The sequence below is a fragment of the Nicotiana tabacum genome, chromosome 3, assembly GCF_000715075.1.
Source record: "Nicotiana tabacum cultivar K326 chromosome 3, ASM71507v2, whole genome shotgun sequence".
NCBI classification, from domain to species: Eukaryota; Viridiplantae; Streptophyta; class Magnoliopsida; order Solanales; family Solanaceae; genus Nicotiana; species Nicotiana tabacum.
Genome location: NC_134082.1, coordinates 157,522,071 through 157,594,159, shown reverse-complemented (window position 1 = coordinate 157,594,159; position 72,089 = coordinate 157,522,071). Strand labels below are relative to the sequence as shown.

Sequence of the window (72,089 nt, the reverse complement as noted above, 5' to 3'; positions counted from 1 at the left end):
TGCCTAGCTTTCACGAGTAGGCGCCATCACGACTTCCGATTGTGGAAAATCCGGATCGTGACAATTTCACTGCGAAGAAAGATCACTAATATTTTTTATTTTTAATATTTTATTAGTTAGTATTAGACATTGATCTTCATTATTTCTTTCTATATATTTCTTAGCTAACATTTTTTAAAAATTGAAAACCAAAATATCGAATTAAAATCTGTCAAAACTGGAAAGTGACGTTTAGTTTTTTCCACCAAACCAAACATAACATGACCACTTTCCCAAAGGCAGAAGAGATTGTACTCTTCTTCCTCGGTTGAGAAAATGAAACCAACACAATTTCCATCTTTACTCGGAAACACCTTCTTTTTAGTCTTCCTTTTGCTACAGTTATCAATCTTTTCGCCCCATTCTGCAACATCCATTAAAGAGCAAGAAGCTCAACAACAAGTTGGCTATGGTTACTCAATCACATCTGCGGCCTTAGATTCCTCTGGAAATTCACTTTTTGCTCATCTTCAACTCATCAACAACTCTTCAGTTTTTGGGCCTGATATTCAGAATCTTATCCTCATCGCCAGGTGATTTTTCTACTTTTGGTTAAGATTTAAGAACATTAATGTTTATCTTCTCTTTTTTCCGAGAAAGGAAAATGACTACTTAAATTAGAAGGCAAATTCTTGTTATTATGAGTATTGTTCACTAGCAAGACAAACACTGTGACAGTGAGTGTGTTAAAAAAAGAGTGGGATTAAACCCACAAAAAAAAGAGTGAAAGGAAAAAAAAGAAAAAGAAATAGGAATTGAGGAGCCGAATCTTCTTGGGATCATTCTTCCCTTAACATTAAAATTACTAAGTGGAATTTTACAAAAATAATTATTTAATTTACTGTTTTTAAGTTTCAGTTGTTCCACATACATGATTAACTTATCATGTCATCATTAATAAATGTACTTGAATTCAAAGTTAACATCAATGATATAAATATTACTCAATTCAGTCTTATAAGTTACTAGATGATACAACTAAAGTATTTTATTTCAACTCTAAGTGCAGTTTTAATAATTATATATACTCACCACCAAAGATGTGATGCAGTGGATGCGACTGTTCTACTCTTAATCAGAGTCTCGGGTTCGAGCCCTAGGTATAAAAAATCCTTGGTAGGGAGCGCTTCCCCCGAATGGGGCCCTACGCGATGCGAATCCGAATATAGTCGGGCTCCAATACGAGTACCGGACACCGGGTGGAAAACCAAAAAAAGGACCAAAAAAATAATTATTATATACTCAATCTCTGATAACTCCAAATTTTATGGATGTCAAACCATAATTTGCTTAGTTACCCCTTTGTGTGTCAAAAAAAAAAACTTATATTGATGAATTAGTCATATTATTGCATAAACTTGAAGGAATAATCAAGTAAACTGAAAATGAATTTTTTTGTCTATTTAGAAAAAAAACAAAATAGAATAATATAAAACAAAATTGAGCTTATGTTAAATTGTAAAGATACATTATCTTCCTCTAAAAAGATTTATGTTATTTTAACTTTTTTAAACCAGATATAATTTTTCAAGTTACTTATAAATTAGTAGTATTTCTTATTGCCTTTATATCTTACTTACTGCATGTATTAATAATTATTGTAATAGATACATCGAATTATTAATTTGTTTTCTCTTTTCTCCATCTATTACAGTTTGGAAACAAACGACCGTCTCCGAATACGAATAACGGACGTTAACCACCAACGGTGGGAAGTGCCGGAAGAAATCCTCCAACGTCCACCACCGCCGTCTCCGCCGTCAACCACTCATTTCTTGTCAGAAAGCCAATCCTCATCCACCCTCTCAAATCAAAACTCGGACCTAGAATTCACCCTCCACAACACCACCCCTTTCAGCTTCACTGTCCGCCGGCGCTCCACCGGCGATACTCTCTTTGACACATCGCCGTAGTCCCAAAACCCCACCAGTACATTCCTCATATTCAAAGACCAGTACATACAAATCTCCTCCTCATTACCACCCACTAGAGCCAACCTTTACGGCCTCGGAGAACACACAAAAAGCTCGTTTAAGCTCACGCACAACCAGACTTTGACTCTGTGGAATGCTGACATCGGGAGTTCCAACATTGACCTTAATCTCTATGGGTCCCATCCTTTTTACATGGACGTCCAGTCGTCGGCGAATGAATCGGACGCTGGAGTTAGTCATGGGGTTTTACTTCTGAATAGCAATGGCATGGATGTTGTGTATACGGGTGATAGGATCAGCTATAAAATGATCGGAGGGTTGATTGATTTGTATTTCTTTGCCGGACCTTCGCCGGAAATGGTGGTGGATCAGTATACGCAGCTTATTGGTCGCCCTGCTGCTATACCATATTGGTCTTTTGGTAACAACTCGCCTATAACTTTCTTTTCTTTTTTCTTTTTCTGCTCAGTCATTTTCTTTTATGATGACAGTGTAAAGATATTTTACACTTTCAGACTAGTTTAACCCGTTGTAATATGTTAGTAACCATATTTTCTAGATTAACAATCCACATTTACTATAAAAACTGGCTTTAAAATGATCCAGTAGTGTAAAAAATATTCAATCTGATTTTATATATGTTAAAAGTAAATATCTTAATTTGATTTTAAACCAGCATTAAGAAATGAGTGAATATACCCTGGTCAGTACTTACTACTTACATCCTACCTTGAGATGAACCTAAGACACACATGTGGAAAAAGACATTAAATAAAGCTTCAACTATGGCCTGTGAGCTTAATTTATGTAGATTGCATTACTCAGTCTAGGTAACCTGCCACTAGCTCTTAGCGAGGATGACAAAGGATCATTTTCTTGTGAAAGAGAAATATGAACATAAGTTACAAATTTAGTTAAAGTGATATTGTTCACTATAAATTGTCTCATTCTAAAAGATGACCTTGCTCTGAAAATTGTGCTGAACGTTCGCATGTGAAAAGGGCATCAAGAAGAAATTTAAGAATATTCCTCAAACTCTATCATTCCTATACTGATCGAAGTTAAAGTTTGTGACCCGCTAATAAACATTTGCTCACTTACAATCTCTTTCTGTTAGATACTCAGCTTCAAGCTTCGTTCTTTAGGAAACAGCTATTACACTTGCAAATGCTCTCACGTGTTTCAGAGTAGTTTTTTGTATGTGGATATAGGTTTTCACCAATGCCGGTGGGGTTACAAGAACATTGATGATGTTGAACTGGTAGTGGATAGTTATGCAAAGGCTGGGATCCCCCTGGAGGTTATGTGGAGTGATATTGATTACATGGATGGTTTTAAGGACTTCACGCTTGATCCAGTTAACTTCCCATTGGATCGGATGAAATTTTTTCTCAGGAAGCTCCATCATAGTGGTCAGAAATACGTACTTATATTAGATCCAGGTAACTTCTCGCTGTCATCAAGTCTAACAGTTTCCTATTGCTTTATTATATTAATTCTCTTATTTATCTAGCTAAATTAGATTAGAGTAAGACTCCTCATCATCACGAAATAAGTCGTGTTATTTTATTTTTCTTTCTTTCTACTGCAGGTATTAGTATCAATAATACATATGACACCTATAGGAGAGGCATGGAAGAAGATGTCTTCATAAAATGCGGTAATATGCCCGATCAAGGGGTTGTTTGGCCAGGGAATGTTTACTATCCTGATTTTCTAAATCCAGCTAGTGGAATATTTTGGAGAAAAGAAATTGAGAAGTTCCACAATCTCGTACCTTTTGATGGTCTGTGGCTTGACATGAATGAACTATCTAATTTCATAACTTCCCCTCCTACACCATCAGCAACCAATGATGACCCTCCCTATAAGATAAACAACTCTGGCGATCACTTGTCCATCAATTATAGAACAGTTCCAGCCACTTCCACACATTTTAGAAATACTATGGAGTATAATGTCCATAACCTTTATGGATTACTAGAATCCAGAGCTACTTATAATGCTTTGGTTAATGCCACTGGTAAAAGACCATTCATTCTTGCAAGATCAACTTTTCTTGGCTCTGGCAGATATACGTCCCACTGGACTGGAGATAATGCTGCAACCTGGAATGATTTAGCATACTCCATTCCTACTGTCTTTAGTTTTGGACTATTTGGAATTCCAATGGTTGGAGCAGATATATGTGGTTTTTCAGTGAACACTACTGAAGAGCTTTGTCACCGCTGGATTCAGGTACATTCATGTTTGGAACTTTGTCTGCAAACTTTGCCTCTCTCGCAAGCTAGGATTTTAGATCAATGGGAGAGGGGGGGGGGGGGTTAAGAGCATGAGATTGGCAACATGGTAAAATCTTGGAATTGTATAAAAAGATTTCGCTAATTTGGTTGAACTGCTATTGCATTGCATGATAAACTTTAATGAACCAAAGAAAATCCATTCTCAAATAGTTTACTTTAGAATTTTGAGTATATAAAAGTAGTATTTGATGCCTTAGAAGCAGAACATGATCATAACATTCTGTGCCCCTTTTGCCTTTAATTCCAAGTAGATTGAGAAAGATTAGTTTTGTGCAGCTTGGAGCATTTTATCCATTTGCAAGAGACCACTCTGCTAATGACACTACCCGCCAGGAGCTCTATATTTGGGAGTCAGTTGCTGAAGCATCCAAGAAAGTCCTTGGGCTCCGATATCAGTTACTTCCATACTTTTACATGCTGATGTATGAGGCACATACAAAAGGGACTCCCATTGCACGATCACTTTTCTTCTCTTTCCCTCAAGACACCAACACATATGATATCAGCACGCAGTTTCTTCTTGGTAAAGGTATCATGATCTCACCTGTACTTAAGCAAGGAGCACCTCAGTTGATGCATATTTCCTTGCTGGAAACTGGTTTGACCTCTTCAATTACTCTCGTTTCGCGAGTTTGAATCAAGGAAAATATATGACACTTGATGCACCACCAGATCATATAAATGTACACGTTCGTGAAGGGAACATATTGGCCATGCAAGGGGAAGCAATGACAACACAAGGTGCTAGGAGGACTGCATTCAAGCTCCTTGTCGTGCTGAGCAGCAGCGGAAACAGCACCGGAGAACTATTTGTGGACGACGATGATGAGGTGCAGATGGGAAGAGACGGAGGAAGGTGGACAATAGTCAGGTTTAACAGCAACATCATGGCAATAAAATTGTGATTAAATCAGAGGTTGTGAATGGAGGATACGCGCTCGATCAAGGATTGGTCCTTGAAAAGGTGACACTGGGATTGAAAAATGTGAGAGGATTGAAGGGCTATGAGCTTGTTGGCTGCATGGGATCAGACAAGCAAGGAAACACAAGAATGAAGAAAAGTATTGAACCAAGTGGACAGTTTGTTACTATGGAAATCTCAGGGATTTCAATATTGGTTGGAAAGGAGTTCAAATTAGAGCTATACGTTAGTATTTAATAGAGGACTTAGGCCTCATTTGTTTGCACTTAATGGAGGTCTGAATCTTAATCATTCAGATCTCAGATATTAAGTGCGTTTGTTTTTAAAGTCTGAATCTTAATTATTCAGATCTTAATCATTAAGTGTGTTTGTTTTTTTACTTCACAACCACTTAATGGGTCTGAATACGTCTGTATGATTAAGATCTATAACAGAGACTTAATTTCATTAAGATGTTATCACATATTCATTATTAACTGCTGCCACCGCCTACCATTATCAACTGCCACCACCACCACCATACTCAACCACCATCACCACCCCTACCACCACCACCTCCACCACCACTATGCCACCATCATCCTCGATCATAGCCGCCACTATTATCAACCATCACCACCCACTATCCCCACCATTCCGACCACCATCATTCTCACCCACAATCAACACTCTCTACCTCAACTACCACAACTGACCACTCCATCACCATCAACAACCACAACCGGAACTGCCCATCATTATAACCTACCACCAAGCACCCACCACCTTCCTCAGTCACAACTACTACCACCACCCGCCATTATTAACTATCACCACTCACCACCACCATCCTCAATCATAATTGCCACCACTACCAATCACTACTAGCTATTAGTATGAACCACCATCATCAACCAAAACTACCACCAACCACCGCCTCTAGTTGGCATTCACCAGTTAGCCATCACCACCAACAACTATCACATTTTAAATAACTATATATTTTATTGATAGAACATTAGATTAGTTAGTATTTCATTTGAATTTTATGTTTATTAATTTCAAATAAAGATAAATTTTATACATTCAGATGTTAAAAATCAAACAGTCTTAATTATTTCTATTGAGATCTTAATACACATCTTAATATATTCAGATGTGTATTCAGATTTAGATGTCTTAATCTTAATACACATCTTGATATTCAGATGTGTATTCAGACTCGGACGTCTTAATCTTAAAAAAACAAATTAGGCCTTCGAGTTATATATAGTGACATGGTGCAAAGACTTTTTGCACTATCAATGTAGCTTAATTAACTTATGATAATATGTTACTCTTACTATTTTACCAAGTTACTAATTAATATTTATTGTAAAAATTTACTTATAATTACCTTATAAGTGACAGGATTGTCTAAATACTTTCTAAATCATAGGACTGTAAGCACGTGATTTTTGCCCTATGAAAGAATTACTCCCAAAAATTCAAAATAAAATGATTTTCATTGGTGTGCAATTTTGAGAATTTTTGTGACATTTTTGTATAATTATTTGTATTTTTGTCTGTGCATGTTTATTTGTTTAAATTAATAAAAATATAAAATATGTTGCATTTTCATTTAGTATTTAAGTTTGTTTTACAAAAAATGAGAAAATCATAAAAAAATAATGTAAGTTGCATTTTAGCATTTAACGTCTAAATTGTGCGATTTTATTGTTAATTGCTATTTAAATGTGCGATAATAGTTATTGAGAATTATTTAGTATTTTAATAAGTTAATTTAGTTTATAACTTAATTTAGAATTTTAGTTTTATTAATTAGAAAATAAAAGAAAATAGAGAAAAAATAAAGAAAATCAGAATTGGGTTCTTCTTCAAATTCAAGCCACAGGCCCAAAAAAAACCATCCCTACGACCCGGTCCATTCCAAACCGGGTCGACCCAGTCCATTAACCCAAATACCCAACACCCCTATCTTCCTACCTTACACTTCACAAAACAAAAAAAAAGGAAAAAAAAAACCCTAAACCTAACACTAACCATCTGCCCCCTCCGTCCATCTTCTTCTTCTCCAAAACCAAACCACCCCAAGCTCCCCTCCCATGGCTGCTGCCCTTCTCCCTCACACGACCTCCCCCTCCCCATCGACAACACACACACACACACACGACCTCCCCCTCCCCATAGACAACACACACACACACACAGCAGCCCGTCCATGGCTGCTGCTTCTTCTTCTCCTTCCAGCTTCACCATAACCATGGTGCTGCGTTGATCCGTCTTCTGCTTCTTCTTCTTCATTGTCCTCACGATATCCCAAACCACCACCACCACCACCCCTCTCCGTCGAACGAGCTCCAAACGATCCCAGTTGTTTCTTCCTCTTCGTTTCAGCTGCGCCGAGCTCGAGCTCAAGCTGCCATGGATGTCCCTTTGCTACTGGGTCTTCTTCCTCACCTTCAGTCAAGCTCCAAGCATCTGCTTCAGCTGCTACTTCTGCGTGGCTGCGTCTTCTGCTTTACCTCCAGCTGCTTCAACTGCTTGTGCTTCACCTCGACGATGGCAGCAACGAGACTCCTGCTACGTCCAAACAGACTGTTGCGTCTCTGTCTTCTTCAGCTCGTGCTGCTGCTGTTTCTTCTCCTCTGTTGTTGCTGTTGTCCGCTAATTCTTTCTTCAAGTTCTTCGTTTGTCCGTTCGTGATCGTCTTCGGCGTCAAATGGTTTTGGTGCGATATTTGTTTCCGGGCAGATTTGTTTTCGTTCGAGTTCATCATCGTTCCGATCCGGTTAGTTGGTTTAAGTTTCGTCCCCGTCCGTAATTTGTTTGATATTTTTCGATTTTGAAATCAAATATGTTTGATATTAATTTCATGTTCATCGTTTTTTTTTATTTTTCAGTTTGTTTTCATTCATTTTTCTTGTTTATTTTTAGGTAGAAATTGATTAGCTTAATCTTAATGTTGCTAATTTTTCAGTTTGTTTTATTAATTTAAAAGGATTTAAATTTAATATAGAAGAGTGTTAGTTTAAATCGCTTGAATCCGTTGTTTGTTGTTTAAAATAGATTTAATTCGTGTTCATTTTGTTTAAAGTTCGTTTTTAATTCAGTGATTTAATGTGAAGTTATGTTTTGGTTTTTAATTTTTTTTAATTCAATGTATCTTTGTTATAATTTTGTTGGAATTAAAAGATCAATTGATTATTTAAAGTTTAGTGATTTGAATATGTTTATTTGTTTTGTTTAAGCCTAATTCGAGTTTAATTCGAATTTGAATAAAACTTGCTTGTTATTGTTGTTGAATCTTTTCATTTATGTCCATACTTTGTTTGATTGTTCTTGAATCCGAAATTAGTATAAGTTTGATCTTCTTGTTGGTTGATTATCATTTTTGATTATTTCTTCAGTTTGTTTCATGATCTTGTTTAGTTTTAATATAGAAATTGTTGGTTGTAATGTTGTTAGATTTAATTTTAAGTTCAAATGATTATTGAATTTAGAAATCTGAATATACTTGTTTGTTGTTGTTGTTGTTGAATCTGAAGTAGGTTTGTTTGTTGTTAAAAAATATTGTTCAATCAAAATAATTTTAGTTGTTTCTTTGTTGTTCATCATTTAGTTTGAATTTGTTGTTGAAAATTGTTTAGAAATTGGTTGTATTTGTTGTATTTTGGTTGGAATTGATTAGGTGAATTGGTTATATATGATGGGGGTAGATTGGTCAATTGCAATATTTTTAGGGGTAAAATGGTAATTTCAGTAAAGTCAAAGGGGTATTTTTGGAATTAAAATTCTGAACAATTATTTATTTTGAGTGCTCTGTCCATTAAAATTAAATAATTTGTTAATATTAAAATAATGTAGACATTGGGGACAAGACATAATGGTGGTGAATAATGTACTTGTTTAATCAAAAGTGGGGAACAAGACATAGTGGGATTGTGGGGCTCAAGAAAAGTTTGTTTAAATAAATAATAATTGTATTTTTTAACTAGTAGTGGGTTTGGTAGGAGAAAGTGGTTGTTTTATTAATTGATTAAAGGGTTTGGGATGTGATATAAATGAAGGGACTTGATCAGATTTTAAGAAAAGGGAGAGAATACAGAAGAGAAAAAATTTGAAGAGAGGAGACAGAAAAAAAAAAGATAGAGAAGAAGGGAAGAGAGAAAAAAAAAAGAGTTGGATATTAAAGAGAGAGAAAATTCCGAAAATACTAAGACTCCGAAAATAAAAAGAAAAACATTCTGGAAATTCAAAAGAAGAATAGTATACACCTGATATACAATCCAAATATTCTGATATACGGATTCAGAGATTAAGGGTTAAACACTAACTAGTCTTTCAAAATCTGAAAAGATTCCCTTTGCTTCTGTCCGTTGATTGTTGTTGGTGTTTCTGGATTTTTGTCTTGATTTTAAAATCTGTCACTAAGTTTCTCGTTGCTGGTTGTTACTGGTTGTTGGGGTTGCTGTTGTTGTATGCTACTGAATTTCTGCTGATCTCCCATTCTTTTGCTTCCAATATCAGGTACACAACTGATACGTTGATTATTGTAAACTGAAACATGTAGCATGAATACGAAAATGAAGAGTTGAAGTTCCAGATTTATTTTAATTATATTCTGAATTTTATTTGTAGATATAAATTATTTAGCTTAATCTAATCAGAATCATGTAGCTGTTTAATATATATAGTGAAACATCTGACGATAGCTTAACGGACGAACTATCTATATATTGCCTAAATATAAATAAATGATGTAGTAACTTCGTCTAGTTAATTCGTTATTGTTGGATGATTACCATGTCTCAAAAAACACGTTAATTCATCAAGCGAATAGACCATTTTGGAACTTGTAGGAATGTTGTTTAGTTAAATACTATTGGTTAATTTCAGCATGTAAATGGTTTAGAATTAAAATTAGATTGCTAAGTTATTTTTTTTAATTTGATAAACTGTAAACATGCCTAGTATAATGTAACTAGGTAGTAACATGTGAATAAGATGGCCCAGGTCTAGTTTTATGCCATACATGTTGGGTCTGGGCCCGCATTGGCAACGGACTGTCCTGTTTGCATCATTTTTAGATTTTATGAATCATATTCGAAACCCAACTATAATAACTCAAGCATGTAAATAAATTAAGACATTTTCTCTTTTATTTTGTAGAGACAAATTTAATAGAGAAAAATGTAGGTATTTTAGGATTGTCCTTTAAAAAATAAATGAGATGAGTCTCGCCCAATAAAACGCACCAAATGTGGGGCCCTCAATAAACTTTTAATTGAATATTTAGAATTTGGGATGGACTATTTAGTGAATTTCACTGTCTTCCCCAAAGATAATAACGTGTTAGACTCTTTAGGCGCATTTTAATAATCTTACCTTCTTAAACTCGGGTGTGCATTTCATGCGACCCAAATCCAAATTCCAAAACATTGAATAAAATATGTTCCGGATTGCGGGTGCATTTCATGTGACGCAATCCAAAGACATGTTTTTTAAACGATGTTCACATTCCTTTAAAAATATAATAAAAGCGGTAAAGAGTTAAAATTTGCACATGAGCTCATAATTGTATAAAATCAGATAAACAAGCCTAATATGACAGTTGAGCGACCGTGCTAGAACCACGGAACTCGGGAATGCCTAACACCTTCTCCCGGGTTAACAGAATTCCTTATCCGGATTTCTGGTTCGCGGACTGTAATACAGAGTCATTCTTTTCCTCGATTCGGGATTAAATTGGTGACTTGGGACACCCTAAATCTCCCAAGTGGCGACTCTGAAATAAATAAACAAATCCCGTTTCAATTGTTCTTTAATTGGAAAAACTCCTTCGCCCCTCGCGGGGGCGGAAAAAGGAGGTGTGACTGCTCTGGCGACTCCGCTGGGGAATTGAGAGTGTGACCCAGAACCACTGGTTCAGGGTTAGAAATTCGAGCTTATATAAATTGTTATATTTGGTTTTATCTGATTTTGTTACATGTTTTGGCTCAATGTGCTAATTGGTTGCCTTTTATCGCTTTGATATTACGTGAACTATATATAAACTGTGCTGAAACCCAGATCCTCTCTGAGTCTTCTGAATCATGAAGAAGGGTGTACTTCGTACGACTTCTTTTCTGTATAGTGTCAAATCCCAATTTAGAACGAGGTTCGGACAAGTTGCTAAGCCGGTGAAGCTTCTGTATTCCCGGTATGCTGCCCCCCCTCGGCTCGAGCTGTCCGCTCGGGTAAGCCAGGTCTAGAACAAACACCCAGGTTCTGAACCTAGTATAACAAAGCCACATGCCGGATCCGTAGTAGGAACGCTTATCTGCATCATGTGCATTTTTTGACTTATGGGACTCAACACAGGGGTTGGGTCCCTCTAGGAATAGCAACCTGAAACAGAAAAGACCATCCTGATGCATCCTACTTACTGCTTGTGCATGTTATTTGCTTTGGACTTGCATGTTGACCGGTTTTGAATATTGGAAAATTTTGAAGAAAAAAAAAAGAAGAAAAAAAAAAGCAGAAAAAATAACAGTGTATAGGGTTAATCTTCTGCTTTGAAAAAATAACAATGTCCAAATAGTGTCGAAACTCTAAAAAAAATATTTTATTCTTAATAGTTTGTTTTACTAAAAGCAAAGGAAAAATCAAAAGAGTCTTTATTTTTGGAAATTGTTCGTAGAAAAAAAGAAAAAGAAAAGAGTCTTTATTTTAGTTTGGGAATATGTTGTTTTATTATTTGTTGAAGATGAAAAAAAAAAGAGAAAAGGAGAAAAATAGCAAGTGGAGAGTTAGATGATTAATTTAGAAAAAAACCAGTGTCCAAGTACTGTCGGAACACTACCGAAATTTTGAAAAGATATATATTTTTACTTTTAAAATTGTTTGTTTGCCTAAAAAAGCAGAAAGTGTGTAGGAATGAGTCTTTTATTTTAATTTGTTTTGTTTTCAAAAAAGAATAAAAATGAAAAAGAAAAATAGTTTTTTTTTGCTACAAAAGAAAAAAAGAAAAATATGTTTGTTTTCAAAAAATTAGTTAGTTTATTTACCGAACTACGTGGGTTTGATTCTCACCGGATGTGAGATACGTAGGCAACCCTCATCGGGTCCAACCTCCCTTTTTGCTAAATAGCCAAAAACAAATAAATAATAAAAAAAAAACATGTCAAAATTTTAATTTTGTCATAAATAAGTTATGTGATGTCCAACCTCCCCTTTTGCAAAAAAAAAGTATATATATGTCAAATTTTAGTTTCATCATAAAGAAGTTGGGTGACGCTGTTTTGTCAAGACATAGCCGAATGTCCCGAAAGGAACGCCGGAAGGTTGACTTTGCATAAATAGCCACCTTTTGGGTCATGTTTAAGATTTGGTCCAGTTGACCCACACTGCCTCAAAAATCTTCGTCCCCGAGGTGTTGAAAGGCCGTGTTTGCAATATTGAGTTTTCTATTTTGAAAAATGATAAAAAGAGTCATAAATAAGTTGGGTGATGCTGTTTTGTCAAAAATAGCTGAATGTTCCCGAAAGGGACGCCGGAGGGATGACTTTGTATAAACAGCCACCTTGGGTCATTTTTTTAGATTTTTTTGGCCTAGTTGACCCACACAGCCTTAAAAATCTTCGTCCCCGAGGCGCTGTAAAAGAACGGACGAGTTTGTAAAGTGTCATAAAATAATCTCCCCCGACCTCAAAATTCATGTGAGATTTGGAAGGGGCCACATTTGCAAAAATAGCCATTTGGTTGCATTTGTCAAACGAGGAAAGGAAGCTGGCCGTTTGTTTTTGAGTTTGTAAATCTTTTGATTAGAATATGCGGGTTGTTTGGTTTCAAGTTTGTTGGTCATCTTTAAACCTTTGAAACCTAGTTTGTTTTACTATGAAAATTGATAATTCCAAAAAAAAATGTTTCATTGTTGTTACCTTTCGTTTTGTCCGAACTACGCAAGGTCTGATTCATGCGGGGTCATGATATGTAGGAAATCTCCATAAGATTCGACCACGACAAAAAAAATGAAAAAGAATGAAAAAAAATGAAAAAAGAATGGAAAAAAATGAAAAAAGGAAAAAAAATATTGTTAATAATGAGGACCGACTGAGTCCATTCTAACCTGTTTTGCTTTGAATCACAAAGAAAGTTAAGGTGGTTGGTTTGTGGTAAGCCGGTACAAGACCCAGAAGCACACTTTGCGGGGATCAGGCCTGATAACAGAAGCACTCGAATCCTATTGGGACTTGTTGACTAAAGTTGATGATATTGAAGTTGGCAATGGTCTGGGCAATACTGATGCGAAGCTCAATGGCTAAGATGCCAGTTTTGATAAAGTGGGAGGATGCTCCGTTCCTTGGTTAGCAAGAGAGAAGTTTTTGGTGGTTTATTTTGTTGTTATTTCTGTTGTCCGGATTGTTAGGGTTGTAATTCGGATGTTGTCTTGTGTCAAACTTTCTTATCTTTCCATTTTGTCATAGCGGTTTGTTTAAGTTTTGTCCAGGTTGTTTTAGGATTTTATTCTGGTTTGTTTTTACCATTTCACCGGTAGTCTAATGCAAAATTCGGTCTTTTATTATTTCCAGTCATCTTTTTGTTTAGTCCTTTTATCATTTTTGTTCAGCGCCGATTCTCGTGACATGACATACGCACACAGTTTGGGCCTAATCTTAAAAGTTAATCATAAAATCTCGGAAAGATGATCAGAACGTTTAAAGGAAATAAGAACGGTTTGAGATTATTCGGAGCTCGAGTCATGTGGAACTAGGGAAAGTAAAACACAAAGAAAACCGTTAAAAGAAAGATTCGCCAAATTGGCATGAGGGTCGTTCATGATAATGAGAGTGAGAGTGTCTCCCAACGGTGATTTAGAATTGACAAATGAAAAAGCAAATGTAAATATAATTGTCAAGTCCAGCACCATCAGAAGAGGCTACAAATCTTTGTTTAATTGTGTTGTTTGCACTTGGCACGTTTTGAAGACTGGAATGACGAAGGCATTTTGTTCTGCTACCTAAACACTTTATCCTTCGTTACCCCTTTTGAGCCTTATTTATTTTTCTTTCGTACCCCTCTTTCAGAATCAGTAGCAAAGAGTAGAAATACAAACATAAAAAGATAAGAAAAGAAAAAGGAAAAAAAACACAAAAAGAAAAAGAAAAAAAAACAACACAAAGAGAAAAGAAAAACAAAAAACAACAAAAAAACAAAACAAAAAAAGAAGAAAAGAAATGAGAAAAATGATAACAGAAAACAAAAGAAAGTCAGAAGAAAACAGAGGAAGTGGGAACTACGTTCGACCTGATTCCTCAAAGAGGATACGTAGGCGCCTCACGGCTCGGTCATGGTGTAATAAAAATTAAAAAAATAAATAAATAATCCCCAAGCAAAAAATTGGGGAAGGGTTGCGCTTGTTGTAAACAAATATGGTTCTGAAGGTTGTAATTTTGAACCTCAAATTGATTTGTTTTTGAGCCTTTAATACCCGTTCTTTCTAGCATGTCCAAAAACCCACATTACGGTCCAAAGAAAGACCTTCTGATCAGTCTTCAAAAGATGCCAAGTCAGACAAATGAGAGTCTTACCGATGAACATAACACTTTGATCCACAGCAGAAAAGACTCTAATCCCTAGCAGAGAGAGAGTCATATCGGCAACACTCCAAATCCCCAACTGGAAAGCAACACAAATGAGAGAGTCTTATCGGTGAAAATCTTTACGGACACCATAAGGCGATGAAAGCTGAGAGAAAAACCAAAATGAGAGAGGCTTGATAGTGAAAACCCTTTGGGCACTACAAGTCGAATAAGATTAAGAATCAGATGGGGAATCTCCAAGTGAAGATCTTGAAAGACGATTGATGGTAGAGGATAGGCCACATGCGCATGTCATGACCATTAGAGTCGGTATCTGCGTTTGATAGGTTTTTATTTATAGTTTCTCTTGTTAAAGAGTCATCTTTTTCCTTTGTCTTTTATTCGGTTCCCTTTTTGTTTATCTTTCTCCTTTCATAGAAAAATTCCCCAGTAGAGTCTGTTTGGTCAGAACAAGTGAGAAATGACTTCAAAATCTGCCATCAGCTTTCCAATTATGCAAGATGAGATCTGACTAGTACATCCAAGGGGTATAGTCAGCAAGGAACAAGCGCGAGGCCAATGTCAAGAAAGATATCCCCAGCAAAAGGGAATTGACAAAAGGAATGACGAATGTCAAGAGGGATATCCTTGCCGAAATCAAAGGTTATAAAACCTCAAGGCCAAGGCCCGGGGACAAATCAAGAAGAGTAATGGGCATGATTTGGGAAATTCATACGAGACTAAAAGGTCGGGAAAATGACAGTTTCCGAACTATGCCACAAAAGAAAAGGGATATCCCCAGCAGAAAGGGATCATTCCCAGCAAATAATATCGTCCCCAGCAAGTTTTTGGAACGCAGAGCAGGGAAGGAGAAAGGGAAAAGCCATCCCCAATAGGAGTATCCCAACCAACCACCACAGTCGAATCTTAAAAAGAAATGGCATTGATGGCGGAAAGGCATGCCATAAGGAAGATTGTCAAACTGGGGCAGAAAATTTTCCTTTTATTTAGAAAATTTTCTGGAAGTCAAATACCCATTCGGGGAAGAATAAAGATAGCACCAGTCTCAAGGGAAGTGGTCTTTGAACCAGTTTTACCCCCAGCGTAACAAGTTTTAATAAAGGAAGTTGTTCCCCAGAGGACAAAACAAAAGGATGAAACTTGTGCTCGGAAAAAGCAAAAGGCCAGTATCATTCCCAGCAGCCTTCAGAAGAGTGAAGAACTATTTTTGAAAGAATCAAAATCTCCCAGTAGTGTTATCCTCAACAGCGTTATCCCCGGCTGATAACATTTTATCCCCAGCGATGTTGAGAGAGAAAAGTTTTAAAGGAAGTAGAGAAAAGGGGAAGAAAGGAGACTCCCCAAAGATATCATTCCCCAACAGGTAAGTAAATAATTCCCCAACAGTGTTATCCCCAGCAGTCTCGGGGAAAGACAACACGAGCTTTTGAAGGAGATAACCATCCCCCAGCAAGGCCACAAATCGGCCACCATAAAATAAAAAAATAAAAAAAAACTGATAAAATTTTCTTTGCTTGAGAGTTGAAACAGGAACAAAGCAGCGCAAGAGAAAAAGAAAAGAAAAGAAGGAATTACGAAGGTAAGTTTCTCAAACCTTTGATCTTTACATTTTCCTCCTAGGATAAAAGTCCTAGTCTGATGAAATTTTCTCCTGAGATATCAAATCTTAGTCCAATGAATCTTTCTCCAAAGCTCAAAAGAAGCTTGATTTATTTTTAAAATATTAGAGTTGAAGTCAGGAGCCCGCCTGGAGAATGGAGGTGTTAAAATTTAAGAAATTGTTGAAGTCAGGAGCCCGCCTGAAGAGAGGAAAGGCGTTTTGTTTTTTGAAATATCGCTAGCCTGAAGAAAGGAATGACATTTTATTTTCAAAGTTGTTGTTGAAGTCAGGAGCCCGCCTGAAGAGAGGAAGACGTTTTATTTTTCAAAGTTGTTTGTTGAAGTCAGGAGCCCGCCTGAAGAGAGGAAAGACGTTTTATTTTTAAAAAGTTGTTGAAATCTCGTCAGCCTAAAGAAAGGAATGACATTTTATTTTCAAAGTTATTGTTGAAGTCAGGAGCCCGCCTGAAGAGAGGAATGGTGATACATTTCTGTCTTTTAATTTCATGTTCTAGGTCGCCCACCAGTATAATGTGGGCATACATTTCTCTTTTCATTTTCATGTTCTAGGTCGCCCACCAGTATAATGCGGGAATACATTTCTGTCTTTTCATTTCATGTTCTAGGTCGCCCACCAGTATAATGCGGGAATACATTTCTGTCTTTTCATTTCATGTTCTAGGTCACCCACCAGTGTAATACGTGAATACATTTCTATCTTTTCATTTCATGTCCTAGGCGCCCACCAGTATAATGCGGGAATACATTTCTATTTTTCATTTCATGTCCTAGGTCGCCCACCAGTATAATGCGGGTATACATTTCTATTTTTCATTTCATGTCTTAGGCGCCCACCAGTATAATGCGGGAATATATTTTTGTTTTTCATTTCATGTCCTCGGTCGCCCACCAGTATAATGCGGGCATACCTTTCTGTTTTTCATTTCATGTCCTCGGTCTCCCACCAGTATAATGCGGGCACACATTTCATATTTTGCACTCAGGCGCCCACTTGTATAACGAGAGGAATACTTTTCAGTCTTATACTGCAGATCTTGAAATCAGTAACCCCACCGGAAGGCAGAAGGTTACAACAGGAATCCACAGCAGGAAACAATAAAAATCCCCGGCACCAGAAAGCAGAAGGTTGCAACAAGAGGTCCTAGCACAAATTCAAGCGCATGATTCAAAAGGAAGAAAAGACGCGTCTTGAAAGAAGTGGCTTGTGAACGTTAAATTATGCCCAGCATAACAAATCTGATGAAGAAAGTCGTATCCTTAGAGGAACCGCCGAAAAGCTTAATGAAGGAAGCCATATCCCCAGTGGACCGAACAAAATGATGAAAACTGGTATTCAGAAAGGCAAAAGGCCAGTGTCATCCCCAAATTCACGGAAGAAAAGCACCAGAGGAAGCACAAGCCGACAAGAAAGCAAGGCAACAAGAACAAGTTGAAGATAGATGAGATCTTATGATCCATAGTCTAGCCTAGCTTCTTGTTTTCTTTTAAGCACGGTGTAACAAGGAGATCAGTAAGCAGTGATAATAGCATGCAACAGCAGCAACATTGCAGTCCCACGGTAGTCCCAGCTACCAAAACTTCCCGAACTACATTAACTTGATTCCCCTTTAGCCAGGGATATGTAGGAAACCTTTGAAGCAAAGGTTCGCTTAAATCTTTTTTAAAAAAAAATGCTTCACACGGAGTACTCGGATGGGCAAAAATCGCTCACTTTATCTTTGCACGAAAACCCTTCATGTCTTCGGGCAAAGAAGGGCAGCTGTAAGCACGTGATTTTTGCCCTATGAAAGAATTACTCCCAAAAATTCAAAATAAAATAATTTTCATTGGTGTGCAATTTTGAGAATTTTTGTGACATTTTTGTATAATTATTTGTATTTTTGTCTGTGCATGTTTATTTGTTTAAATTAATAAAAATATAAAATATGTTGCATTTTCATTTAGTATTTAAGTTTGTTTTACAAAAAAAAATGAGAAAATCATAAAAAAATAATGTATGTTGCATTTTAGCATTTAACGTCTAAATTGTGCGATTTTATCGTTAATTGCTATTTAAATGTGCGATAATAGTTATTGAGAATTATTTAGTATTTTGATAAGTTAATTTAGTTTATAACTTAATTTAGAATTTTAGTTTTATTAATTAGAAAATAAAAGAAAATAGAGAAAAAATAAAAAAATCGAAATTGGGCTCTTCTTCAAATTCAAGCCACAGGCCCAAAAAAATATCCAACCATCCCTACGACCCGGTCCATTCCAAACCGGGTCGACCCAGTCCATTAACCCAAATACCCAACACCCCTATCTTCCTACCTTACACTTCACAAAAAAAAAAAAAAAAAAAACCTAAACCTAACACTAACCATTCGCCCCCTCCTTCCCTCTTCTTCTTCTCCAAAACCAAACCACCCCAAGCTCCCCTCCCATGTCTGCTGCCCTTCTCCCTCACACGACCTCCCCCTCCCCATCGACAACACACACACATACACAACACAAATACACAACAAAACACACACACACGCAGCAGCCCGTCCATGGCTGCTTCTTCTTCTCCTTCCAGCTTCACCATAACCATGGTGTTGCATTGATCCGTCTTCTGCTTCTTCTTCTTCATTGTCCTCACGACTCCCAAACCACCCCCCTCTCCGTCGAATGAGCTCCAAACGATCCCAGCTGTTTCTTCCTCTTCGTTTCAGCTGCGCCGAGCTCGAGCTCAAGCTGCCATGGCTGTCCCCTCGCTACTGCGTCTTCTTCCTCACCTTCAGTCAAGCTCCAAGCTTCTGCTTCAGCTGCTACTGCTGCGTGGCTGCATCTTCTGCTTTACCTCCAGTTGCTTCAACTGCTTGTGCTTCACCTCGACGATGGCAGCAACGAGACTCCTGCTACGTCCAAACAGACTACTGCGTCTCCGTCTTCTTCAGCTCGTGTTGTTGCTGTGTCTTCTTCAGCTTCGTGCTGCTGCTGTTTCTTCTCCTCCATTGTTGCTGTTGTCCGCTACTTCTTTCTTCAAGTTCTTCGTTTGTCCGTTCGTGATCATCTTCGGCGTCAAATGGTTTTGGTGCGATATTTGTTTCCGGGCAGATTTGTTTTCGTTTGAGTTCATCATCGTTCTGATCCGGTTAGTTGGTTTAAGTTTCGTTCCCGTCCGTAATTTGTTTGATATTTTTCAGTTTTGAAATCAAATATGTTTGATATTAATTTCATGTTCATCGTTTTTTTTTATTTTTCAGTTTGTTTTCATTTATTTTTCTTGTTTATTTTTAGGTAGAAATTGATTAGCTTAATTTTAATGTTGCTAATTTTTTAGTTTGTTTTATTAATTTAAAAGAATTTAAATTTAATATAGAAGAGTGTTAGTTTAAATCGCTTGAATCCGTTGTTTGTTGTTTAAAATAGTTTAATTCGTGTTCATTTTGTTTAAAGATCATTTTTAATTCAGTGATTTAATGTGAAGTTATGTTTTGGTTTTTAATTTTTTTTAATTCAATGTATCTTTGTTATAATTTTGTTTGAATTAAAAGATCAATTGATTATTTGAAGTTTAGTGATTTGAATATGTTTATTTGTTTTGTTTAAGCCTAATTCGAATTTGAATAAAACTTGCTTGTTATTGTTGTTGAATCTTTTCATTTATGTCCATACTTTGTTTGATTGTTCTTGAATCCGAAATTAGTATAAGTTTGATCTTCTTGTTGGTTGATTATCATTTTTGATTATTTCTTCAGTTTGTTTCATGATCTTGTTTAGTTTTAATATAGAAATTGTTGGTTGTAATGTTGTTAGATTTAATTTTAAGTTCAAATGATTATTGAATTTAGAAATCTGAATATACTTGTTTGTTGTTGTTGTTGTTGTTGTTGAATCTGAAAGTAGGTTTGTTTGTTGTTAAAAAATATTGTTCAATTAAAATAATTTTAGTTGTTTCTTTGTTGTTCATAATTTAGTTTGAATTTGTTGTTGAAAATTATTTAGAAATTGGTTGTATTTGTTGTATTTTGGTTGGAATTGATTAGGTGAATTGGTTATAGCTGATGGGGGTAGATTGGTCAATTGCAATATTTTTAGGGGTAAAATGGTAATTTCAATAAAAACAAAGGGGTATTTTTGGAATTAAAATTCTGAACAATTATTTATTTTGAGTGCTCTGTCCATTAAAATTAAATAATTTGTTAATATTAAAATAATGTAGGCATGGGGGACAAGACATAATGGCGGTAAATAATGTACTTGTTTAATCAAAAGTGGGGAATAAGACATAGTGGGATTGCGGGGCTCAAGAAAAGTTTGTTTAAATAAATAATAATTGTATTTTTTAACTAGTAGTGAGTTTGGTAGGAGAAAGTGGTTGTTTTATTAATTGATTAAAAGGTTTGGGATGGGATATAAATGAAGGGACTTGATCAGATTTTTGGAAGGGAGAGAATACAGAAGAGAAAAATTTTGAAGAGAGGAGACAGAAAAAAAAAGATAGAGAAGAAGGGAAGAGAGAGAAAAAAAGAGAATTGGATATTAAAGAGAGAGAAAATTTCGAAAATACTAAGACTCCGAAAATAAAAAGAAAAACATTCTGGAAATTCAAAAGAAGAATAGTATACACCTGATATACAATCCAAATATTCTGATATACGGATTCAGAGATTAAGGGTTAAACACTAACTAGTCTTTCAAAATCTGAAAAGATTCCCTTTGCTTCTGTTCGTTGATTGTTGTTGGTGTTTCTGGATTTTTGTCTTGATTTTAAAATCTGTCACTAAGTTTCTCGTTGCTGGTTGTTACTGGTTGCTGGGGTTGCTGTTGTTGTATGCTACTGAATTTCTGTTGATCTCCCTTTCTTTTGCTTCCAATATTAGGTACACAACTGACACGTTGATTATTGTAAACTGAAACATGTAGCATGAATACGAAAATGAAGAGTTGAAGTTCCAGATTTATTTTAATTATATTCTGAATTTTATTTGTATATATAAATTATTTAGCTTAATCTAATCAGAATCATATAGTTGTTTAATATATATAGTGAAACATCTGACGATAGCTTAACGGACGAACTATCTATATATTGCCTAAAAATAAATAAATGATGTAGTAACTTCGTCTAGTTAATTTGTTATTGTTGGATGATTACCATGTCTCAAAAAGCACGTTAGTTCATCAAGCGAATAGACCATTTTGGAACTTGTAGGAATGTTATTTAGTTAAATATCATTGGTTAATTTCAGCATGTAAATGGTTTAGAATTAAAATTAGATTGCTAAGTTTTTTTTTAATTTTATAAACTGTAAACATGCCTAGTATAATGTAACTAGGTAGTAACATGTGAATAAGATGGCCCAGATCTAGTTTTATGCCATACATGTTGGGTCTGGGCCCGCATTGGCAACGGACTATCCTGTTTGCATCATTTTTAGATTTTATGAATCATATTCGAAACCCAACTATAATAACTCAAGCATGTAAATAAATTAAGACATTTTCTCTTTCATTTTGTAGAGACAAATTTAATAGAGAAAAATGTAGGTATTTTAGGATTGTCCTTTAAAAATAAATGAGATGAGCCTCGCCCAATAAAATGCACCAATTGTGGGGCCCTCAATAAACGTTTAATTGAATATTTAGAATTCGGGATGGACTGTTTAGTGAATTTCACTGTCTTCCCCAAAGATAATAACGCGTTAGACTCTTTAGGCGCATTTTAATAATCTTACCTTCTTAAACTCGGGTGTGCATTTCATGCGACTCAAATCCAAATCCCAAAACATTGAATAAAATATGTTCCGGATTGCGGGTGCATTTCATGTGACGCAATCCAAAGACATGTTTTTTAAACGATGTTCACATTCCTTTAAAAATTTAATAAAAGCGGTAAAGAGTTAAAATTTGCACATGAGCTCATAATTGTATAAAATCAGATAAACAAGCCTAATATGACAGTTGAGCGACCGTGCTAGAACCACGGAACTCGGGAATGCCTAACACCTTCTCCCGGGTTAACAGAATTCCTTATCCGGATTTCTGGTTCGCGGACTGTAATACAGAGTCATTCTTTTCCTCGATTCGGGATTAAATTGGTGACTTGGGACACCCTAAATCTCCCAAGTGGCGACTCTGAAATAAATAAACCAATACCGTTTCGATTGTCCTTTAATTGAAAAAACTCTTTCGCCCCTAGCGGGGGCGGAAAAAGGAGGTGTGACAAGGACTACTAATCACCCACGACTTATGTGGCTCACTAGTGCCATAAAGGTATTCGGTGGTCTTATTGGCGCATATTTTAGTGGGGTCTTCATGAAAATGCACTCTACCCCTAACTTTCCAACACCATTGTGCTTGTTTGCTTCATAAAACTTTAGCTCTTTAACAAAATATTCTTTAGGTCTTATTGGCGCATACCATGATACTCAGCTACGATAGGTATGAGCTAGACTTTTGTGTAACTATTTTCTATTAAAAAGCTTAACACTAGTGTTATTTGTAAATGAATTTTGTGAATACGCAATTATCTTAGCTGTAGTGGCAGTGATTCTTTTGTCTTGCCATGGTAGCATTGAATTGTTTCAGGCTGTTTCAGATTTATGAATTGGCTAAGCAGTAGTTTTTGTCTTTTGAAAATGGAAGAAATCCTTCATTTCGTTGCTTGTTGCCCAAGATTAGTTTTGGAATAATTGAGAATGTTTATACTGATTGTTGTTCTGGTCCTTCATTTCACTTAGACCACACTAACTCTTCGACTAAACTAAAAGAAATAGAAAAGCCTAACAAAAGTCCAAGATTATAATTGTAAACAAAATTTTATATTGTTTTCAAACCAAAAACAAGTTAAACTTATATATTGATGTTCAATTTTCAATACAATGAACCAAACACTTGTATAGGGTAAAATCGGTTCGTATTAAATACTTGAATAATAGAGCGACACATGAAACCGGAAACAGACGGAAAACGAGGTAAGTGGAAACCAAGATCGGGAACAACAACTTCAGTTGACACCGGGTAGAACCCGAAGGGAATATTGCTAACGAAGACAGACGAATGTTTGCCACCTAATGGCATTCAATGAAGAATATTCTTCAGTATTAAATACACAATCCGTTACAGAGAATTTTGGCATTCATAGACTGTTGCTACACATTCATCAATGACCCTCATAATTATCATTTAAGAGGGTTGATCTTAGGACCTTGTTCCCTAGGTGCAACGATAAATAATGACTTCAACAACCATTGCGAGGGACGAATTTTCGGACAAACTTATACTACACATTATTCTAAGCTCAATAATACTTTTTTTCCTTTCTATTGATATTTTTATTAATGCCATCGGAAGTTTTGCTCCCGGAACCAAGTTATTTGTTGTCTTATCTCGATTTCAACGTTAAGTCTTGCATTTTATTTAATTTATTTATTATTTTATGATCAAATCAATTCGCTTGTCTATAAATCACGTTACAAATTCAACTGTACCGTTTTACGGTTAAACAGGTTGGCGCTCACCATGAGACTTAGATAGTTGTATAATTGAGTTGATCCTTGCATCTATTACTAATCTGTTTAATTCTTTGTTTCTTAGCGAAAAATCGTAAAAAATGGCAGATAACGATGTCAACATCGCACACAACATTGAGGCCCAAGGAAATCTGCCTCAACACGAAGATTCGATCAGTGATACCAACAATAAGGAGGATGTAGCCACGCCAGTCCATGGCGGGCAATATCTCCACGACACATTTGGGAGGCAACTCCTGGTGATGCTGAAGACAAGCACATTGCGGAAACGGTGAGAATCCCGAGGAAACAACAAAAGGCTATTATGAGCCATCTCTCATCAGGCCATGAAAGAGTTGAGACAAGCATTGTCAAGTGTTTCCAACAACGCGAATGGAAGAGGTCCAGTTCCTCCCAATGCTCTCGCAAACCAAACACACACAAACGGTTGATAACAACACCCCGAGGGGTGAGGTCGGCTTCGATGGGGCCATGGGAAACGACAACGGATCTGGTAAAAATAATGGGAATGATCCCTTTAAAACCGAACTTATGCGGTTTATGAGGGAAATAAACGCTCGAATGGACCAAATCTCGGGCACACTGCCAGTGCTGAAAGGGCCTGACTCAAAGAAATACACATAGTTATAGTTCAAATCGAGCGTTGCACTAGAGTTAATCCCAAAGCGGTTCAAAATGCCAGACGTGCCAAAATATGATGAGGCTTCAAATCCTCAGGAGCACATTACCACCTACACAATAGCGGTGAAAGGAAACGACTTAGCTCCGTACGAGATTGAGTCAGTCTTGCTAAAGAATTTTGGGGAGACCCTCACGAAGGGGGGCCTGACATGGTATTCACTTCTACTCGAGCACTCAATAGATTCCTTTGAGATGCTCACAGATTCTTTTATCAAGGCCCATGTCGGGGCCAAGAAGGTGTAGGCCCAAAATACCGATATATTCATAATTGCGCAAGGGAAATCCGAATTGCTGTGAGAGTTCGTGACCAGATTTCAGAAGGAAAGGATGCTGCTACTAGCCGTGCCAGATGAATGGGTGGCTAAGGCATTTACTAAGGGGCTGAACTCGAGGAGCTCAGACGCTTCCCGGAAACTGAAAGAAAGTCTGCCCGAGTTCTAGAAAATAACAGTGGCAGATGTCCACAACCGCTATGAATCAAAGATAAGAATAGAGGATGACCAGCTCAGTTTTTCGGCATCAAATAAGGGTCAGGATCAAGAGAAGAATAAGGAAAAGCTGAAGGATGATTTCGACACAGATCGACGATCTTATCAATGTTGGTTTTTGCCCTGCGAAAGGGTCGAAGGACGCGATAGAGGTTTCTGGTAGATGGATAGGTTCGCTACCGATGGGAGAGTTGATCATGGCCGGAATAACATATCGTTGCAGGACAAAGAGATATCAGGCTCTCGAGATTCCACCTATCCCAGATTGTCCGAGTATAATTTAAATGTCAGCATGGTGGAACTGGTATCGACAATGAGGAATATTAAGGAAGCACTATTCTTGAGGCCGATGAGATCCGATCCCAGTCATAGGGATCCCAATCTATGGTGTGAGTATCATGGGATTAACGGCCACCAGACTGGGGACTGCCGACATCTACGCGAGGAGGTAGCGATAATGCTGAAAAACAGCCATCTTAGAGAGTTTTTAAGCGGCTGGACTAAAAATAACTACGGTTGCAACTGGGATAATATGGAGCCCTCGAAGATAGAAGAAGATACTGCTTGTCTCACGATCAACATGATTTTTAGAGGGAACGAGATTAATGGTGTAACCTTTTCAGAAGCAAAAAAAACAAAAGTATCGGTGACCCATAGCAAAAGACGTCGGAAAATCGCCGAGGACGATATCACCTTCACGAAAGAGGACACTGATGGAATCCTACTACCACACAATGATGCCCTGGTAATTTCCCTTAATGTTTTAGATTTTAAAATTAAATGTATTTTAGTGGACCTAGGGAGTTCAACCAATATTATCCAATTGGAGAGTGCTAGAACATGCCAAGCTAACCGAAAGCATCATTGCAGTCACAAAGCTCCTCGTCAGGTTCAACTTAGCAAGTATGACAACCCGAGGGAAAATCTCGTTGCCCACAAACGCCGAAGGGGTCATGAAGACGACCCTGTTTGAAGTAGTAGACGGCGACATGGGCTACAACATTATTTTGGAAGACTATGGATACACGAGATGAAGGTTATGCCATCAACATACCACCAACATCTGAAATTCCCAACTCTAGAGGGAATTAAACAAATAGGAGGAGATTAACCGGCTGTAAGGGAGATGACGATCTCGGTTTCCAGTAGTAAAGGAAAAGAACATGAGGCATAGCAATTATAGGAACCAACGCTTGCTCTCGAGACAAACAAAGTCAACAAAGGGGAGGAGTCGTCGGAATCATATTAGGTACCAAGATATTTCCAGGCACCAGAAGAAACAGGCGCAACCAAATCCACATCGGAAGAATCGAACAAGTACCATTGTTCGAGAAGTTCTTAGAGTGGAAGTTCCACTTGGGGACAGGATTAAACCCCGAGCTCAGGTCAAGATTTATAGAATTTTTTAATTATTTAATTTTGATTGTTTTTCATGGTCGTATGCAGACATGACATGTATTCCGCTATAGGTGGTCGTGCACAAATTAAGCCTGGATCCCAATATCCCTCCTGTAAGGAAAAAGAAATGCCCTATTGTCAAGGTCAGAAACAGGTTTGTCAAAGAAGGGGTAACTCAATTGCTTGATACCGGTTCAATCTGGGAGGTAAAATATCTCGACTGGCTAGCTAACATAGTTGTAGTTCCAAAAAAGTATAATAAATTTCGTATGTGCATAGATTATAAGGATCTGAATAAGGCGTGCCCAAAAGACTCGTTCCCATTGCCAAACATTGATCAAATGATTGATGCCACAGCCGTCCACGAGTTAATGAGTTTCCTCGATGCCTATTCTGGGTACAACCAAATCAGAATGAACCCGGAGGATCAGGAAAAGACTTCGTTCATAACGAACTTTGGCACATATTGCTACAATGTGATGCCTTTCGGGCTTAAGAACACTGGAGCCACTTACTAGAGGCTTGTGAACAAATGTTCGAAAAACAAATAAGGAAAACAATGGAAGTTTACATAGATGATATGTTGGTTAAGACTTTGAATGTAGGTGATCATATGAAGCACCTCCAAGAAACCTTTGACATCCTAAGGTAGCATAACATGAAGCCTAACCCCGAAAAGTGCGCATTCGGTAAGTTCTTGTGTTTCCTAGTGTCACATAGGGGGATTGAAGTCAATCTCGATAAAATTAAAGCCATCAAAGACATTCCCGACCAGCTATAAAATGTGAAAGATGTTCATAGGTTGACTAGAAGATTGGCTGCTTTAAGCAAGTTCATTTCCTGGTCTTCAGAAAAATGCCATTATTTATGAAAAAGAACGTCAACAACTTTAAATGGATGTCGTAATGCCAGTAGGCCTTGAAAGATTTGAAAAGGTATTTATCAAGTCCTATGTTACTATCGAAACCAGAGAAAGGCGGACAATTGCTAATTTACTTAGCGGTCTTGGAGGTAGTGGTAAGTGCCATTTTAGTCCGCGAAGACGAAGGACTTGAACTGGCCCGAAGACTAGACTCTGATGTCATTGAAATCAAATGTGATCCCCAACTAGTAGTAAATCAGGTATATGTTATCTTCTACACCTAAAAGGAACATATGCAAAAATATATAGTAAAAGTCCAGACTCTGCTTGCACGATTCAGGGAATGGTCAATCACCCACATCCCGAAAGAAGAAAATGCAGAAGCAGACGCACTGGCCAATCTAGGCTCGTCCACGAAAATGAAGGGATCAGACTCCAGTACGATCATACAGCTCATGCATTGGGTATTGGATGTGGACGGTTATTATAAAGTAAATGCAACCAATTTGGCCTGGGACTGGAGAAATGAGACCATATCGACTATCTTGAGCACGACAAACTACCCGAAGATCCAAAGGCATCCCGAGCACTCGCACCAAAGTAGCTCGTTATAGCTTTTGGGAATGCCAGTTGTATAGAAAATCTTTCCAAGGCCCGTTGGACCGATGTTTAGGAGCCTCCGAGGCTAATTATGTCATGAGAGTAGTTCATGAAGGAATCTGTGGAAATCACTCAGGTGAAGACTCATTAGTATTAAAGATAATTAGGGCAAGATATTACTGGCCCCGGATGGAACAAGACGCTAAGGTATTTGTTCATAAATGCGACAAATGTCAACACCACGTGCTACAGTGCATCAACAGGTAGAACTACTGCATTCGGTATTGTCACCTTGTCCATTCATGAAATGGGGGATGGACATAGTTGGTCCACTGTCACTGGCTCCCAGTAAGGTAAGATTTCTTTTGATTTAACTTATTAATTTTCTAAATAGGTTGAAGCAGGTCATTACCAGAAAATCGACGAGCGCGAAATGCTCGATTTCCTATGGGAGAACATAATTTGCAGGTTCGGAATACCAAAGGAAATAACATGTGAAAATGTGCCACAATTTATAGGCGCCAAGGTCACAAAATTCCTTGAAGACTTGAAAATCAAAAGAATCAAAAAAAGATATTGGAAGCAGCCAAAGGCAAATGGCCCGAAGAGTTACCGAGAGTGCTATGGGCATACCGAAAGACTGCCAAATCAACCACATGAGAGGCACCTTTCTCTCTTGTATACAGAGCAAAAGCCCTTATCCCGGTAGAAGTAGGAGAACTTACCATGAGATACTTTTGGGCAGAAGAAGATGCAAACAACGAAGCATTGCTGGTTAGATTGGAGCTTCTTGACGAATGTAGGGACTTGGCGCATATAAGGATGGAGGCCCATAAACAAATAATGGAAAGATACTATAATGGAAGAGCCAATTGGCATTATTTTAAAGTGGGAGACTTGGTTTTAATAAAAGTGACTCAAAATACCAGAATAGATCCACGCAGAGAAGTTGGGTCCGACGTGGGAAGGCCCCTACCGGGTTTCAGCTGTCACTGGGAAAGGATCATATGAACTGGAAAATCAAAACGGAGTAAAATTGCCGAGCAACTAGAATGTGTTACACTTCAAAAGGTATTATTGCTGATGAGCACTGCCTATACTGAAAGTATGTGCTACACTCTTTTTCCCTTCATTCAGTTTTTGTCCCAATTGGATTTTTTGGCAAGGTTTTTAACGAGGCAACAATGGAAAGCATACTACGAAGGAAGCGCCATCTGCAGAAATAAGACCTTTAAACGTCTAGGCATGGAAACAACAAACCAGTACGGGATGTTTAGGTAGCCTTTGGCTCGATAGCAAAGATCCTAACGGGAAACAAATCTTGCTATCAGACCAAAAGCTACTCGACCATTCACGAGTGCCCCTTCACCACAAGCCACTGGGGGTGGTTAGATAATCTTTTGCTCGGTAACAAAGTTCCTAATGGGAAATGAAGCTTGCTAACGGACCAATGATTATCTAATCATTCACCAAGTGGAATCTTCAAAGGAGCAAGACTTCCAGTGTTCCAATTAGCATTAGAACACTAGTGGTGGGATGATATGGAGAATATAACAACCCGATTGCCATAGAAATCGGGACTAAAAAATCCGAGAACAAGAATATATCATCAGGACCGGGGACTATACGGTAAACCCCGTAGAAACAAGTTGTACAAATTAGCCATAAGTAATGGCAATTTTTTTCAACACAACGAATGCTTATGTACTTTTAAAAATGGGAGGAATAAAGTAGAGTCCTTTTATTTTTATCTTGTTTCTTGTCCAAACGATGAATTAATTTATCATTTGAAAGTTAATCAAGTACTTCAAATGCTAGTGTTAGAATGAATAGGAGATGTCCTCTTCAAGAGCACCATAAACATAAGGGGGCCCTCTATTGTGAAACCCTCACAGTAAAGGCTTGGTTCCGGAAGAATGTATGCCCAGAACCCAAATGTTATCGGGGAAAAATTCACCAGAAGCCTTGCATAATTCAATGCAAAAAAGTAAACTTTGTCCAATGCTTAAACGAAAAGCACTTTTATATAACAAATGTGCCAAGCAACACAAATACAAAGTATGAAAAGAAAACAACAAAGGAAAAAAGAAAGAAAAAAAGTAAACTACTGCATCCCCAAAACTTGGGGGAAAAGAAGCGTATGCACCCCCAGGAAAAGTAGGTGAATATGCCGTCGACTTGGGATCTTGGCCTTCATCATCATCCCATTCAAGTTCCTCCCCAGTTCCAGAGAACTCATAACCAGAACCAGTTTTATGTTTGGTTTTGAATTAGAGTAACCGGAAGAGTTAGTTGCATCGGGTCGAACCGGGAGGCACCTCCGAGCGGTAAATTCCAGCTCACGGGACTTGGCGATATAGGCATCAAAATCGATGACGCCTGCTTTGGCCTTTTCCAAGATTTTTCTCCTCATGCTATACATAGAATGTGTTTTCTCCACAGTGAGGGAATCAGCTCAGTACTGAAGCTCTGATTTAAGTTGATCAACCTCGGTTGAAAGGCTATAACGCTTAGATATGTGGACCTAAGGCTGAGATCAATGTCACATATAGTAGAGATATGAACCTTATTGTGTTCCGTGACCCTCTTATACTTCTCCTCCATCTGGGAACGCTTATCCTCAGCAGCAACAACTTCTTCAGCTTTGGAGTTTAAGGCTGCTTCCAAGTTATTCAGTCTCTCAATAGAGACAGCCTCACGCTCGGCAGCAACAAGAACAACACTTTAGACCTCAGACCATTTAGCCTTGGCTTCATGAAATTGTACATTTAACTTAGAGGCTTTTTGGTTAAGGGCCATCACTTCCTGCTTGCTCTGCTGCAACCGAGCCTCCAACTCTCCTTTCGGGCATCTACGACTGGTAGGGGTGATGTAGCAATTGTTGGTGACGAAGATATGACCAGCGTGGAAGGAGATGAAACTGATGGTGTTGTAGGTTGAGAAGCATATGCGGCAAAGGCAGTGCTGGTTGTAGGTTGCTAATCATCCAAGGACATAAGAGGCCCGATTTGGGTTCGAAAGCGAGAATTTACATTCTTCACTATATCACACTCTCCTAGAGTTCTTAGACGTCGTCCTCGGTTGGTGTTGTAAACTCCTTCAGATTGAGTATTCTGTTGAGCTGATGAAGGTCGTTGTCTCATCTGTAGGGAAGCCCCTTCATCAGTGGCTTCCCCATCATCATTAATCACTATAGTAGCGCGATTGGCTCGGGAGTGGCATTCTTCACCTTTTTACTTTTGCTCTCAGCCAAGGAGAAACGCCTCCTTTTTGGTTGCTTGATCTCCGTCCGGGGACTCTGATAGGAAGCACTTGCACTGGAAGGTAATCTGATGGCACCTATTTGGATGAATGACTCCTTTAGAAACCTCGCAGCCTCTGCGGGATCAGCCAAAACGTCCTCCCCGGGGACGGTAACAGAGCCATGTGGAAGACTTGAATTCAACAGAAAGAGAAGTTAACTAACCTTCTTATACACAAACACAAAAACGAGATAAAGATAAGATTAGTTTTGCGAATCAACTTACCATGATTTTTGGCCTTCCACCGTATTTCGGGGCCAGTTCATTCCACCAACGAGTCTCAGGCGTGGTAATATCTATAATCTTCTGGACCCACTGGTCCAAGCCTTTAACCTTTGGTAGTATCCATCGAGTTGCTAAAATAATAAAAGAGAAGGATCAGTAACATCATGAAACAACCTTTTATCAGAGAAAAAGCAAACGTTGAACTTAAGCGTACGAGTTCGTGACTTAGGAAAAGATGCAGTTGTGGCCGGGATGATATACCTCGTGGCAACAACAACGAACCGCTCCATCCATCCACGGTCGTTATCATCATCCATGTTGGTGAGCAACATATGGTGGCCACGTTTTCTAAAGATTGTTACTCCCCCACAGAAAATCTTGGGGAGTAAAGGTTTATCAAACGAGCCAAGGTGAGCTCTTTCCCTGTCTCATGGCAGAGCCGTTGTAGACAGGCTACCGTTTGCCACACAGAGGGGCCTACTTGGGCCAAGAACACTTGATACAGATGATAGAACTCTAAGATCATGGAGTCAAGTCCCCCGTTCAATGAGAATGAGTCCAAAGTGAAAGGGTACGTGTGAACATACGTAAAACCCTTCTTAGGAAAGGTTACTCGCTCTACTAGAACGGGAGGAATGATCTTCAGGTAATGGCAACCACAATCCTCCTTCACAATAGGAATGCTAGAAGGACGGATGAAAGAAGGGTACACGCCAACAACCTATGTACGAGAGCTTGTAGAAGAAAACTTCTCTTTGAAGTCCTTGGCTGTGCTGAGTCTTCTGAGAATGATGGTGCTCACCGTAAGAGGTGCAACATGATCAATGCTTTCTTTGTTTTTAGAGAACTTGAGTCCTTGGATGAGGAAGCCATGCTTAGCAGAAGGTAATAAGAATTCTTTGGAGAAGAAGATTAAAGAATAATGAAGGCAAGAAAGAGTTGAATGCAAAGAAGTTGAGAGAGTTTGAAAAACTGTGAAGTGTAAAAGAAGAAGAATGAGGCGTATAAGTAAAGGAATAGACGGCTAAAATCGTGGCCATGATTACCTCGAGAACCGGTAAAAGTATTGCTAAATCGCAGAGTGACACATGTTCGGGGCATTAAATGCGGGACGTGTGTCTAATCAAGCGTCAGTAACTTTTTAGAAGAGATCAGAAAATTTCCCGCCGAGAAAGGTATCTTCACCAACTTCTCGATGACACAAAGATGTGCCACCGGAAAGTAGGGAGAATATCTGTATAGGGTAAAATTGGTTCGTATCAAACACTCAGATAATAGAACGACACGTGGAATTGGAGACAGATGGAAAGCAAGGCAAGTGAAAACCAAGACCAGGAACATCAACTTAAGTTGACACCGGGTAGACTCCGGAGGGAATATTGCTAATGAAAACAAACAGATGTTTGTCACCGATGACCTTCAATGGAGAATATTCTTCAGTATTAAATATACAATCCGTCATAGAGAATTTTGGCATTCATAGCCTGCTGTTACACATTCATCAATGACCCCCATAATTGCCATTTAAGAGAGGCTTGATCCTAGGACCTTGTTCACTAGGTGCAGCTATAAGTAGTAACTTCAACAACCATTGTGGGGAACGGATTTTCGGACAAACTTATACTACACATTATTTTAAGCTCAATAATACCTTATTTCCTGTCTATTGATATTCTTATTACTGCCCTCGGAAGCTTTGCTCCCGGAACCAAGCTATTTGTTGTCTTATCTCAATTTCAACACTAAGTCTTGCATTTTATTTAATTTATTTATTATTTTGGGATCAAATTGATTCGTTTGTCTATAAACTACGTTACAAATTCAACTGTTGTTTTATAGGTAAACAACACCCAGTTAAAAAAGAATACATTACTAATCCTTGTGTAATTTATTTATATACCAAACAACTTATGGCACCAAAATATTTGTCACCTTTTGATCACCAAATATAAATGTTAAGAGTCTTGAGAGAGTTCAGGCAACATACATTTGCTTGTAAATCGTAGTTAGTACATATTGACTTGTAATAAACGGGATTTAAAAATACATTTATTAGTAGCAACTGGTAAATTGCATTTAGTGAATGCGACTTGTAAATGCATATACTTAATTGAACTTGTAAACTCCATTTACAGAATGTGACTTGAAAACCAGGATTTGCTAAGACTTGTCAATCACATTTCGTAATGCAGACTAATAAATCGAATTTAGTGCATAAGGCTTAAACATTGCAGTTAGTGAACATGGCTTAAAAATTATAATGATTGAAGACGGGCTATAATCAGAATTACCGAATGCGAGTTATAAATCGAACTAGCAAATGGGAATTATAAATCGCAATTATCAATGAGACATAAATTGAATGCAATACTAAATGAGACTTATAAAGAGTTAACTTGGTAAATCGGGGAATTGGACGTATAAATTGCAATTTGAATGCGATATCCATTAAACTAATGCTAATCTCACTATCTTATGCGACTTATGTATCTTTATTTCTTATTGTGAATCCGGTTTGTTTGCGTCTTATTTCGTAGTTCTCACTTTCCCGTTCCCCCATTGCTGTTGGCACTTTCCTTCTCACTTCTCAGTCATCTTGCAGAGAGCGCAAGATCCACCTCCATCTCTCTCACCTTTGGCCTCAACACAAGTCCTAATTCTCTTCGCTTGTTTCTCTCTTTTGAGTATCACCACACGCTTTCACACTACAATTACACACACATATGGTCCGGAAATCTTCTTCTTTAGAGAGAAATAATAATGGATTCACAGCCTTCCCGATCTTCGGGAAGGTTCGAAACCAGTCCTACTAACATCACCAGTAATAATTTCTTAACCAAATCAAATTCCGATACCAGCAGCAGCAGCACCCATAATACCCAAAGCTTAGCTTCAATTCTTAACAACCCACATGCCGGAAAATCCGACGGGTTTTGGTGGTGGTCCACGTCACCTTCTCTTCCTACTCCCGACTTCCTCCCTCTATCCATCGTACCCAAACCCGGATCCAATATCCGGCAGCCCGACTTCAAATCCTACCTCTCACCAATTTCCGACCCGTATGCTCGTTTCCACGACATTCAACAGCACACGAGATTCGAGTCCCTCGACAATCAAAATGACCAAAATGCTCTCGTTGCTTGCTTAAAGGAAGTCCCCGCGCTATACTTCAAAGAGGATTTTGAGTTAGAGGATGGTGCTACGTTTAAAGCTGCCTGCCCGTTTAGGACCACTGCTGAAAATTCAGTTATGCAGGAGAAGCTGTCACAGTATTTGGATGTAGTGGAATTGCACTTGGTGAGGGAGATTTCCTTGCGTTCGAGTTCATTTTTCGAGGCGCAAGGGCAGTTAGAGGATTTGAATTCGAAGATTGTTGAAGGGTGTGACAGGATAAGGGAATTGAAGGAGACTATAAGGCTCTTGGATGACAATTTGGTGGGGTCTGCTAGAAAGGTACAGGAGTTGAATGTACGGAGGAGGGAGTTGATTTCACTACAGGACAAGTTGAAGCTTATACTATATGTTGATCAAGCTCTATCAACTCTCAACCTGGTATGTATGATACTTAATATTTTTTCCCATTATTATGTAGTGTATCTTATGATGGTTTCTTGACTAAATGCTGTGAACTAATGATATAAGAACTTGGGGAACATTAGTTGGAATTACAATGAATTAAGTAAGGAATGTGAATAGACCCAAATACAGCAGAAGGTTAGAGTGAAGTTGTTGCAACTCATGCTTTGTGACAAAATTAGCTGGTTATACGAGGCTGATAGAAATAGGTATTGAATGAATCTTTGTTTTGCTTTTTTATAGAAAATACTACGGATCCTGAAAAGCTGAGATGACGGTGTAATCACAGCAAGCAAGTTATTAGGTCTTATTTTTCAATAACCACCTGGTAGAAAAGTTAAGGAGTCTTCTGGCAATTTGAATTCTTATGATGGTGATAACTTCAGTCTACTCTGCTATTTTTAGAATTAAATGTCCTTAGGACGAGAAAGTAGATTAAGTAATATATGGAAGAGAGCTAAGATCGAAAATATTGGGCTTTTACATAAAATCTTATAATTTTTGAACAGTGGCCCTATTAGAGTATTTTTTTTTTTCTGGATGAAATGACCCTATTAGAGTATTTAGGCAGACACATGTAATTCATCTTGATATCCTTTCCACAATAGTATATAAGACTATACAAAACCTTTGTTCTTTCATTTTACGATCAAGAGGAATATTGCCTACTTAGTACCCTATTTCTTAGCTTAATAAATACAATTCTTTTGAGAAGCCGGGATAGAATGATAATACATTGATAAGCACCAAATCCCTTGGACGATTATATTTAAATGCTTGATCAGTCAATAATAATTGGAAGGCGGAGCAAAGGCGACTTGTTGATGGAAGAACAATAAAGTAAAAAGGTCTTTAACACATGTGCTAAGGCCTCAAATATTTTCCACCTCACCAACTGGAATGATCTCAAATGTTCTGAGATTGATCTTTAAACCCAACTCCAGTTGGAACTGTCAAAAGTGGTCTTAGATACATACTCCAACAAAGCCCTTTCTGTATCACAAAACACTAGAGTGTCATCAGTGATTAGTAGTAGGTACTTGTGTATGTCGGGTATCTGGGTTCACCGAGATGTAATCTGCCTAGATAATCATGAGGAACTTAAATTTTCTTACTGCAATTATTGATTTTTCATATTTTATCCTACGTATTGACAAGTCACTGGTTATTGAATTGTATTGATCTGACACATATTCACATATTTTATACAGCTTGTTGCATCTGCAGATTGTGCTGGAGCTTTAGATGTTATAGATGATTTACAAAATTTATTGGTATGTTATAAAAGTCTTATAATTTCTCCGCTCATATTTTCATTTTTAGTTCCTTCTAGCCGTTTAACACCACCTGACTAGTTTTTACTTTGATCAACCTCTGTGTTCATCGAGGCTAAACCTGTCACCATCCTTCTTCTGTAACTTGAAGTTGGAATATATCGAACTTCTTTGTGATTAAGTTGGGTACTATTTTTTTCTTCAGGATAAATAGATATTTGTTTAATATGCTTCAATTTTTATTCTTGGTTTGATGGCTTCAATGAAAAATATTTCGTACAACTATGTGGATTGTCTGTTGCAAAAGTCTAGAAGATGAAGCTGTTATGACCATTGTACTTACTGCAGTGTCAATGCTTAATCTATGCTTAACAGGATGGAGATGAATTAGCTGGTCTACATTGTTTCCGCCACGTTCGAGACCAGTTAACCGCTTCAATTGATTCCATTAACAGGTTAGACTATTCGGATTGGATTTTTGTCTAGGTTCACTCACATTATTGCAAGAATGATATTGCCTTTAAGGTGTTTGAATTTTGATAATGCTAAGTGAATTAAAGCTTTAGCATAGTTTCCATTTGCTGTAGCAAAACGTGATGGCTTATGTTTTTTTTGATAAGGTAAATTGTATTAATCAAAAGGGAGAGAACTCCTGTATACAGGAAGTATACCAAAAAGTAGAGAATTTACATCAGAACATGATTCTCTACAAAAGACGCCCACTCTTCTATACAAGTACGGGCTATATGAGTGCACCAAAAAACGATCAAAGATAAAAGACTATTCTTAAGATGTGAAAAAGGAGACTCAATCCCCTCAAAAGCTCTCCTATTTCTCTCCCCCCAAAACTATCCACATGAGAGCTAACTGGGCAAACTTCCACGCCTTTTGCTTTCTTCTTCTACGGAAACCGCCCCAGCTATATAACATTTCCTTTACAGTGCTTGACATCACCCATTGAACACCAAAAACATTCAGGATTGCCCTCCACAAAGCCGAGGACACAGGGCAATGCAACAAAAGATGATCAACTTCTTCCCTGAGCTTTTACACATGTAGCACCAACTAACAAGTGTGATTCCTCTCTTTCGCAGATTTTGAGCAGTCAAAATCACTCCCCTCGCCGCTAGCCATGCATGATGGCTTATGTTTGCTAATATCTTTAGCGGTTTTGCTAGTAATATCCGTTTCTGAGTTAGTTGGATCAATGGTAACTACCAGAACAAACTATTATCTCAGGGTATTATGGAGTGACCAAACTAGTTGTTTTTTCGTTTTCTTTGAGCTAAGGAGCAACCAAAATTTCCTGTTTGCATATTGCGCAAGGAGTAACCAAGCCTTCCAGTTAGCATGGATGATTGTTTGGGATTTGTGGATGATTTTCTCGTATGATACTTATTTTGTACTGCTTGAGTTTTATACAGGGGTACAAACCGTTTTCCATCAATGAATCTTTCTGGTATAGAAAAATAAGTAATTGAACTTTTGTTTCTGTTTTCATTCTTGAGTTTGTGTATATATAATTCACACAACTAGTAACATGTAAGATTTATCTGATCAGCTAAGATACCTATTTTAGGGCATAGCCATCCAGTGCACGAGCTTGTTGCTAGTTTATTCCACTCTATTGATTGCAAGTTCTATTCCACGTTTTGGCAGCAAAATATTACCATTCTACTTAAACAATGTTCCAGTATTTTGTATTTGCTTAATACATCTTTGGATCCAAGGATCTATATTACCACTGTTTTTTTAAAGTAAACTTTAGTATATATTGGTATTGTTACTTACCGGATCCATTCTTGTAGCATTCTTTCAGCAGAATTTATGCGTATATCTATACACGAAACTGGCGACCTGGATGCTTCAATTACATCAGAATTTAAAGTGGGGGCGACAATTTCCATGAATGGAGAAGGCCATGAAGTAAGCATGTTTTTCTGTATTTGTATATTGATGTACTTGGTCTTAGATAATATATGTCAAACTGAGAAACTTTCTGCACTTCTGGTAGAAGATAGTGGCCACTGGCCCTAGACAGTTTAGATGAAAAACAGTTTTAGAACTGGATATCTCCGGTTGAAAAATGATGATTGGAACACAATATTGAGTTTAAAATTTTAGAAGTTCTTTCTGGGTACTGGTACTTTGGTATTCTCTTTCTATTAGCAGTAGGAGGTTTTCTTGAAAAGGTTTACTGGAATTTACCAAGTAGAAATGTGAAGGAATGTATATGATTATCAGAAACAGAAAAAGAAAGAAAGAAATGTGAAGGTATGCGTGTAGTTTCGCATAGATAGCTGGTGGTTTTGTCTAATTTATTCTCCGCATAAACTATATTTTCAAAATGTCTTTTATAAAGCCCTTGTCCACTGCAACAGGCGAAAATCCTATTCTAATCTTATGACGCCTACAAAATTATGATTTGCCAAAGTTGTATCGGAGTACAGCCATCAAAACCTGAGATAACTCCTTATTTGTTGAGGTGCACACAAGCTGCCATGATCACCACTGTTATAAAAACTAAAAATAGTAGTTCCCTAGTTGTCTTTGCCAACACCAACTTCAGTCATTCCCTTTTACTGCAAATTTCCTTTCTTTTTGATGAGTTTAGTTACCTTCAATCTGCTGGATCCTTCAAACTAATGCTTATTTTCGACTTCAATTCCCTTCCTGAAACAAAAGAAAAAAAAGGAGCTATCAATTAGCGCAGAAGGGGATAAGAGGCTTGTACTGCTTGAAGTAGGCCATTTCCATTTACATGGAGGAAGGTGGACAGGTCATCAGTAACTAAGGATGACATCTCTAAAGCTAAAAATAAGATAGCAGCTTCAATGCCTGATAATCTGCTTATCATCAAAGGCTCGTGGTTTAATACACTTAAGTAATGCTCTGAGTTGTATCACCATATTGTTTTGTGAAAAACATTAAAGTAACAAATAATCTCTGCTATCTGTTTTGCATATACGTGACTTGTGGCACTTGTCTGGTGGAAGTTCTCCTGTTAGTGGTATCTCTCCTATTAGGTTCATGGGTTTTGAAGGTCTAGGAAGATAACGGGTGATATAAGTGTCTGAATCTTTCAAGTTGTATCTTCTTCTGGTTGACCTTGCAGTATATACTTTTCTGCTGATATGGTAATAAGTTCCATGCTTGATTCTAAATGTAATTTATGTATTTTCTGTTGCTCAGTGTTCTAATTGTTGTGGGCCTCTCCCTTTCATATCACCCTTTAGTTCACTGTGCCTATGAAGTGCATCTTGTCATGTGCATGCTTAGTGTAACAATATCTTTGTGGCTAGTCATCGTGCAACTCAATGACCAATCGTCTGAACATGACATTGATGTATTGCAGGTTAAATTGGATGAAGAAGAAACCTCCAATTTGCGAGACCGGCTACTTCCTTTTGTTATTGGGTTACTTAGAACCGTGAGTATCTCTCTTTTGTTACTGAGTAACAATTGTTACACACCTGTCTTGTAAAATGTTGGTGGCATAATGATTTTCTATGGGTAGTAAATAATGATTGCTCACTGCCATATCATGATCATGATCATGCTCCTTGTCAAGTAAACAAAACAGCACACCTACGAAAAGATGCAGAATCACGCTGTCTTATAGTTAGGTGAACAAAACTATTCGAGCTAAATACGTGAAGCTTTGGGTGGGATTATACTCTAAAGTATAAATAAAAAATTGAATGATTTCAAGAGCTGAATTATCGAGCCTACACGTGTCATTATCTAAATAGAGCAATATCTTGTCAAGAGAATTTGGCTTGGCGCTGATTTTATTCCAAATTCTTCAGTTTTGTGTGTATACGATTTGATGTAATGAGCTGGCCATGGTTTAATCACTTACAGGGGTGCTACAATGCTAAATAGAGTATATGGGGCCAAGAGGAGATCTATTATGTGGAAACAGGTGATGGTGAAGATAGGCTTGATTAATTATTTGAATCCTTTAGTTTAGAAGAGAATAATGCAGGTGGAAGATTGACTAAACATCGGTCCCATCCAGCTGCACACTATACAAATGAAACAAACTCTATTCTGGGTTGTTTTGTAGTCTATGGATATTGTTTCTGTGAACATTGTTCTGAGTGTTTGGAAGTTACTTGATGTTTGTACTGAAACATCTGTTCATGGTTCACTTTTGATATCCAGGCAAAACTCCCTGCGGTATTGAGAATATATCGTGACACTCTTACGTCCGATATGAAAACTGCCATTAAGATGGCAGTTGAAGAACTACTACGGGTGCTTGGTGCCCAACCTATGGATTCGGATTTTGTTGCAGGAGAGCGAGCAGTTGATGCTGATGGTGGGTTTACGTCATTAAGTTCATCTCATTTTCAAAAGAAAGTGCTTCAGATGCAAATGAATTGGTGATGCAACTTCATCGTTCAAGCAAAAGGGTGGGCTGGCGCATTCATGCTATGGTTTCTGATATCACGTATATGCTGACACAGGTGGAAGCTCATCCCTTGCCGGTAGATTGAGAAGCCTGTTGCCTGAAAGTTTTGTTCATCTTTTGAAGGCTGTTTTCCTGATAGTGCAGGTAATGTGTACCTCAACAAATTCAATATTATCTTTGTTGGTTCTCTGTTGAAGATTCATTTGGTGGATGCACATGAAGTAGATGCTATGTTAGATTTCCTCTTGTTCATTATAGAAATGGTAAAGGAACTGCTTTTTGCCCCTCTTTGTGTTGTATATATCCAGCACACACTTGGTGCCAGACATCTCTTCCAAACTAATCACTAACGAAGGATATTTGGTGGGGCACTAATATTTTTCTATTAAAAGATGTTTAGTTTGTCACTGATAAAAAAGGTGTTCAGCTTGTTGTGAAATGTTGAAAAAAATAAAACGTTTTAAACTAAAGATGAGAAGCCAAATGTATGTGCCGCTAAAGACACCAGTCATTTACTACTTCAGTGGTACCTACTGGCCAGGGTGTCAGTATTTACTGTTTTCATCTATCAATATCATGACTGTCCACAACTCTCCACCAGTGTTAGAGCTGCAAAAGTAGAGTTTTTGCTAAGCACCAGAACTGAAGATAGAACATATATTCCATGGGAAATGTTGCATTTGCATGCATAACCAAACGGAGATAGTTTTGGTCAGGAATCCTGGTTGTTTTGAATATTTTGTTACCCATCCTTGTTGCAGCTGTCTGGAAAAGTGCTTTGTGTAAAATTGTCTTAGTGATTTCTGTCTTTGTTCCATCTAATTTTGGTATGATATGACTTGATTATGTCTTTTAGTGAATGCAGGCACACTTAGCACAGGCATCCCAAGTTAAAAAAGCCATTGAGTGGATTTTGTGCAATCTTGATGGCCATTATGCTGCTGACTCGGTTGCTGCTGCAATTGCACTTGGAGCAGCGGCTTCAGAAACAGCTCATGAAACAGATGATCAGGTGAATTCCTTGCTGCAACTTTCTGCGAAGAGGAACTCTGCCAAGGCTTCTTCTGTTCATGGGAAGGGAAATGATGGTACAATGACGTCGACTTTATCGAGAAATTTCAGGTTATTCACATTTCTGTTGCTTTTTCAATTTTTTGTCTTTTGGGTTTCTCTTTATTTACCAGAAATTTCGTGTCATTGTGTAAAATATTCGCGTCAGAGTTGATGTGGTATAGACAGTGTTTATTACTAGAAGTTCTGCAGCAAGGTGGTTTTCATTACTTTTTAACAAGCCCATGTTGGTAAAACATCAGGACTATTCTGAAAAACATCTTAGGTGATTGACGAGAGACTTTATCTGTACTGGGTGCAATTTCTTGCATGGGGTTAGAGGAGCAGAGGCTTTGCTGAGTTTTAGGTTTTTTACTTTTTCTAACTTGACTAGAAAAGATCTTTATCTGGTTGGGTTCTTTAAATGGTTGGTTTAAAGCGGCTGCATAGCAAGATTATTTGAATCTTGAATGCTGGTTTCTATAATTGCATTTTAGAACTTTTACTAAAAGTGGAAAAAAGTTTCACATTCTAATCTGTAAAAGGCGAAATGCTCTGTCCTGTGTTTTCAATTGTTGGCTTCTATTTATAGGGTCTGCTCAAGTTTTATTCAAAAAATTTCCAGATGTTCATCCCACTATTTTTTCTTTGACAGAGCTGATGTATTGAGAGAGAATGCAGAAGCTGTTTTTGCAGCTTGTGATGCTGCTCATGGCAGATGGGCAAAGGTCCTTGGAGTGCGTGCTCCTATCCACCCTAGATTGAGGTTGCAGGAGTTTCTAAATATATATAACATCACTCAAGAATTTATAACTGCCACTGAGAAGGTGAAATGCTCTGTGTTTTTGTTTTGTTTTTGGGGTTAAAATACATACTGTACTGGTTGTGTATCTGTATTACAGTTGTACTGATCCCTGTTTTGCCAATATATACAGATTGGTGGAAGATTGGGTTATAGTATTCGTGGAACACTGCAATCACAGGCCAAGGCCTTTATTGATTTCCAACACGAATCCAGGGTTAGTTTGTGTACCAGTTGAGCGTTGTATCATTGTGTCTTGCCTTCACAGGCTAAATGTATTGCTGGTTGATTCAGATGGCAAGGATGAGGGCCATTCTTGACCAGGAAAAATGGGCTGAGATTGATGTCCCTGAGGAGTTTCAGGCAATTGTCACATCACTGTTCTGCTCAGAATCTGAGACCCGTGAACTTGCTGATGAGGTTTCAGCTGATATTGCACCAAGCAGCCCCGAGACGTTCCTGAGCAGCGATGGTTCCCCTATGACAGAATCTGGACTTCAAAAGATAGCACGAAATACACAGCACACTGATTCTGTTCCATCAGATAGCACAGCACAGGTTAGTTCTTCATGATTCAGCTTACAAACTGAAAGTACTAATGCTGATTTTGAAGCTAATTCTTCTCAGATTAATGAAACTAACTCAAGAGAGCGTGGAAGATCTTCTCCTAAACTGATTTTCTTCAGGGGCATTGGGTATCATATGGTGAACTGGTTAGTAATTCCTTTTAACTTGTTAACTCATCTGTTCTTTTTTGGTAGAGGTGGCACTCTCAGATTTTCTTATTCATTTCTTAACTGTCGTTTTCTCTCAATTCCTTCTCTTCTCTGTCGTTGGTGGATCGGTTGCTGAAGTACTTGGAAGTTAGAACTACTGGTTTAAAGCTATTTCTTATGTAAATTTTCCTTGGTTGTCTCGACATGTTGCATTTTCTTTTCCCTAGTCAGAAAAGAAAACTTATCACATGGCATGACTTCTTAATCCTGTTTGGTGCTTTTTACATGGGACTTCTCCAAGAGTGCTGGATTGTACTTCCTATTTTTTTCCTTTTCTTACATTAAAATACACCCTTCAAAGATGACAATTCTCCTGTTATGTTTCAGCGGCTTGATTTTGGTAAAGATGTTGTCGGAATATATTGATATGAATAATAGTTTGCCGGGCCTATCTTCGGAAGTAGTTCACCGTGTTGTCGAAATCCTGAAATTGTTCAATACAAGGACTTGTCAGCTTGTCCTGGGTGCTGGAGCGATGCAGGTCTGTGTTGGTTTTCTTAATTATATTTTCTCTAGCTTATTGCTGATATTTTTTTTTGTGTACACAGTATTTTTATTTTTTAACAAAAGATTAGTAGGCTAAGGGTGCTCATGCCACCAAATATGTTCTTGATTTGAATCCCGCCTTCACCCCACACAGTGTAGAAGTTTAACCTTCCTTATCCCTAAGTTCTGATCCTCCTTTTACTAATCATCATCCAAATACCCTGGACTATGGGGTGAGAAAGGAGGTGAAAGAAATGCTAGAAGAGGATTGGTTTTTTATTTCCATATTTGTGGACTGCAGGAATAATTGGGTTTCTTTGAGGTGATAAACTTGCCAGAAAATGTATGGTGGTAGATGTTTGGGCATTAAAAGGTTTATTCTTCTGAAATCATTGTCAAAGATTGGAAGGCAGCTGTAATTATATTTTATAGTTTACTGTTGATCTGACATTGACTTTTTGGTGCATTTTTTACTCACTATTTTACCCCAGTTTACTCTCTCTACTAACATTATTTCCCTAGCCGATGGTGGATGCAATATCATTATTTTTAATTGAGATAAGTTTTACAGGTGTCAGGTTTGAAGTCTATTACTTCTAAACACTTGGCCTTGGCAAGTCAAGTCATCAGTTTGACATACACCATAATTCCCGGTATGTTAAGGATGATAAAGCTGTCAGTTATGGAGTGTCTTAATTATTTGGCTCGGCCGTTTATCCAATTCCTAGTCTACTATTGCATTTCATCCTTTAATGTGGCTGGAGAGACAAAAATTCATGCTTGGACATTCTTCCTTCAGTAACTCCATGTTAAGGTTACTATTTGTGTTGTTTTCAACCTATTGTTCAGGTTTTAGAATTCAAAGGGATTATCATGTGATGATATTGTGCTAATTGACGAAACCAGCAAGGGTGTCCGCCAAAAGCTTGAACTATGAGCACTCTAAAGAATAAGGGGTTTAAAATAAGTAGAAGAAAACTGCATATATAAACTGCAAGCTTAGTCAACATAAGAAGAATGATGTTAAGGTGTGATTAGATAGAATTGTGGTGCCTAAATGCAAGACCAAGACCGCTAAACTAATAAACTAAATTTGTTGATATAGCATGGGCATAAGGAGCCTTCACATAACAAATCTCATCATACTCATCAATGAAAATGGGCCAAAATTTACCTTAATGTAAATACCTTGTGATTTTAAAACTGTACTTTTTCCTGACAAGTTTTGTATTTGTTAAAAGAAATCAAGAGGATTCTGTTCTTGAAAGTTCCTGAGACACGCAAGGGACTTCTGATTCTGGAGGTTGATCGTGTAGCACAGGTATTGGAAATTTTAAATTCTATTATTGGTGCATTTTGCTTAAATCCGCTTCTAACAGAATGAATAATTTTTTTTTGGGGTCTATTTCATGCGATTCTTTTTTTTCCTTCCGTGAAGCATGCTCCTTTTCAAAATAGTTTCCTCCCTGTGTACGGATCTGTTATTTATGCTATGCATTTTTCTCCGCGCTAGTACTCACAAGACGTGTTGTGATGAAAAGAAAAAAAAGCAAATCCTATTGGTGAATCTTTTGAGAAATCACTCTATTGATGTCTCCTAATTGACCATATCGAGTTACAACTGTTATAAGATTAGCTGGAAACCGAAAACAGAATAAGAAGTTCAGGATCTCTTGCACTATCTTCAGTGGCACTTGAACACCAGGTGGAGAGAGATGGCTGTGATTAGTTTCTTCCTTGTGTATTTATCTCATGAATGCATCTTACAAGCTCTCATGACTTAAGAACATCTATAAAAAGTATAGGATGAAATGGAGGATAATGTGGCCCTTCTATTGTTAAAATTCAGGCTTGGAGTATGTTTCATCAAATGCTATTTCCTTATACTATTGCAATATATGGCCAAAAACGAAAAGTTGACGAAAAATAGAGTGCTTAGAAACATTAGTTTTAGCTTTGACCTCAAAAGCATTCAGCCTTGGTGTAGTCTGCTTATATAATAGACTGTATCTAATTCTTAGAAAAATAATAGGATGTAATATTGTAATGTTTTGCTTCTAATAACCACCGGCTTCCTTTTATCCCCAATCATGCATTTTCCAGTTACATGCCATTTTTCATATTTACAGTTTCTCGTATTTCATGAATTTTATTTCCTTTTTATCTCTCACATGGAAGTTGCATTTTGCTCTTTCTCATCCTTACAGATAATCTTAGAAGACTGTTGTTTGCTAGTTCTGTATATAAAGCCAATCAATCTTACATAGTATGCCCCAGTCAAAACATTCGGTGCTGAGATTATCAGACTTTCATAATCCAAGGTTTTGATAAGGAAATGTTGTTTTAACTCTAGATGTTTTCATGAAATGTAGGACTATAAAGTGCATCGAGATGAGATACACTCAAAGCTGGTACAGATAATGAGGGAAAGGTTGCTGGTCCACCTCCGTGGGTTGCCACAGATTGTTGAGAGTTGGAATAGGCCAGAAGATAGTGACACACAGCCAAGTCAAATTGCTCGTTCCATTACTAAGGTACAAGCTATAAGTATTGAGCCTGACTCTTGCTCCCCATTTTCTGCTCCACTTCTTCCTTATGTTTGTGTCCTAAAATGAGAAAAGGGATGGGATGAGGGTGGGTTTGTCACACCTGAACCACCTTTAATTAGCATTTAATGGTCATTCAATGTCAATTTGTGACTTTATTTTCTGGAAACCTAAAATGCTGAAAATGCTCTCGAAAAATATTTAACTGGATCAATAATTAAGCTACATAGTCATACGAGCGTCATTGAGAAAGATACAAGATAGCTTAAGAATCAGATCTTCCAATGCATCTAACAACACACAATTGCACCAAAGAATTTCTTCCTTGGATCAAAATGGCCTATCAAATTCTTCTAACTTATGTATTGGTTCTCTCTTTAAGTGCTATTCTATTTCTTTCCTTCCATATATATTAACCATATGAGATACTGCTTGTATACAGGAGAATTTTCCTATTCTTAATAAAATAATCAACCTTATAAAAAACGTAGATGTGCGATGTGCAACTTGTCATGCTTTACTCCAGCCCTTCTTGATTGTAAAACATGGGGGGTTGCCAAATTATGATTGACCTGAAATATTAACGACTACAAGTTCGAACCCCGTTTGAAATTTACTGGGAATTGGTTGTTGCTGAGTTAGTCAACTAATTCCAGAGATGATATTTCTCTGATACTTGATGCAATTTAACATATGCAAGTTTGCTCTCATTTTCAATTGTTTCTCTTGATGTTCCCATCTTCGCCTGGAGGTTATGCTTTACTTCGGTTCTTTGTTTAGTTGTTGCATGCAAGTTACTTTCTTTTGTTCTTTCCTACGGCAGAGCTTTTTCCAAATTTTACCTGGAACTTGTATCTAACTGATTTGCATTCTTAATCTGTTTGAAGGAAGTTGGCCTTCTTCAACGTGTCTTATCTCGAACCCTGCATGAGTTAGATGTTCAAGCTATTTTCAGGTGAACGTTTAAACTTTCTCCTCAACTTGTCTGTGGCAGAGCATAAAAGAGCTTTGTCTTTTTGGGAAACTCTAGAGAATCAATTATTGTTGCAGCATCAATGTCCTTTGCTTTCTTCAATTTTCAACTGTAACATATTTATTTGCTTAACACACCCATACCTTTAGGCTTTAGTTTTATCTTTGTATCTGATATATTTCCCCCGTCCCATTTTACGTGTTAATGTTTGAATGGGCACGAAGTTTAAGAATGAGAAAGGTTTTTGAAACTTGTGATCTAAAACAAGCCATAGATATTTGTGTGTTTAAATGATCTCATTAAGGATAAAATGGGAAGTTTAGAGTTCAATTGTTTCTTAGTGTAGAATAGTGTCATTCTTTTTGAGGCAACCTAAAAAGGAAAGTGTATCACCTAAAATGGGACATAGGCAGTAACTCTTTTTGATGTCCTATATTGTTGTTGCTATTATTATATATGTTGTTATGATTATTATTACCATTATAATAATAATAATAATTATTATATTTGTTGTTGTTATTATTATTTTTATTATATTAGTTGTTATTATCATTTCTTTTAGAAGATAAATAATTTCATTGATGTGGTCGTCATTTTATTTCATAAGGTTGTCCTTGTTTTTGTATCATTGGGAACACTGTACTTGTATATTGGGTGTTGGGATGAAATAATTTTTCTATTATAACCCTTGCTTTAATTAACATGTGGTATATTAGTTGCTTTTTTTGGTCCACTAAAATGAATGTGATACTTGCAGGCAAGTGGTTGCTATCTTCCATTCTCAAATTTCAGAAGCATTTTCGCACTTGGATATTAGCAGTCCACAAGCTAAAAAGAAGTATGGCTTCATTTTAGTGTATAATATGTGAACGTTTTTGCTCATTTAGATAATGTACGGCAGTATCATTCGATGAATTGTTATTTTCTTTTCTGAAGGGCTAATTTATTCATTGTTTTCAAGCCTTAGTTCTTAGTTGTCTTATCAAAATAACTAGTTCCTAGAATGCCTACATATTGTACTGTAGTACCATGTAAGTTCTTTAACCTATGATACATCATACAATGGGCGAGTAAGAGCACCAGAGCATCAACTTAACATGATGTCATCCAGATAATGGTCTGGAGAGAGTCTGCGTATATGTGTGCCTGCATGTGCACACACGCTTACAAAGTGGTGTTTTAAAGTATCTAACTGTAGCCAAATAGCTAGGTGCATAAAATCTATCGAAACTATGTTCCTCGGTGTTTTATATATTACTTTAAGGTTATATTGGAGAATAGACCAGTGAAATAATACAAGGCAAAATAGAGAATTTTGAACAGAAGTAGTAGAAGAAGAGGCATTACAAACTCAAGAAGCATGAAAAAGAAGACAATGACAACAATGAGAATTTTGAATACGTGTAGAGGATCCTAGTAGTCAGTAGTCGCATAGCAAAATGCCTATTTTTGTCCTCCTTTTTCCTTTGTTTTCTAAATCTTACTCAAACTATCGATCGCTTCTGGTTAGATTACTTTGCGCCTCCCTATCTAGAGTGCCCTCATTTCATGGAACTGCATTGCTTAACACAATAGATGATTACCTCTTGATTTGTATTACACTGTTGCTTTACAAAGTGATGGCTTTTAATTACACAAATATATCCTAAAGGGGAAGGCTGATAAGTTTCTTTTTTGTGGGTTCTTTTTTCTTCTTGTGTGTTACATTCATTTCTTTATTTGTTATTTGTTTATGAGTATTAACTTATTTTCTCTTGCAACAGAATGTATTGCGATGTTCAGCATATTCTTGGATGTATCAGATCATTGCCTTCAGATAGCAAATCCAGTCCTCCTAATTGGGGGCAACTTGATGAATTTGTGGCAAAAAAATTTGGCGAGGAAGTTAGCCAATAGCCTTGTAAAGTAGCCCATATTTTGTAAGATCAAATAGGTTTGATTTGACGGAGGCCATCTGACAATGCATGAAGACTATGCATCAGCATTGTATAATTGACTTGAGGTAAGTCTGGATTTACCAAAATCTTTATATGCATCAAACTGAAGCTGCATAAACTAGTGATAATGTAATTTTGGAAACTACTACCACTGTGTGATACAATGGAGGTATTTCTGTCTCTATTAATAACTAGACAAACTGTACCATGAGGGTAGATAAGTCTAGCAAACTTTGTTGTGGAAAGTGTGTTTATGAATCTTAAATCTTTAGCAATCATGGATGCCATAAATTACCGAAGTTCATTGGTTTGAGGCTTCTCCCAAAAATATATTTCATTGTTCTTGTTTTTATCTTCACATGTCATCCGAGTTTTCTTGTTTTACCTTCATATGAGACCTGAATTTCAGTATGAAATTTGCTCAGTAATATAATCTTGTACATGTTCAATTTTCTCAATTACTGGCATTTATAATCACTAAAGTTAGAATGTCTAAGATCTATGTTCCTTTTCTTAAGATTAATATCATTTGGAATTTTATCTTGTTGATTATTCTCATGTTCTTGATGTTTTGCAGATGTGCAGTCTACCACGGGGGAATGAAGTTTTGAGGAGAGGAGTCCAAAACAATTTTATGTTTGTCATACAAAAATTTTGTGATCAGTCAGATGCTTGAGTTTCATTATGATTGTATTCTTTCGCCCTGGAAATTAGAAATCCTTTTTCCTTTCTTTTGTTTTATATTTTTAGAGGAAAAAGGCACTAGCTTCTCAAAAGGGTAAGCATTTTTCTGCAGTAGATATAGAGATCAGTGGTAGTGTATGCTAATGAAAGCAACTGTATGTACCAAGGCCTTAACTCCGGTACCTTCTCCTGTATTGATATCAAATATCATAGAGAACGTTCTCGTTGTCGTTCTCCTCTCCTGATGAGAATAGATTGATTCTGGGCTCCTTTGTTTTGTAAAAATAGCACGGTATAACCAGTTTTCGGACTGGTCATTCAAAAATAGCCAGTGTTTACGAAGTCAATGAAAAATAGCCACTATTTTATTGCAACAGAGACCGGTTCAGCATAATATACTGGAGTTCGGTGCACCTGTGTATGAAGTCCAACATATTATGCTGGACCGGTATACTTTGCTGACTCCTGTGTATGAACTCCAACATATTATGCTGGACCGGTATACTTTGCTGACTCCAGTATAATATACTGGAGACTGGAGCACCGGTGCTCCAAACTCCAGTATATTATACTGGACAATTATACTTGCTGGAACTTCAATATATTATGCTGGAGTTCTAGTGTACTTATGCTGGAACTCCATCATATTATGCTGGAGTTTCAACATACTTATCCTGGAACTCCAGTATAATATGCTGGAGTTCAAACATACTTATGCTGGAATTCCAGTATAATATATTGGCGTATTTTCCGGGTTTTGAATAGTGTTTTCGCTCAGTTTTATCTTTACAATGAAAAGTGGTTAAATTTCGATTACTTTTGAAATTGAGCTATTTTTGAACGACCAGTTGTAAATCTGGCTATTTTTGAATTTCTCCCATTGTTTTCCCCTCGTTAATCATTTATTTTGAGTTTGCTAATTGAATCCTTTTAGTAACGAGTCTTCTTGGATTACGTTTGAGATTGCGTCAGTTTCCTCTGAAGTGCAGAGAAAATGATATCCCTATTACCAGTTAGAATTTGTATAGAAGAAAAAAAAAATGATTCTATATAGATTTATTGTGTTTTACAGATCGATCTCCTGTGTTATATTTTGCGGCTAATCGGCTATCATGTGATGAGGGCCATAGAGTTCTCGCCCACTGAACTGAGGAAATGCTGGTTACTTGTAAAGTCAAATTTCTGGGATCTGTGGTACTTGAGTTTTTTACAACCCAATATATATATATATATATATATATATACAGAGAGAGAGAACAATATAGTAATAGATGCAAGATGTATAGGAGGAGAATGTAGAAGCTATCTTATTCAAGTGTGTTTCTTGTGTGTTCTTCCATAGGCAAAAAATGTCCTATTTATGCTATACAAGATACACTCAAAACTCACTAGATACATCAAGGAATTAATAGGTGCATCTATCCAAGTAGCACATTGTATAGAATGTATGGATGGATTAAATGAACATCCATATACACTCACTTTGTTTATAACACTCCCCCTTGGATGTTCATTTGAAAGATAATGTGCCTCGTTAAAACCTTACTAGAAAAAACCTAGTGGAAAAAAGCCCAGTGAAGGAAAAAGAGTACACATCTTGTAATACGCATTGAGTGCTCATTAAAAACCTTACCAGGAAAACACACTTGGGACAAAACCTTGATTAAGGAAAAAAGAGTACAACGCGTATTATACTCCCCCTGATGAAAGCTTTATTTGATATCTCGGAGACGACGCATTCCAATCTTATGTCTCAGCTTCTCGAATGTTGATGTTGGCAATGCCTTGGTGAATAAATATGCTAGATTGTCACTTGAACGGATTTGTTGAACATCTATCTCACCATTTTGCTAAAGATCGTGTGTGAAAAAGAACTTTGGTGAATTGTGCTTTGTTCTGTCTCCTTTGATATATCCTCCTTTAAAGCAGCATTGTCTAATATCGTTGGAATCTTCGTTTTTAAAGAAAGATCACATAATTATTGAATATGTTGAGTCGCTGATCTCAACCATACACATTCTCGACTAGTTTCATGAATAGCTATTATCTCTACATGATTGGAAGATGTAGCAGCTAAAGTTTGTTTTGTTGAACGCCATGAAATAGCTGTACTCTCACAAGTAAATAAATAGTCTGTTTGAGATTGGGCTTTATGTGGGTCAGACAAATAACATGCATCTGCATAACCAATCAACTGTGAATCGGATTCATAAGAATAAAATAATCCCATATCAATAGTCCCTCCGAGATATATAAAAATATGCTTAACACCATTCTAGTGTCTTGTTGTTGGAAAGGAACTAAATCTTGCTAATAAACTTACTGTAAAAGTTATATCTTGCCGAGTATTATTTGCAAGATATATTAGTGCCCCAATTGCACTAAGATATGGGGTTTCATCACCAAGAAGCTCTCCATCATTTTCATGAGGTCGGAATGGATCTTTATTTATATCAAGTGATCTCACAACCATCGGGGTACTCAATGGATGTGCTTTATCCATATAAAAACGCTCTAGGATCTTTTCGGTATAGGTTGATTGATGGACAAAAATTTCATCTTTCATATGCTCGATTTGTAGACCAAGATAAAATTTTATCTTTCCAAGATCTTTCATTTCAAACTCTTTCTTCAAACAGTCTACTGCTTTTGGAAGTTCCCTAGGAGATCCAATGATATTTAGATCATCAACATATACAGCGATTATAACAAATTCAGATTCAGACCTTCTTATAAATACACAAGGACAAATTGGATCATTCTTATACCATTCTTTCAACAAATACTCACTCAGGCGATTATACCACATTCGTCCTGATTGTTTCAATCCATATAAGGATTTTGAAGCTTTATTGAACAAGTTTCTCGAAAACTTTTATTAGTTTCAGGAACTTTGAGCCCTTTAGGAATTTTCATATAAATTTCGTAGTCTAATGTGCCATACAAATAGGCTGTAACAACATCCATTAGACGCATATCAATTTTTTCACGGACTACCAAATTTATAAGATACTTGAAAGTGATTGCATCCACCACAGGAGAATATGTCTCCATATAATCAATGCCAGGTCTTTGCGAAAATCCTTGTTCCACAAGTTGTGCTTTATATTTAACGACTTCATTTTTATCATTTCGTTTTCGCACAAAAACCCTTTTGTATCCCACTAGCTTTATTCCTTTGGGTGTTCGGACTATACGTCCGAATACTTCACGTTTTTCAAGTGACGATGATTCTGCCTGGATAGCGTCTTTTCATTTTTGCCAATCATTTCTCTGTCTACATTCATCAACAGATCTTGGTTCAAGATCCTCATCTTGTTTCATTGTTTCAACAACAACATTATAAGCTAAAATATTGTCAACAATAATATTATTTCGGTTCCGCCTTTTTGCCGTAGAGACATAACTTATTGAGATCTCTTCTTTCTTATTATTTTCAGGTACCTGGATCTCCTCTGAGGTCTTATCATTTATTATGTCATAGGGCTCTTTTTGAGCAATTACCTCCATATTATGATCTTCTAGATCATTTGCTCCTTTTTTCTTTCGAGGATTTTTATCTTTGGAACCAATTGGTCTACCACGTTCAAGCGTGGCTTAGACTCATTTGCATTTATAGATTGTCCAACTGGGACATCAATTCGAATAGGAGCATTAGCAGTTGGAATATTGACTTAGTCACCCTTGGTAGGTTAGTGAATGCATCAGGTAGTTAATTTGCAATATTTTGCAAATAAATTATCTTTTGAATCTCGTGTTCACATTGATTTGTTCAAGGATCTAAATGAAATAGTGATAATGCATTCCAATATATCTCCTTTTGCAGCAACTTATTTTCTCCCCCTAATATTAGGTATACTGATTCATCAAAATGGCAATCAACAAATCTTGCCGTAAATAAATCTCCAGTTATAGGTTCCAAATAATTTATAATAGAAGGAGATTCATACCCAATATATATCCCCAATCTTCTTTAGGGTCCCATCTTTGTGCATTATGGTGGAGTAATTGGAACATATACTGCACATCCGAATATTCTAAGATGGAAAATATTTGGCTCCTGACCAAAAGCCAATTGTATTGGGGAGACTTTATGATAACTTGTGGGTCTGATCCGCACAAGAGCTGCTGCATGCAAAATAACATGGCCCCATGCCGAAATGGGAAGTTTTGTTCTCATAAGCATTGGTCTAGCAATTAATTGGAGGCTTTTGATCAATGATTCCGCTAGACCATTTTGAGTATGAACATGAGCAACTGGATGCTCAATTGTTATCGCAGTTGATATGCAATAATCATTAAAGGCCTGAGACGTAAATTCACCACCATTATCAAGACAAAGTGTCTTAATTGCATAATTTGGACACTGTGCTCTTAATCTTATTAATTGAGCTAGTAACCCCGCAAAGGCCAAATTGCGGGTTGCTAACAAGCACACATGTGACCATCTTGTAGATGTATCTATCAAAACCATATAATATCTGAATGGTCTACATGGAGGGTGTATGAGCCCACATATATCACCCTGTATACATTCCAAAAATGCAGGAGATTCAACTCCAACTTTAATTACTGATGGTCTAATAATCAATTTTCCTTGAGAACATGCAGCACAAGAGAATTCTTTAGTTTGAAGAATCTTCTGGTTCTTCAATAAATGACCATGTGAATTCTCAATTATTGTGCGTATCATATTATAACCGGGATGTCCCAACCGGTCATGCCAAATAATAAAATCATTAGTAAACTCCTTGTTTACTGTGGCATGTGATTCAACTACACTAATATTAGTGTAGTATAATCCAGAGGAAAATGCGGGAAGCTTTTCAAGAACATACTTCTTTTCCATTTTTATTGTAGTAATGTAAAGGTATTCAACCTTTCCTTCATTGGTGGTCTCAATATGATAGCCGTTTTGGCAAATATCTTTGAAACTCAACAAGTTTCTTTGAGATCTACTACAATATAATGCATCATTAACAACCAATATAGTTCCTCCTAGTAGTAATATAGTCACTCTTCCAGAGCCCTCAATTAATTTTGTACTACCAGATATTGTTATGATTGACTTCTTTCATAATTAAATAAGAGAAATATCTCTTATCTTTTAATATGGTGTGCGTCGTAGCACTATCCAGAAGACATATTTCTTCTTTATTATTCATACGACCAACTGAAGACTGGGAAGTTTTCATATTATTCAAGAAGAAGAAAAATACATCTTAAGTAATATTGAAAAATTTAAGAACAAAAGAAACTACATTCATAATGACAATATAAAAGTTCTATTCAAAATATGAACTTTATAAGAAATACATTTATTCTTATAATTTTTCCCAATAATAAGTCTTCAGTTATGATGCTCAAAGAAGTCTCTAGCTTCTAAATGAGTAATATCTGCAAGACTTTCAAAAATATCATCTTTATAGGCAAGGTTTGCTTCAACTTTATCATACGGCCTACCTCAACATCATTTTGAAAAGTCAAGTGAGTCTCAACTTTATTTTGTTTCCCTTTTATAGATGCTTGATAAAGTTTGACAAAATATTCAGGTGTACGACAAATTTGTGCCCAATGATTTTTCATACCACATCGGTGGCAAACATTACCTTTGCCTTTTGAAAGATTATTTTGAGAACCCTTATTGTTCTCTTGTTTATAACGACCACCACCATGTGGATTATTATTTCGCCCCTTGCCACACCCACGTATATTTGATGGGTTTTCAATGTCTTTGCCGTATGCTTCTTATATTTTGATGATCTAACAAACTTACTGTTAAGAACCAAATAGAGAACCTGACTCACTTGATACACATTTCAAATGAACGAAGTTCAGTCTGAACTCTAGCTAATGAACTGCTACAAAGAGGAACACAATAGGGACCTGATCCCTTGGTGTTCTCTGATAGAAATACAAGTCAACTATACAATTGGAATGCAAATGCAGAAAGTGACTGCCTGCAACTGTACATGCGACAGTGCAGTAGACAGTGCAACAATCACTTCTCATTGGGAAGAAGCGTGTACCAAGAATTGACATCACCATTGTGATATCTTTTGTAGTATAACAACCTGGTGCAAGGCACTACAAGGTATTCACTTGAGCATTTAGTGATATTCTCTCAAGCATTAAAGTGTTGATCCACCATTGAAGTCACAAGTGTGTCAAGAACAAGAAGACAACTCCACTAAAGGATCATTTTCACAATGAGTCTATGTGTATCCGTAGTTGAGTTGTAATATTGTTATTTGTTCTTCATTGTAACTCCTATCTTACTTTCTTAGAAGATGTGTTTTAGGAAATCCAAAATCACAAACCTTCTAAGTTTGTGTTGTGACTAGAGTTAGTCATAAGTTAAAGTCTTTGTAACTAGAGAGTGACAAAGTGGCTTGTGATAAGAGTATCACAAGTTAGTTAAGTTTTGAAGTCTTTGTAATAGAGTCATTACAAAGTGGCTTGTAATAGTGTGGTTACAAGTTAGTGAAGTTGAAAGCCTGAAAGTGTAGGTCATGGTTTTTGTCCCCTTGAGTGGGATTTTGCCACGTAAAAATCCCGTGTCTCTTTTACTTACTGCTTCATAAGTATTCTCAGTGGAAACTCATAGAGGATTAAGTACTCTATTGTTTGGTGGACTCATATAAAGTAACAATTGGTATCAGAGCAGGTTCTTTCTAAAAGGTTAACACCTAGAAAGGATCTCAATGGCTGCCCCACCCAACTTTGAGGAAGGACAATCAACCTACAGACCTCCTAGATTCAATGGTCAGTACTACGGCTGTTGTAAGACTCATGTGCATGATTTTATAATAGCCGAAGACTCAGAACTATGGGACATCATCTATGATGGTCCACATGTTCCTATGAAGAATCTTGGAGAAACTGGACCAATGGTGCCGAAAGACAGAAAAGAGTATAATGATATTGACAGGAAAGCCGTAGAAAAGAATTATCGTGCCAAGAAAATCTTGGTATGTGGTATAGGACCCGATGAGTACAACAAAGTCTTAGCTTGTGATTCTGCCAATGAAATATGGGAAGCATTGCAAACCGCACGCGAAGGAACTACTCAGAATAAACAGTCCAAGATTGACATGCTCACCACTGAGTATGAGCTCTTCAGGATGAAGGATGATGAGTCTATACAGGATATGCACACTAGATTCACATCCATCATAAATGAGCTTCATTCACTTGGAGATATTATTCCCAGAAACAAGCTTGTAAGGAAAATTATCAGTGTTCTACCTAGTTCTTGGGAGAGTAAGGTGAATGCCATCACTGAAGCTAAATATCTACAAACTCTAACCATGGATGAGCTGATTGGTAATCTGAAGACATACGAGATGAAAAGAAAGAAAGATAGTGAAATGAGAGAGCCAAAAAAGGAAAAGAACCTGGCGCTCAAGGTAGAAAATACTGACTCAATTGAAGAAGATAGTGATATGGCCTATCTTACTAAAAGGTTTCAAAGATGGTTCGAAGAAAGGATGGTATACCAAAGAGGGGCAGTTCAAGTAAGGCAAGGAACAATGATCTTTATCACAGGTGTGGAAAGCCAGGGCATTTCATCAAAGAATATTCACTTCTGAAATAGGAGCAATACAAACAAAACCCTGACAAAGTAGAAAAAGGAACCCGGTTCCACACAAAAAATTTAATCGAAAAAGTGCAGCTGACAATTTGTGAAGAAGGCTCTTGCTGCTTGTGGAGACTACTCCAGTGAATCAGAAAGGGAACCAGATGCAGAAAACAACTCCATGATGGAAGTGGAAACTGAAGCAATGAAATATGACTCACTGTTTACGCTTGTCACACCTCCTTTTTACCTACACCCTCGTAAAGGTGTATAAGGGAGTTTTTCCCAACTTAAAGTGACAATCGAAATGAGATTATTTTATTTAAAATTCAGAGTCACCACTTGGGATAATTTATGGTGTCCCAAGTCACCGGTTTTAACTCCCGAATCGAGGAAAGATTGACTCTGTTTTATAGTCCGCGAACACAGAAATTCGGGTAAGGAATTCTGTTAATCCGGGAGAAGGTGTTAGGCATTCCTGAGTTTCGTAGTTCTAGCACGGTCGCTCAACTATTATTATTGGCCTATTATCTGATTTTAAAACATTTTGAACCTACGTGCATTTTAACTTAAAACCGCTTTTATTTATTTTAAATAAAATTTAACGTCATATAAAACATGTCTTTGGACTGCGCCACATGAAATGCACCCGCAATCCGAAACACATTTTATTCAACGCTATCACAATTTGGATTTGGGTCACATGAAATGCACACCCGAGTTTAGGAAAGTAATATTATTAAAATAATGCGCCTAAAGCAACTACGCGTTTTTAACTTTGCGAGGTCCATGGAAATTTGACTAATGACACACCTCGATTCTAATTTCAAAAGGTTTTATTATTCGAAGTTGTTATGCTCGGGCTGCATGAAATGTACCCCCGGGTTTAGGAAGGTAAATTATTAACTAGCTTGCATAAAGCAAGCCACGCATTTGAATTATTTTCCTAATCTTTGAGATTGTTATAAGGCCAAATTTATGAACAAGATATTATTGGGGCCAAAGACTGGCTAACATGATCTACTACTTGGCCTAGATTCTTTATAGTTCAAGACACACCTTATGGCCCATTCTTGTTCCTTGTCAAGAAAGAAACAACTTCAATTTTCATCCGCCCAATTAAAAGTATTTATTCAAGAACCCAAGACTACATGCATCACAATCGAAATAAAAATTAATTAAAATAATTTAAATGAAAACTAAGACATTCTAATCATAAATCAACCAACACGCGCACCGAGCTATCATAACACAATAAAATGAGAACGAAAATTAAGAAATGGACCTTTTATTGATGAACCAAGCTGAAAATTGCAAATCAATCGGGCTAAGTAAGGCAACAATCCTTGGACAAAAATACCGAAATTACAAAATGGAACCTCGAATCGACACCAGAACACTTGGCACCCAAACTCGATCAATCAATTATCACAGTTTGCAATTCCTCCTTGTAGCGAGTCTCACAGTTTGCAATCAAATGCGGGTAAAATTTCCAGAAGACAGAATATTGACCGAAAAAGGGCAAAGCCTGAAAATTCCATCGAAGTTAATTAAGGGTATTGTTTTTCTCTCCCCAATTATATCCTCCTTTCGAAAGTATATTGGCGAGTATCGCCTGTTTCTCCTTTTCACAATTAGGATGTCAGATTGTCATTATTCCATATTGTTTTGTGCAAGAATTCTTGTTCGAGTATACTATCAGGTAAGCAAGGCAAATCAATGGAGCTTTTTCATTACATGTTGCCGTTTCTTAGTATAGGTAAAGGGATTTTTCTTTGGGAAATGGGAAATTGGGGTGCTGCCCCTATTTTGATGAAGGCTGCTGTTCTCTTTTAGAGTTGTAGGAATTAAAAGCTTAGAGTAGGGTTTCTACAATTGGGTATTTTATATGAAAGTGGGAAAGGATGATGGCCATTGGATTAGAAGAAAATAGAAGGCTAGGATTAAATCTTGCACTTAAATGGGCTAATAGGTTGGGAAGAATGAGCTAAAGGTAATTGGGTTGGACCATGTCTTTTTGTGTCTCAATTTTTGGGCTAAGAAGACTTCAAAAATTATTCAAAACCATAGCTAAATTCCCTTAATATAAGATAACTATACTACATGATGCAAAAATAAATTCTAATTAATAAACTAAACTATATAAAACATGAAACTATTACATATATTTTTGTATTTTTCAAGATTATATAAAGATAAAAATAAGGTACTATTTTTTGTATATCTTTTTTACTTTATGAAAGGTACATAAAATATTTTTTTTTTGTATTTTTCATTTTCTTGTAATAAAATAAAGTAAAAGAGTAAAAATGAGTTGAAATAGCTATATTGGGTCTAAATTAAATATTTATGTGCTAAAATATGAAAAATCTTGGGGAGGGTAAAAAATCACATATCTACAACTGCCCCTCTTTGACTGGAAAGACGAAGTATTTTCAGACAAAGAACGACTAGACAGGTTTTTTGACCCGACCCTTATTTGGAGAGACTAAAACTAAGAGAGAGGGGGAATATGACCGAGCCCTGGTATCTGAGCTGCCTACATATCCTTGTCTATAAAGGAATCAGGCCACGTATAGTTCAGAGGTGAGTGAGATGACGGAGTGTGCCGAGGTGGAGAGCCGGTCGAGGTGCCGTTCCATCGAGGTTCCGGTCCGCAGTCCCGTTATTACATCAAAATCAAAACTGAAAAAGATTAACTAAGCCTATCAGCTATGAGTTACAAAATTCCTATCTATGAGTCTTCTGAAGCTTGATCTTGAGTCTTGGTTGGTTCTTCATGCGGACCCTGATCTGAATCTTGATGCTTGTTAGCTGCAGGTGTTGGTTCAATCTTCTTCAGCTTTTCAAATCAAGACAGGACATGCAGAGCTTGTGACCTCAGCCATGTCTTGAGCAGCTCACATCTTTCATTAACTTCTGCATTTGGATTCACTTCTTGTCTTTCTTTTTGTTTTTTTTTCTTTTTATTCTGGATTGTGACTAACTTCTGTTGATCATCTAGGACTGCTGACTCGCATTCTTGACGCGAGCTTCTTTTGTTGCTGACCCGAATTGCATTCTGAATTGAATTCCCTCTTTTTTTTCCAGGTGGGCGCCTGATTGCTGAACTTGAACTGTCTTCTCTTGTTACTTGACACTGTTTTCCCTTGCACCTTGAACCATTTTCCCTTGAAACTTGAACTGTCTTCCTTCGAAACTACTTTCCCTTGAAACTTGAGTTGTCTTCCTTCGAAACTGCTTTCCCTTGTTCTCCAGGTGGGCGCCTGATTGCTGAACTTGACCTGTCTTCCTTCGAAACTTGAACCGTTTTCCCTTGTTCTCCAGGTGGGCACCTGATTGCTAAAACTTTCTGTGTTCCCTTGTTTTCCATGTGGCTGCCTGCAATCAAAACCAACAAAACAAACGAAATTTTCTGCCCCAGTTTGCACTAGGAAGATTTGTGAGTTGTTAGCAATATTGTAAACTACTTATACTATTGATGCAATGATGAGAGTAAACTAAAGAATAGACTAGGAAAACTATAAACTAAGCCTGATTAAAGTAAAAACTGACCCTATTCTCCAGGCGGGGCCCCCTGATTTGAAGAAAACCAAACATTGATAACTTAAGAAAACTAAAAATTGACCCATTTTTTTCAAATCCAGACTTCCTCTTTTTTTCAAAATATCCTAGGAGAAAATTCGTCAGACTAGGTTTTCTATCTTAGGAGAAAGATTCATCAGACTAAGACGTTAATCCTAGGAGAAAATTCATCAGACTAGGCATTTTTTCTCTTTTTTTTGGGTATCTTAGGAGAAAGATTCATCCGACTAAGACATTTATCCTAGGAGAAAATTCATCAGACTAGGTTTTTTTATCTTAGGAGAAAGATTCATCAGACTAAGATTTCTATCCTAGGAGAAAGTTCATCAGACTAGGTTTTCTATCTTAGGAGAAAAATTCATCAGACTAAGATTTTGATCCTAGGAGAAAGTTCATCAGACTATGTCACTTTTTTTTGTATCTCAGGAGAAAGATTCATCAGACTAAGATTTTGATCCTAGGAGAAGGTTCATCAGATTAGGTCTTCTAATTTATTATCTTAGGAGAAAGATTCATCCGACTAAGATTCTGATCCTAGGAGAAAATTCATCAGACTAGGTCCTCTATCATAGGAGAAAAATTCATCAGACTAAGATTGTGATCCTAGGAGAAAGTTCATCAGACTAGGTTTTCTATCTTAGGAGAAAAATTCATCAGATTAAGATTCTGATCCTAGGAGAAAATTCATCAGACTAGGTTTTCTATCTTAGGAGAAAAAATCATCAGACTAAGATTTATATTGGGAGGAAAATCCATCAGACTAGGACTTTTTATCCTAGGAGGAAAAATGTAAAGATCGATGGCAAGATTTTATGCACAATAGCAAGACAAATAAAGGCAAAGATTTGAGAAACTTCCCTTTGTTGTCTCTTCTCTTCTTTTCTTTTCCTTCTCTTTTTTTTTTGTTTTTTTTTTCTTTTCTTTTCTTTTCTTTTTCTTTTTTCTTTTTCTGAACCACTTTCCTTGCACTGCTTTGTTCCTGTATCACACAAAGAAAATTGGTCAGTTTTGAAAATGGTGGTCGGTTTGTGGCCTTGAGTCTTTGGGCAGCTTGGCTTCTGCTCAATCAGCTTGAGTCGGCTTCAGTAGACTTTTGCTCTGCATCAACCCTAATTGCTTCACACCCAGTACCATTTGTATTTGCGACTCGATCTATCTTATCTCAACTAGAGATCTTTTCTTAGACGACCCTTTCTGATATCTTGAATAACTTCCTGCTTTTGAGCAATTTGTCTGTCAGAGAGAATCACAAGTTATCTTTTTTGCGCCAAATAGGCTGACAAGAGTCTTTTTGGGGAAGCCTTTGCATGAATCCTCAAGGTATATTGACAGTAACTACTGAGTGTGCTGGCCAAATTCACTTTGTGCAACTGAAAAGCTAGTAGCAGGTTTTGAAATCTTTTCTTGCTTGTTTTGACAAGGACTGACTCGGAGTGGAGGATACAATGATGCAAAAATAAGTATTAACAAGAAATGCCCCCTGTTAGAAGGACAGAAGGAAGAGTTTTTTTTATATAACTAGCCTTAATGATCATGACACGCATTTTGGACTCAATGGCCTGATCGATCAAACTAATCCAATCTTCCCTTTTACCATTCTTATGACCCTTGAGGTCGAGCTTGTTCGTACCAATCCTTTGTATCAGCTTCAAGACTCACCTTCGACTAGTGGTGCCCCGAGGAGTTTTAACCACCAAGTCTCTCTCATTTATTCATCTCTGCTTACCGTCGCCTTACAGTGCCCGTGAGGGTTTTCACTAGTAAGACTCTCTCATTTTTCTTTTTCTTACTTTTTGTGAGTAACTTGACAGTATTATATGTTGTGTGACAACCATTGCTCATTGCATGCTTCTCTTGGCATTCTTGAAGGCATATCGAGAGGTCTTTATTGGGACGATTTTTGGATAGGGTTGGAAAGAAAGGTCGGCATGAAGGCTTCAAATAAACTCAAAATGAGGGGTTGTGGATTACAACTCTTGGAATCGACTCTTTCAAAAGTGAAATAAAATTTCTGCTCCAGTTTCAGCTATTGGGGTTTTTTTTTGGGATTTTTCTTTTTTTTTTTGAATTCTTTTTTGGCTGGACCGAACCGTGAGGCTGCCTACGTATCCTTAAAAGGAATCAGGTCGAACGTAGTTCCAACATCTTACATAAATAATTTTTTTCATTTTTCTTTCTGTTGTTTTTTCTTTCCTTTCTTTTCTTTTTTTCTTTCTTTTTTTCTTTTTGTTTTCAAAACAAGTTGCCCCAGCTTCTATTTTTTTTTTAAAAGGCATGGACCTTTGACAAATCTTTTTTTTTTCACTTGAACTTTCTAAGAATTGCCCCAGTTTGTACTCTTGGAACATGGATTTTTTCCCTTTTTTTTTGACTCTGAACTTGATTCCAAAAGAGGGTAGTCAAAGAAAATAACACAGGCTCAAAAGGGGTAGCAAAAGATATAAAGTGTTTGGGTAGCAGAAAAAGGGCCTCCCAACCTCGAGAATGTCAAACATGGTATATTTTCACGATTATAGCATTGACGAACATGTCTGTCTTCTTGGTGTGCCGTGGTCACAAGACATTTTTTCATCCTTTAGTGACAAACTTTCAAACAAACTTCAATTGTTTAAACATCCTCAAGCCCGATCTTCACAATGATTTGAAAGTGAATTTTACTCGACCTTAACTCCAAAATATTTCAACTCTTTATTCATCCTCAAAGTGTTTTTTTTCCAGTTATCCAATTCCACATCAAATCAGTTTCTAATATCTGGCAAAAATTTCCGCATGCATGTCATGTTATTAGAACTAACAAGAAAAGAACTAGGAATAGAATGACGCGAAAGGACAAATTGTATTTTATTGAATAAACAACAAGACAAACAACCTAAAATCCGAGTTACAACCCTAAATAACCCGGCTAATGAAAATAGCAAAAGAACAGAAAGACAAGACTCACACAAACGAAATGGAGGGATAGAAGGGCTTGACTCAATAAAACAAATAAAATCTGGATCACAACCCTGAAATAACCTAGATAATAGAAAAAACATCAAAATAAACTACCAAGATTCCTTCCTAGTGAGGAGGGAATGACTTTACAATTGCTAAGCTTGACATTTAGCCATAAATTTGCTCATCAGGATCAACACAGCCTTCTCCAATTTCAAAATCATTAACTTCAGTTAGCAAATTCCCGAGAGGATTCTCATACTCCTTGTCACCACGCATCATCCCCACAAAGTGTGCATCATCATGTGCAGGTAAAGGATTCTGCACGATATTCTGGGCACCACTGTCTTGGATCACAATAAGTTTTTCCTAGATCATCCTTTCTATTTCTATTTTCAAATCCCGACAGCTTTCAACATTGTGCCCCTGGGCATTGGAATGGTATTCACACCTTTTAGAAGGGTCAAAGATTCTTGCACGTGGGTCCACATGATTTGGAGGAATAAGTGCAATCATGTCATAATGCTTTAATTTCTCAAACAAGCTTGCATAGGACTCTCCTATTGGTGTAAAATTATCTTTCAACTTTTGTTCCCCTCTATACCTCTGGTCTGGATGTGGGTTATAGGGTACCTAAAAATTTTGTGATGCTCGTGCTCACCTTCTGGGGTGTTTTGGTGATTGGACAACATACTGATGTGGAGCGACAAAGTATCGTGGGTTCTGAGGTAGATAGCAATGCTCAAGGGAGTGATGGAAAACTTGAGGAGACTGCTCATACCTTCGAGATGTTCTCCTGGGACCTCTTCTCGACCCTGATGTCATCATGATTTCTTCAACCTTCTCAATTGTGTCGCTAAAATTATCAGATTCAACCCGTACAGCCTGAGTTGCGGCTTTAAAAACTGCTTGACTTATAATTTTGCCTGTCTTAAGACCATTCTCTACCATTTCTCCTATTTTGATTGCTTCCGAGAAGGATTTGCCAACTGCGGACATCATGTTTTGAAAGTAATCTGGCTCTTGCGCTTGAAGGAAGACAATGACTAGCTCGTGGTCATCCATGGGTGGCTTAACTCAAGCTGCTTGCTCTCTCCATTTAATGGCATATTCCTTGAAACTTTCATTTAGTTTCTACTTCAGGTTTGAAAGGGAAATGCGGTCTGGGACAATGTCGATATTGTATTGGAACTGTTTGACAAAGGCCTGTGCAATGTCATCCCAGACATACCAGCACGCTGTGTCTTGATCCATAAACCATTCGGAGGCTACTCCCGTAAGGCTTTCCACAAAATAAGCCATCAACAATTCTTCATTTCTTCCCACACCTCTCAGTTGATTGCAATACCTTTTCAGGTGGGCTGTGGGATCTCCATGTCCATCATACTTTTCAAATTTGGGAGTCTTGAAACCAGGCGTCAAGTGGACATCGGGGAACATAAATAGATCTTTAAAGGCAACACTCTTTTGACCTACCAACCCTTGCATGTTTTTCAACCGTTGTTCTAAGCTTTTCACTCTTTGGGTCATTTCTTTCTGTACCATCTTTCGAGCAGGCTTCTCAATCTTTGCAGGAAGATCAAACGAGTACGAGTGGTACTCAGGAGAGTGGTACTGCTCTTGCTGTGTCACAATTGTGACTCATGACGAGGCTGTCCTTGACCACTGACCCATGCTTGACTCATTTCGGTCATTTGCTGTTTCTGTATTCTATTTTTCTCCAACACAATAGACTCTTGTTGAACCCTCTGACCCTGAGTCTCTTGAGCACTTGTAACAGCTTCGTTGTCAGTTATCATTTTTCCTTGGATCTTGTGTTTCCAGCTTACCACAAATCGACCACCTCAACTTTCTTCACAATTCAAAACAAAACATGTTAGAATGGACTCAGTCGGTCCTTATTATTATCAATATTTTCCATTTTGTTTTTCATTTTTCTTTTTCATTTTTTTCTCATTTTCTTTTCAATGGTTGATCGAACCTGATGTGGGTTGCCTACGTATCATGTGGGAATATGAATCAGATCTTGCGTAGTTCAGGAAGATCATGAATAAAGTAAATAAACTAACTCTTTTTTTTATTTTATTTTTTCGAAAGGAAGACTTATAAAAAAGAAAGAGAATATTTTTGGATTTTGATTTTTCTTCAGCATTTTTGCAAAGAAAGATTTTTAAAGAAGAAAGATTTTTTTTTTGAATTTTTTCTGGAATTTCGAAAGAAAAACTTCTAAAGAAGAAAGAAAATATTTTTTGGAATTTTATTTTGAATTTATGAAAGAAATGCTTCTAAAAAAAGAAAATATTTTTGAATTTTCAATTTTCTTTTCAATTTTAAAAAAAAAATGGAAATATGTTTGGATTTTTGGAAGAAATTAAAAGAAAATATTTTTTGTATTTTTTTTAAAAAACAATTAGGGTCTTAAAGAAAGGCTTTTTAAAGAAGCAACGGAAAATATTTTTGGATTTTTTGAAAAGTAAGGGTCTAAAAAAAAAGACTTTTCTAGAGAGGAAGTAAAAGAAAATATTTTTGGATATTTTTGAAAATTATGGGCTGGAACCAATGAGGTTTGCCTACGTATCTCACATCCGGTGAGAATCAGACCCGCGTAGTTCGCCCAGTTTTGACGGAACAGGAGAACATGACACTTGAAAATTTTGGCTCGTTTTGAAATGACTTTTTTTTCTCCAGAATTTTGGCAGATTTTCAGAATTTTCTAAATACCTACCTCTTACTTTTTGTTTATTTTTTCTTTTTTCTCCTCTTTTTGATTTTCTTTTTTTTCCTTTTTTTTCATTTTCTTTCCCTATTATAGAAGCCAGTCAACATGTAAGCCGAAACAGACAGATACACAAGTAGCACGTAAGATGCATCAGTATGGTCTTTTAATTTGGGTACACCTGTCCTAGACGGACCCAACCCCCGTGTTGAGTCCCCACAGTCAAATGCAAGTGATGCAAACAAGCGTTCCTACTAGGGATCCGACATGAGGCTATGTTATTCTAGGTTTAAAAACCTGGGTGTATTGTTCTAGATCTGACTTACTCGAGCGGATAGCTCGAGCCGGGGGAGGGGGGGAGGGGTAGCGTACCGGAATACAGAAGTTTCACCGGCTTTGCAACTTGTCCGAACCTTGTTCAAAAATTGGGATATGACTCTAACAGAAAAGAAGTCACACGAAGTGCACACTTCCCAAATGATTTAGAAGACTCAGAGAGAAGAGGGTTTCGTAACAATTTTTATACAGTTCAAACAATATTATAGCGGTAAAAAGCAGCATTTAGCACATTAGGCTCAAACATGTAAAAAAATCAGATAATAAATAAAAGCCAAGTATAACAGTTATTCTAAACTTGAATTCTTGAACCCTGAACTAGAAGTTCTGGGATCGGTCCCCAACAGAGTCGCCAGAGCTGTCACACCTCCTTTTTACCTACACCCTCGTAAAGGTGTATAAGGGAGTTTTTCCCAACTTAAAGTGACAATCGAAACGGGATTATTTTATTTAAAATTCAGAGTCGCCACTTGGGATAATTTATGATGTCCCAAGTCACCGGTTTTAACTCCCGAATCGAGGAAAGATTGACTCTGTTTTATAGTCCGCGAACACAGAAATCCGGGTAAGGAATTTTGTTAATCCGGGAGAAGGTGTTAGGCATTCCCGAGTTCCGTGGTTCTAGCACGGTCGCTCAACTATTATTATTGGCCTATTATCTGATTTTAAAACATTTTGAACCTATGTGCATTTTAACTTAAAACCGCTTTTATTTATTTTAAATAAAATTTAATGTCGTATAAAACATGTCTTTGGACCGTGCCACATGAAATGCACCCGCAATCCGAAACACATTTTATTCAACGCTATTACAATTTGGATTTGGGTCACATGAAATACACATCCGAGTTTAGGAAAGTAATATTATTAAAATAACACGCCTAAAGCAACTACGTGTTTTTAACTAATGGCACACCTCGATTCTAATTTCTAAAGGTTTTATTATTCGAAGTTGTTATGCTCGGGCTGCATGAAATGTACCCCCGGGTTTAAGAAGGTAAATTATTAACTAGCGCGCCTAAAGCAAGCCACACATTTGAATTATTTTCCTAATCTTTGAGATTGTTATAAGGCCAAATTTATGAACAAGATATTATTGGGGCCAAGGACTGGCTAACATGATCTACTACTTGGCCTAGATTCTTATAGTTCAAGACACACCTTATGGCCCATTCTTGTTCCTTGTCAAGAAAGAAACAACTTCAATTTTCATCAGCCCAATTAAAAGTATTTATCCAAGAACCCAAGACTACATGCATCACAATCGAAATAAAAACTAATTAAAATAATTTAAATGAAAACTAAGATATGCTAATCACAAATCAACCAACACGCGCACCGAGCTATCGTAACACAATAAAATGAGAACAAAAATTAAGAAATGGACCTTTTATTGATGAACCAAGCTGAAAATTGCAAATCAACCGGGCTAAGTAAGGCAACAATCCTTGGATAGAAATACCGAAATTACAAAACGGAACCTCGAATCGACACCGGAACACTTGGCACCCAAACTTGATCAATCAATTATCACAGTTTGCAATTCCTCCCTGTAGCGAGTCTCACAGTTTGCAATCAAACACGGTCAATCAAACGCGGGTAAAATTTCTAGAAGACAGAATATTGACCGAAAAAGGGCAAAGCCTGAAAATTCCATCGAAGTTAATTAAGGGTTTTGTTTTTATCTCCCCAATTATATCCTCCTTTCGAAAGTATATTGGAGAGTATCGCCTGTTTCTCCTTTTCACAATTAGGATGTCTGATTGTCATTATTCCATCTTGTTTTGTGCAAGAATTCTTGTTCAAGTATACTGTCAGGTAAGCAAGGCAAATCAAGGGAGCTTTTTCATTACATGTTGCCGTTTCTTAGTATAGGTAAAGGGATTTTTCTTTGGGAAATGGGAAATTGGAGTGCTGCCCCTATTTTGATGAAGGCCGCCTTTTTCTTTTAGAGTTGTAGGAATTGAAAGCTTAGAGTAGGGTTTCTATAATTGGGTATTTTATATGAAAGTGGGAAAGGATGATGGCCATTGGATTAGAAGGAAATAGAAGGCTAGGATTAAATCTTGCACTTAAATGGGCTAATGGGTTGGGAAGAATGAGCTAAGGGTAATTGGGTTGGACCATGCCTTTTTGTGTCTCAATTTTGGGCCAAGAAGACTTCAAAAATTATTCAAAACCATAGCTAAATTCCCTAAATATAAGATAACTAAACTACATGATGCAAAAATAAATTCTAATTAATTAAACTAAACTATATTAAAACATGAAACTATTACATATATTTTTGTATTTTTCAAGATTATATAAAGATAAAAATAAGGTACTATTTTTTTGTATATATTTGTTTTACTTTATGAAAGGTACATAATATATTTTTTTTTTTGTAATTTTAATTTTCTTGTAATAAAATAAAGTAAAAGAGTAAAAATGAGTTGAAATAGCTATTTGGGCCTAAGTTAAATATTTACGTGCTAAAATATGAAAAATCTTGGGGAGGGTCAAAAATCACATGTCTACAGCGCTGATGGCTCAGTCTGACGATGATGAAGAGGATGAAAATGGTGAGGTAAATTTCAGGAATGTTCAGAGAAATCTGAAATCCTACTCTTCTAAGAAGTTAAGGTCATTAGCAAATGTTCTAATTGATGCATATTATAGCCTTGTTAATGATAAGGAGATCTTGACCATAAAGTTAGGAGATGCTGAACAATCTAGAGATGATCTTGTGGTCTGTGTAGTGGATCTAAATGAGACCATAGCTAATCTTGAAAAAAGAAAAGGAAGTTTTGAATGAAAAAATAAATAGTGTAGAAAATGAGAGAGATGACGTGATGGTAGTGGTTGTTGATTTGAAGGAAATCATAGAAGGCTTTAGCAATGAAAAACACACTCTAAAAGAGAAAATTGCAGCTACTGAGCAAGAGAGGGATGACTTTTTAGTGATAATCATTGACCTAGAGGAAACCTTTGAGGGACTCAAATCAGAACATAGGACTGTGAGTATTGGGAAAGGGAAGGAAGTAGCTAGTGAGACACACATCAAGCTTGAGAAGGAATTAACTGATGTGAAAACTAGTCTATATGGTGAATTTGAGAAAAATAGGCAACTTCACGCTGAATTGGAGAAAGTAAAAATTGATCTTGAGAAATCTCTGAAGTGGACCTGGTTCTCAGACACTGTCACTACCATGTACTTAAACAATATTGGAAACAGGCAGGGAATCGGGTTCCAAAAGGAGAAAACTCCTTACAACCCTCACAGCAAGTACGTCACTATTCCTGATAACTGGCTTTGTACCCACTGTGGGAACAATGGACACTTCAAAGAAAATTTCTAAGCCAGGGTTCAATCTGTTCAGAAAAACAAAGTGTTTGCTGAAAAGGTGACTACTAAAGAGGGACCAGGTACCACTCGCAAGAAACAAATATTGCTTGCATGGACTAGAAAAGCTCTTATCCATCCCCTTTCTCATAACAAGGGACCCAAACTAGTTTGGGTTCCTAAATCTAACCCATGATTTATATGTTCAGGGAACAATAAGAGGAAATAGACTTCAATGGTTAATGAATAGTGGATGCTAAAAGCACATGACTAGAAACACCATGGTTTGTCTTTCACTGAAAGCCCTACAGGAAAGGGAATGTATCCTATGGAAATAAAAAGGTAGGGGGGGGGGAGGGGTGCATTGTCGGTGATTGAAAAGTTGGAAAGTATCTGTTACACTCGATTGAGAACGCGTACTATGTGGATTGCCTGAAGTACAGTCTCTTGAGTGTTTCTCAAATCTGTGTTAAAGAAAGCAAAGTAGAGTTATTATAAAAAATAAGCACAATTACGATCTAGTAACTAGTGAAGTGGTCTTAGTCTCCAAAAGAACAAGAACATCTACTTCACTGACCTTAAATCCCTATAAGCTGGTGATATGAGTTGCTTGAAGGTAGTTGACAATGATGCAAAACCTTGGCATAAAAGATTGGGACATGTGAGGTTCTCACTTCTGAATAAACTGATATAGAAGAACCTGGTTCGTGGTCTGCCAAATCCAAGATCCACCTAGACACTGTTGTTAGGGAAAATAAAGAAAGAGACTTTTTGAGGCATTTGCGACACTTGTTAGGAAGATCCAAGTAGAGATGGAACTGAAGGAAACACGTATCAGATCTGACCACAGGATAAAATATGTCAACGCCAAAATTTGATGAGTCTTGTCATGAAGATGGGATCACTCACAACTTCTCATCACTAAGGACTCCACAACTAAATGGTGTTGTTGAAAGGAAGAACAAAACTCTAGAAGACATGGAATAGACAATGCTCTCGATAGGGGAATTGCCAAAGAATTCTGGGCAGAAGCAACAAACACTGCTTACTACTTGGTGAACAGGATTATGATCATGTCCCTCCTAAAATCCCCAAGAGTTGCTCAATGAAATAAAACCAAATATAACTCTTCTAAGAATCTTTGGATGAAAATGCTATGATCTCAATAATGGAAGAACCATCTTGGGAAGCCTAATGTAAAAAGTGATGAAGAAATCCTTCTGAGATATTCCTCTTAAAGCAAAAGTCTACAAAGTCTGCAATAAAAGAACACAATGTGTGGAACAAAGTGGTCATAAGCTATTCAACAAGACTCATTCTTCTAACAAGGGAGGAAACAGTAACGATAAAGATAATGAATCTCTTTTGGTTCCTGGGAAATGTCTGATGTTTCAAATGGAAAAAGTAATATGATAAGTCAGATGAAGGAGACAAGTAAAGACAATGCAACATCTTCTTTCACTTCTCAAGAGGAACCTAGTACTTCAATTATTATCAACTGAAGCTGAAGAAAGAGTTAGAAATGTATTGCAAGAGACTCCAAAAGTAGCAGAACAAGGAGTGCAGGGAAATCCACTTAATTTACTCAGTTCTCCTACTAATCAAAATTTCAGTTCCCATGAGGAAATGCATCATTTTGAAGGAAACAAAGTTA

At 37.1% G+C, this 72,089-nt stretch overlaps 1 protein-coding gene and 1 pseudogene across 1 annotated transcript; both read left to right on the top strand.

The window, feature by feature from the left end:
* The first annotated feature begins 239 nt into the window (after nucleotides 1-239).
* On the top strand, nucleotides 240-5,646 carry LOC107825617 (alpha-glucosidase-like; annotated as a pseudogene).
* A 28,314-nt stretch (nucleotides 5,647-33,960) lies between these two features.
* On the top strand, nucleotides 33,961-50,194 carry LOC107766050 (vacuolar protein sorting-associated protein 54, chloroplastic-like). Its single transcript, XM_016584761.2, has 20 exons — nucleotides 33,961-34,991; nucleotides 36,227-36,289; nucleotides 36,665-36,744; nucleotides 38,098-38,215; nucleotides 39,645-39,719; nucleotides 40,457-40,613; nucleotides 40,762-40,850; nucleotides 41,572-41,828; nucleotides 42,412-42,583; nucleotides 42,692-42,775; nucleotides 42,853-43,116; nucleotides 43,186-43,271; nucleotides 43,662-43,815; nucleotides 44,392-44,473; nucleotides 45,062-45,141; nucleotides 46,193-46,354; nucleotides 47,254-47,321; nucleotides 48,097-48,177; nucleotides 49,103-49,341; nucleotides 49,854-50,194. The coding sequence occupies exons 1-19, from the start codon at nucleotides 34,200-34,202 to the stop codon at nucleotides 49,233-49,235; spliced, it is 2,997 nt and encodes a 998-aa protein (XP_016440247.2). The 5' UTR covers nucleotides 33,961-34,199; the 3' UTR covers nucleotides 49,236-49,341; nucleotides 49,854-50,194.
* Nucleotides 50,195-72,089: the final 21,895 nt, after the last annotated feature.

Coding starts and splice junctions, on each gene's coding strand:
- LOC107766050 (XM_016584761.2), top strand. CDS start 34,200: ATGGATTCACAGCCTTCCCGATCTTCGGGAAGGTTCGAAACCAGTCCT. Junction 42,584..42,691: donor TTATAACTGCCACTGAGAAG/GTGAAATGCTCT, acceptor CAATATATACAG/ATTGGTGGAAGATTGGGTTA. Junction 47,322..48,096: donor GATGTTCAAGCTATTTTCAG/GTGAACGTTTAA, acceptor TGATACTTGCAG/GCAAGTGGTTGCTATCTTCC.